The 72089-nt window shown below is 29.1% G+C and overlaps 6 protein-coding genes and 1 long non-coding RNA gene across 12 annotated transcripts; 3 read left to right on the top strand and 4 right to left on the bottom strand.

The window, feature by feature from the left end:
• Positions 1-2537: 2537 nt before the first annotated feature.
• Positions 2538-8684, bottom strand: LOC140665457 (uncharacterized). Of its 3 annotated transcripts, none has more exons than XM_072891630.1 (8): positions 8169-8684; positions 6005-6274; positions 5906-5931; positions 5481-5755; positions 5209-5333; positions 4099-4207; positions 3750-3899; positions 2538-3134 (listed from the first exon to the last, which is right to left on the bottom strand). In XM_072891630.1, the coding sequence occupies exons 1-8, from the start codon at positions 8324-8326 to the stop codon at positions 3003-3005; spliced, it is 1245 nt and encodes a 414-aa protein (XP_072747731.1). In that variant the 5' UTR covers positions 8327-8684; the 3' UTR covers positions 2538-3002. The 3 variants fall into 3 exon arrangements, with proteins under 3 accessions (XP_072747731.1, XP_072747722.1, XP_072747714.1); XM_072891621.1 differs by having other exon boundaries at positions 5481-5931; positions 8169-8532; positions 8613-8673; XM_072891613.1 differs by having other exon boundaries at positions 5481-5931.
• Positions 8685-11513: 2829 nt separating this feature from the next.
• On the top strand, positions 11514-14548 carry LOC140663167 (uncharacterized). The gene is made up of 3 exons (XM_072887186.1): positions 11514-11659; positions 13353-13501; positions 13593-14548. Exons 1-3 carry the CDS (start codon positions 11514-11516, stop codon positions 14546-14548), a joined length of 1251 nt encoding a protein of 416 aa, XP_072743287.1.
• A 1837-nt stretch (positions 14549-16385) lies between these two features.
• LOC140668408 (F-box only protein 21-like) lies at positions 16386-21879 on the top strand. The gene is made up of 8 exons (XM_072897397.1): positions 16386-16704; positions 18257-18526; positions 18608-19076; positions 19229-19356; positions 19829-19943; positions 20145-20291; positions 21192-21528; positions 21621-21879. The coding sequence occupies exons 1-8, from the start codon at positions 16547-16549 to the stop codon at positions 21755-21757; spliced, it is 1761 nt and encodes a 586-aa protein (XP_072753498.1). The 5' UTR covers positions 16386-16546; the 3' UTR covers positions 21758-21879.
• A 14121-nt stretch (positions 21880-36000) lies between these two features.
• On the bottom strand, positions 36001-39688 carry LOC140666732 (uncharacterized). Of its 2 annotated transcripts, XR_012046828.1 has the most exons (4): positions 39511-39688; positions 37322-39306; positions 36307-36559; positions 36001-36118 (listed from the first exon to the last, which is right to left on the bottom strand). It is a non-coding gene; the product is annotated as an uncharacterized lncRNA (long non-coding RNA). The 2 variants fall into 2 exon arrangements; XR_012046827.1 differs by having other exon boundaries at positions 37322-39688.
• A 4853-nt stretch (positions 39689-44541) lies between these two features.
• LOC140662795 (polypeptide N-acetylgalactosaminyltransferase 1) lies at positions 44542-50045 on the bottom strand. Of its 2 annotated transcripts, XM_072886434.1 has the most exons (11): positions 49906-50045; positions 48773-49139; positions 48580-48689; positions 48316-48496; positions 48039-48208; positions 47711-47878; positions 47415-47514; positions 46931-47340; positions 45274-45416; positions 44923-45189; positions 44543-44838 (listed from the first exon to the last, which is right to left on the bottom strand). In XM_072886434.1, exons 2-11 carry the CDS (start codon positions 48910-48912, stop codon positions 44707-44709), a joined length of 1821 nt encoding a protein of 606 aa, XP_072742535.1. In that variant the 5' UTR covers positions 48913-49139; positions 49906-50045; the 3' UTR covers positions 44543-44706. The 2 variants fall into 2 exon arrangements, with proteins under 2 accessions (XP_072742545.1, XP_072742535.1); XM_072886444.1 differs by lacking the exon at positions 49906-50045 and having other exon boundaries at positions 44542-44838; positions 48773-48922.
• A 32-nt stretch (positions 50046-50077) lies between these two features.
• On the top strand, positions 50078-56606 carry Sec31 (COPII coat complex component secretory 31). Of its 2 annotated transcripts, none has more exons than XM_072886402.1 (14): positions 50078-50233; positions 50545-50747; positions 50884-51203; positions 51318-51421; positions 51499-51744; positions 51823-52098; positions 52209-52586; positions 52677-52800; positions 52871-53176; positions 53256-54469; positions 55199-55267; positions 55364-55615; positions 55755-55826; positions 55895-56606. In XM_072886402.1, exons 2-14 carry the CDS (start codon positions 50545-50547, stop codon positions 56081-56083), a joined length of 3753 nt encoding a protein of 1250 aa, XP_072742503.1. In that variant the 5' UTR covers positions 50078-50233; the 3' UTR covers positions 56084-56606. The 2 variants fall into 2 exon arrangements, with proteins under 2 accessions (XP_072742503.1, XP_072742512.1); XM_072886411.1 differs by lacking the exon at positions 50078-50233 and adding an exon at positions 50245-50365.
• A 12-nt stretch (positions 56607-56618) lies between these two features.
• Positions 56619-59969, bottom strand: Ints10 (integrator complex subunit 10). Its single transcript, XM_072886423.1, has 8 exons — positions 59221-59969; positions 58882-58949; positions 58564-58807; positions 57964-58471; positions 57574-57890; positions 57324-57488; positions 56996-57254; positions 56619-56921 (listed from the first exon to the last, which is right to left on the bottom strand). The coding sequence occupies exons 1-8, from the start codon at positions 59371-59373 to the stop codon at positions 56758-56760; spliced, it is 1878 nt and encodes a 625-aa protein (XP_072742524.1). The 5' UTR covers positions 59374-59969; the 3' UTR covers positions 56619-56757.
• Positions 59970-72089: the final 12120 nt, after the last annotated feature.

Consider the following 72089-nt stretch of genomic DNA (forward strand, 5'->3'; position numbering starts at 1 on the left):
ATATTTATATTATAAGTCCATCCCGGAACGCATGAAATTTCATGAAATTTGATGTTTGTCTGTTAATTTTATTTAATTGTTACATGTACAGGGTGTCTCTGCAACATACAGATCAGTAAGTTGGGTTGCCTATCTGACGATCAGCAGGGGCATGCTTTACCAACCTCGCATAATCGAAAAATAATGTACATAGGATTTTTATTCTACAGAATGTCTGATAAAGATTGAATCAACGTTCGTGAACAGGTAGAGCGTATTAAACTGAACAGAAAAGTTCTTTACCATTGTGCAATTTTCACAATAATTATTGAGAAATTAATATTAAATAATAATTAAAATTATTTATTTATCTTAACTATTTTCTCTGAATTTATTGTTTTAATTTTTCTTTATGTAAAAAACTACTTATACTTCATTTGTATAAAAAACTACTTATACAGATTGATATCTATTTGAAATGTTTTAAAATTTTCTTAAAAGATTGCTTTTTAATTTTAATCTTATTAAATACGTACATTATATATTTTTATGAATATTTTAACTGTCTACTAATTAGTTTTATAATGCTAAATGTCAAAATATTTTGAATTTTAATCTGAATGTACAATTACGTATTATTTCCTTCTCTTTACTATAGTAATCCTCATTTCTAAAAAATTTTTTCTGAATTTTATATTTCTCAAACATCAAAATCTTTTATTTTACAGAAACTGAATTACTCGGACGAAAATTTACGAGATAAAATATAGAATAAACGTACACATAAGTTACATACAGTATGAAATTTATGGAATATATATGATATATGTACATACATATATGTATGAATATATTAATATTGTGCATATGGGATTTAAATTGCAAATAACGGTGTAATAAAAAGTATTGTGAAAAGTCAATTTATCCGTATCAAAGTTTGCGATATAATTATTAATAATTATTAATAAAATAAATATCTATTAAGATGTTATAAATAAATATTAAGAAAATACCTTTAAATTGTAGTATCGTCCGGATAAATTTTGCTAATCTTTTATTTGGTAAATAGTAAGTATCCTGAAATTTAGAAAAATATCGTCCTATTTCTATATTTTCTATCCATTTTGGTGAACATGTCGATAAAACCTCTAAAATAAAAAAAGATATATTTTACAATTCAGTACAAATTATATATAAATATATAAAAAAATAAGAATATGCATATGTATGTATGTGTAAATAAAAGATTAGCAAAACTTTATCCGGACGATACTACAATTTGAAGGTATTTTCATAATATTTATTTATAACATCTTAATAGATATTTACTTTATTAATAACTAATTACAAACTCTGATACGGATAAATTGACTTTACACAATACTTTTTATTACACTGTTATTCGCAATTTAAATCCCATATGCACAATATTAATATATGCATACATATATATACATATATCATATATATTCCATAAATTTCATACTGTATGTACCCTTATGTGTACGTTTATTCTATATTTTATCTCGTAAATTTGATAATAATGTTAAATTAATATTTACCTTCTTTTACTTAGTTTAACATACGTATTGTTGGTGCTGTGAGACTATCCATTATTTTTCGTATTACCTAAAAAACCAGATACATAATATAATTAGATAAATAATAAATATAATTTCGATTGTATATAAGAAAATGAAGAAAAATTTTATTATTTCTACTAATTGCTATTAAAATATATTCATATATTGATTTAACATATTATTAATAAAATTTAATAATGAATTGTTATCTTTTGTTATTCTTGTACCGCTAAAATTAATAAAAACTACCTATAAAAAGTTACTAACCTCTATATTGGAAAGTTCTTTATAATGATAATTTTGTCCAGCATATGTTAGATATATATTAAATTTCTGTGCAGCAGATCATACATTTATTTCTTATATGTACAAAGTGTCGAAAAACTATAGTCTTTTGAAACAAAACTTTTTACATTAAAAATGTTATAATAGAAAATATACAAGACTAGAAAATATATTGTAAAAAAAATGGCTATTATTAAAATGTAATTTATTATTACGAGAAAACATGAAAGGCATAAAGAGCCAAGCGCCAGATGAAGGAGCGCAAATAAAAACAACGTTTTGTAGTAAAACAATCAAATTTTATTTTTAAACGTTTTAATCCATTTTTGGATCATCTTCAGTAATAAAAAACTATTTTAAAATATAACAAAGGTGCCCATAATTTCGCAGTTACAACTATTATAACGCTGAGTCCCCCAATAGTTCACACTATTTAATTAAAAGTAATTAAAAGTAATAGCCTGCTCAAATATCTTTTGACTAAGGGAAAGAATGTCTCATAACTTTTATACAATATTTTAATACTTCTATAAAGAAATAAGCTAAATTAAAAAAACAATTTAAATAAGTTAACTTACATATATTTCTCAAAAATTTAAAATTACTATGAATAATAAATTATATTATAAATTAGAAAACCTATTGATAGTATAATTAATAAAAAAAACTATTGATTAAAAAGTATCTTGCAAATTGTAGCAGTATTGCTCGGATAAAGTTTTGCTAATCTTTTATTTGGTAAATAACAATTACACTGGAATTTAGAAAAGTATCGTCCTATTTCTACATTTTCTATCCATTTTAGTGGACATAACAAAAGCCGTTAAAATAAAAAAAGATATATTTTACAATACAGTACAGATTATATAAAAATGATAGATAATGCATTAGAATACATATGTGTGTGTAAAAATGATAATAAAATGTAAACATTAATATTTACCTTCTTCCACATAACATATTTCATTATTCTCGAGGAGAATTGTGTAATGCGGTTGTTTTTTATAAAGACCTTTCCTAATACGATGAGTTGATGAAGGGCGATAATAACGATCATATCATAGATATATCCGTAGCATCGACTCAGATATGGAAATTCCGACGACATACGAAATTTTTTTAAGAAACTGTCTACGTCTCTATAGTCATAGCCAATTATGACCCTAACACGATCTGCTTTATGTTAAAAATATACACGATAATCATACAGAGACCTAGAATTATTCCAATTATAATAAGTTTTCCTGCTATCTCCAATTTTTCTGCTTCTGATTGTTTTATTTTGACCTATGTGAAAAAATAAATGACAAAATTCAACCAATATCTTGGCAAGTAAATTCTAACTACATACATATATTGTAATAACTTTAATTATAAATAATTGTAATTAATACAATATCTTTATATACAGGGTATCTCATTTAAATTAGAACAGTCAAATATTTGGAAACTTTAGGATTTAAAAAAAATATATTTTAGGCACAAATTGTTTAATTCGAAGATAGATATAAATTTTGATCTTCAACAATTGTTTAAAGATCACGTAAAGGTTACCTTTAATTTTTTTAACAAAAATACTATTTTTTATCGCATATTCTTATGATTTGTCTCAAGATTTTTTAAAACGTTATAACGAAATATTTTTTTATTAAATACTTTTCGAGTAAAGCTTTTGATAGTGACAGCTATTATTAGCATTAGTTTTGACCTTATCTTGGGAACTTTATCTATGGTCAATCATATACTGTTGCTGAATGCATTTACTTAAGCCTTATTATGTTTTGTCTAAAACGTTTTTTTTCTAACATTTATTGTTTATGCGATATTTGATCATTTCTGGACTTTTAATATACATATATGTATTAAATATATATATTATATGAGGTGTGTGTAATAAATTACCTGTACTGTATTTGTAATTCTACTATATTGAGCATGAATATTTCTTCTTCTATATAACATGATTTCATGCAGATTAACTAAATTCATCTCCCAAAGTTTGTTAAAATTTCTTGACGCCATGAGGGGATGGTTGACCATTATTTGTATTACCTAAAATACCAGATATAAATATAATTTCGATTGTATATAAGAAAATGAAGAAAAATTTTATTATTTCTACTAATTGCTATTAAAATATATTCATATATTGACTTAACATATTATTAATAAAACTTAATAATGAATTGTAATTTTTTGTTATTCTTGTACCGCTAAAATTAATAAAAACTACTTAAAAAAAGTTACTAACCTCTATATTAGAAAGTTCTTTATAATGATAATTTTGTCCAGCATATGGATAAAGTTGATAGGAATCGTCACGTACATGAAACAACTCTGTCATATTTTTTTCTGCACGACTGAAAATAAGAAAAAAATATATTTAGTAAAACTTCTGTTTAGGGGAAAATGCTTCAATGACCTTGACCTTGACATATATTGTCATCAACCTGAATAACCTTCAAAAGGGCTTAGCCGTCGCTCGTTATTTGTTAAAAAGTTATAAACAAAAAAAGTTTCCTATATAGAACATAATTTTTTCACATCTATGGCACACTGACTCTTCGATTCATATCATATTTGACCGCAAAAATCAAAACAAAATAGCGAACTTTATCTAATATATGTTAGATATATATTAAATTTCTGTGCAGCAGATCATACATTTATTTCTTATATGTACAAAGTGTCGAAAAACTATAGTCTTTTGAAATAAAACTTTTTTCATTTTATATATATATATGTATATACACAGAGTGTCCGGTAAAGATTGAATCAACATTCGTCAGCATGTAGAGCGCAAAAATGGTGAATTCAAAATGGTGAAGGACTTCTCTGTTCAGTTTAGTGCCCCTCTATCTGCTCACGCGTTGATTCAATCTTTACCGGACACTCTGTATATGTAATTACACAAATGTAATTTTTTTATATAAATCAATACATTTAATTTCTTGTATATAAAATCTATTAAAATGAATTCTTCAAGAAGTATATAATTTACTTAATGTTATAAATTAAAAATTCTATATGTTATAATATATACAAAATAATACACCTAATACAAATTAAATTAAAAAATGTATTAACTAATGTATTATTAATCTTTTTTAAATTTGCTTAAATATATAAAATGCTTGGGTGTAAAGTAAATAAACAAGTAATTTATAAATTAATTACAAACAAGTATTCGAAAAACCGTAACTTTACAATGAACAATATACACGTATATACATACATACATGTATTTGTGTATATGTATATACATATATACAAATATGTATAATATGTGTATAAAAGTGTATATATAAAAATAGAAACAAAAAAGATTGAAGACACTCAAAAAGTAAAATTATTTACTTACTATTTTAGTTTCCATACGATTGCAATAGGCTCGAAACGACTTTTATATGGCACCAAAGCACACCGTACACCGAGTCTTCTGGCTATGCAGTGACACATAGACAGTACAGATATATGTTTTATATCCTGTGTTATAAATTAAATTAGAAAAATTGTATATTGAACATTTATAAGATATGAATAACATGTTATTGTTATAATAAATAGAATAAAAAAATAAAATTTCTTTAACATAATTTTAAATTAATAATTTTATAATCTGAAATAACTTACATAATGTGCATTTTTAAGTACTTCTCTGAATTTTAAATTTGTATCTAATCGTTCTAATAGATCATAGAAATTTTCTCGCAAATAATATATAAAAGCACGTAATTCATCCATAATTTGCTTCGTTTCTACTGTATTCCAAAAATGGTCATAAATATTGTTGTCTTTCCAAAAAGAAAGTTGTTCAAAAGATGTCAAGAATATTGAATGTGCAGGATATTTTTGTTTAAGGCGAGATAAAAATTCTTGCGTAATATCATTTAACCATGTTTTTATAACTGAGTAAGAAATATGTGGTTTAAAATATTGTGCCAAAATAGTAAATAATATTTCTAAAATTTGCTTTTCTCTTGGGATATCCATAAATTTGTTTATCTTATATACAAATCGATATTGTTTCAGGCAATTTAAAATTAAGTTATATTTACTGTTAGTTGTCAAAGTAGGACGTGACCTGAAAAAATTTTACATACAATACTTATATTATTTTATTTAAAATAGAAGCTGTTAAGTTTACTAAATTTTACCATGGTAATTTTGCCGAAATAATTCTATTTAACTCATCATAAACAAAATAATAAATCATAGAATTTTCAGCTATAAAATGTAAAAGACATTCTAATTTTTTTTTGGTAATATCACATAACTTGTTCTCCGACATCAAATGTAGATAATACTGTAATTTTCTAATACTTTTTATTCCTTTTGTTATTTGTTTTTCAAAATTTAATTTAGCAAACTTTTCTTTTTGTTTTTCTGTCTCCTTTCCCATATATTTTATTCTTGCAGTATAACATCTGAAATTAAAATAAAAGTTCTCAAAAATTATATTGAACATCATAACAACAGTATCAGCAATAAATAGTGGGCAATATATTTTTTAAGGTATATACAGAGTGCACCATCTGTAGGTACCATATGTTAAACGTTTATAATATAGTGAAAACACAATTAAATCGAGTTCGGTTTGCGATATTTATTTAATTTGATTTATACCATTACAAAAAATTCATTTCTTGAATACAACGTCGGACAAATGGTCGCCTTTATGAACGACGCAAGGAAATGCTCGTTTTTGGGCATTTTCCATAACTTTTTGCAACGTTTCGGGCATTATTTCCATTAATTCATGAGGAGCCTCTCCACGACCAGTCACTACTGTTTGGTGTGGCGTCAGTGCCACAAAAGTCTACGGGCCGTTTTTCTTCGAGAACGACGAAGGAGTCCCAGTAACCGTCAATGGAAACCGTTATCGAATCATGAGATTGGTTTTGGCCGCAAATCGCTGAAAATGATTCAGAGAGGATGTGGTTTCAACAAGACGGCGCGTCATGTCACACTGTGCTCAAAACAATGACTCTCCTCAGAAGATTGTTCCCGAATCGCTTAATCTCGAAAAATGGATACGATTGACCTCCACATTCGCCCGAATTTGACGCCTCCAGACTTTTATATCCAGACACTATTTTATAAGCTTTTAACATATGGTACCTACAGATGGCGCACCCTGTATACATTTTTTAATTACGTACATACTAATGTTTAAAATACATAAGTTTAAAAAATTTTAATTGATAGTATAAATTTCTATGTTATAAAAAAATATATATTAACTACTGTAATATATATTAACTACTTAAATTGTAAATATCATGATAGTACGGATAGCAATTGTGTACGTAAACAAATGTTATCAAGATGTATCTACTGCGATATACATGTCAATAAGATAAAAATTAAAACTAAGGGAAATACAATCTTCAAATAAAAATAAAATTGATTGTATATAATGTTTTATATAATTTAAATAAGAACTATAAAGTTTACACAGAAAGTTAAATAATAGATGTTGTATTATAAGATCCAAAAGATATTATTTATGAAAAGTAAAAAAGAGTAACTCTTGAAACAAATAAATATAAGAAAAGTGTCTTATATAAATATTATATAAATAAATATAATTATGTAAATACATAAATATATAAAAAACATAATTGTATAAATTAGTATACAGAACTATGTAAATTTTGAAATGGATATATGAAAAATTGTAGCACTATAATTTAATGTTTTAATTATGTTTTACACTATAAAATAAAATTTTTAGTCGCAAAATCAAAATAATTGAAAAATAAAAAAAAGATTAATAATTTATAAAAATATATAAACTACTAATACAACAGTAAAAAAATCTTTTTGGAGAAAAATCTATATATTTTTAATAATTTATAAAATAATTCTAAAAAAACATATTTACTAAACATACAACATCTAAAGACAATAATAAAGACGGAATAACTTTTATGCTCATAGCTGAACAATAAATCCTAGAAAAAAAAGATAAAGTTATACGTTAAGTCATGAGCCGCAAGTAACAGCAATCAAATGGCATATAATTTATAATTAATGAATGAACATTTATTGTTATTATTTGATGAACTTATTGACTCATCTAGCCGTTAGACACATTAAAATTCCAGCTTTACTAGATTTTGTTTTTTTATTTCAATTGACTGAATTGTAACATTAGAAACGAGCTCATATACAGTGAAACAACAACAGGTACAAATTAAATTAATGGTATAACAATGTAATAACTTTACTATTTTCGTAAAGATACTTTGTTGATTGATTGAGTATATATTAAATTGTAAAAAGATTAATATCAAGAACTTATAAATAAGAAAGTACCTCTGATAAAATTTCTCTTGCCAAATTTGATTGCGCGGATTTATATGCCGTAATATTTCACACGTAGATTTAAAATTTTTGATATCTTCCAAATCGATGTTCTCACATGAAAGAATCTTCTCACGCACTTCGGTGGATACGTCTGTTATCGTAGCCATTACAAAAAATTTAATGATTCACAAAACAACTTGAAACGTTATTTATTGATAATAAGTTCCGTATCACTTGATTTAATTTTGTTAATATATTTATGTGATAACAAATCACGTATGTAAGCATACAAAATTTATTGTAGCTTGTAATATTGTCGCGATGCGTCTACAACGTGCACTTCGTTCGAGCTGTTCGTCCAAACTAAAGATAACTTTACTAAAGCCTTGTGACCACAATACTAGAACTTGGTCCTAGTTCTCGATCCGAGAAACGAGTAGTCAATAAGATTACCGCTTTTCTATAAAAACTGCAAGTTGATTGGCTAAATATTTCTCGGGTCGAGAACTCGAACCGAGTTCTAGTATCGTGGCTACAAGGCTTTAGAAATGTGTCAAAGAATTTGAGGGTGCCGTCCCATGACACGGAAAACGGAATCGGAAAGATGGAATGGTGAGGGTAAACCAATCAGAATCATGGAAGTTTATTCCGTTCCGATTTTCAGTAGTCGGGTTCCCCATGGAGTGATTTTTCTGGAAACGGGACGGAAGCTTAAAAATCGGAATGTGCTGAAAGTTGTGTTCACATATTCATGCATCTTTGTAACGAATATCTGCGATTGTTATATTGTTTATATATAATTAATTTTAATTTAAAAAAGCGGAATAATGTCATCTGTAAGTATTATAATTACATAATACATTTATTAAATTATATTATATATATTATACTGCTTGATTTGCTTAAAATTACAATTAAAACCAAAAAGCCAAATTAATTTATATAGTATATAATGAAAATCGGAACGGAATAAACTTCCATGATTCTGATTGATTTACCCCCACCATTCCGCCTTTCCGATTCCGTTTTCCGATTCTGTTTTCCGTGTCATGGGACCGGCACCCCGAGTTATTAAGCAGAAAAGAGAACACTGAAGCTTCTTGGTTTTGATTGGTTAAATGAAATTGACGAATAAAGGCACATATTTCTCAACATTCTCTCTTCTCTATTCTTGAGATTTATGGTTTTGTCCTTTTTCTTAATGGAATTTCTCATTTGATTTTTTGTTGTCTGTTACTTATGATAGACTCTACCTGAGGTAGAGGTTCTTTCTTTAAGTCGATAGGTTAAATTTTGGATATTCAGTAATATATCTTGTATATGCGATTCTTTTCTTTCTTTTAAATATGCATATATATACATATTTTCATCAGAAAAATTATAAAATATAAGAATTAAGTCATGCAAAAATCTCTTGCAGGTGAGTTAGTTACAAATATAATATTAATTTTAAGAGATAAAGTTTCGAAAATCTTAATAGAGTCAGAGGGTTTTCGTTTTTCTTTTTTCTTTAAGCAAAATGATTGTGTAATGTTTTAAGAAATAAAATGTTAAGCGTATTTTAAATTGCAATCAATATGTATAAAACTATTATTATTCAATCAATGCTTAATTCTTTATTTTATAGACAACTAATTGACAAGTGGAGAGCAAGTATTCCGCTAATTATAAGAAGTAATAAAATTAAAATAATTACACATAAAAGTACGCAGGCTCGAAAACACTAGCATTATATACTTGCCCAACAAATCACGCTTATGCACGCTTATTCTTTGCAACAATCTCAAGAGAATAGTAATGGATTAACTCTATACTATTAGCATCGAGTTTATCGAGCTCTCCATGAATCATAAAGTCCTCCAATATAAAAAATATAAACAATTTTTATTATCGTCTAAACTGGCGACTTCCGGATGAATGCCGATTATAATGGCCGCGAAATCGAGCTCAAGACTAGAATTTTTATTATCACTTTTAAAAAACATTCTCTGATTTATACATCAAGGAAATCTGCAATAAACTTTCGATTCGTAATAATGATGTAAATTTTTTGTTTTTGCGCGTACAGTTCAACAAAAGAAAAAATCTGTCTGATCTACAATGTCAAATCTGAAGTCTCAAGCAGAGCCAAAGGGCATATATATATATATATATATATATATATCTAATCTATTGAATCTAAAAGTTCAAGATATTGAACTTAAAATAGTAATATTAAAAATATATATGTAATATATATTTCTTAACGGAATCCTAATAACAGTAAAAGCATGATTAATACTGGATAAACAAACACTCTGAAATGGAAAATCACAGGTTGCACTTGCACATCTGAAAATGCATTAAATTAAAAAAGACATTATAAAAAAAGCATTAAAATCAAATACTTGAAACACTTTCACGATTGTGTAATACAGTGCTTTTTTATTTAATCTAAAATAATAATGATAAATAAATTTAAAGATAATTATATGTCCCCAAAGCACACTCTATGCAGTGTCAGATTGTAATAATCCAATGTTATTTCTAGATGTCCTTCTCTGCAAGTATCCTCAACAAATGCATAAAAAAGCAGTTTGATAAGACGAAAATTAAAAGCTAAAAGAAGGATTATATATATTATGTGCTTAACACAAAATATGATTTACATTAATAATACACTATAGTCTAAGAGTATTAAGAAAACAATGCTAGATATCTATATAAAATATACTTTACTTCAAAAATAAATGATTATTGCAAATTGCTTCCAAATTACATCTATATGAGCACATCATGAGCACATATGTACATGATAAAAAATATCATTACCAACAACAAAGTTGTATTCAAGAAGAAATCCGGAATATGATTCAGACGGTTAAGACTTGAATATTCCTCAAGAATACAACCTTCCTGCTGGTTTAAATATTTTTTTTATTAATATATAAATTTATTTTATATATTGCATTTTGCATGATTTTCAAAAGATATCCAGCATTTCTTCAAGCTAAATACTCTTAGTTACAGACCTGGATGTGGCATTAACATCTTGTTTCGATCTCCATGTGGCAGAACCGCAAGAATGGATGATGGACCAGTAAGACTTGCTGTTGTCGATCACCTTCTCTGCTTAAACAATGCAAGTGCGAATTATTATTTTCCAAATTAACAATTACACTCTCTTTCTCTCTCTCTCTCTCTCTCTCTCTCTCTCTCTCTCTCTCTCTCTCTCTCTCTCTTTCTGTATTAATAAGAATAATTATATATATTCTCTGTGCGGTTCTGGAGCAGTGAGTTGAGCGTCTGCTCGCTATGCCTAACTAAGATCTCGGGTTCAAATCCGAGCAAAACCATCGAATTCCTGTAACATATATGTCGGAGGCTGATATGCTGAGAGAGATTGGCATGATATGTCGGAGAGAGAAGGCCATCCGGGGCAGACTGATGGTTCTCGTTTCCTCGGAATCGTCGTGGGTCTACCCCAAGGATCTCTCACATGAGATGATCTTGCCGCCATGGCAAGATCTCCTCCCGTACCGCTTGTAGAAATAAAATGAGGGAAATGAGTAGAATCTATTGACGGAATCTGAGAATATTCTTGTCGGAAACAATTCTTGTTTTCCGACAAGAATATTCCCAGATTCCGGCAATAGATTCTGCTCATTTCCCTCATTTTATTTTTACAAGCGGTACGGGAGGAGACTGTTGCAAATTGACAGTAACAGTTTCTATAATTTTATTGTGTAGTTTTTAGAGTAAATAAGTTTCAATGATATTTTTTTGGATTTATTCGTAAACTTTTTACTTTATTAGCAATTATTTTTTTTCACATCTTATAAGTTAATCGGTAGACAAATATATGTTGCCATTTCATTGTATTTTAAATGTTTTTAATATAAATACTTTAGTTTAAAATGCATCATATTTTGGGGTTAAAAGTAACATGCCGTTGGGGTAAATTGTAACATGTTACAACTTATCCCAACACGAAATATTGTACCTAACTAATTATGTCTTTTTAACTTTTTTAGAATCATAATGAGAAATTATCAAAGAAAAACATCTCGCGGGACAGCCTCATTAGATTTATACAAAATAGCCGCCAAAATACTTAAATTGTCTATGTTTGGTTTGTTGTGAAGCGTTTGCTGCAAGCAAGCCAGGTGAAAAATGAATCCAATGTCTAATGTGCATGAACTGAGCACATAAGCATTGTATTAAAAAATCTGATAAGGATAATTTTGTGTATTCCAACTGCTACTCAGATGAGTCTTCGAGTGAGAACTAAAACAATTTATTTTAATTAATTATTTGCATTTAGTTGATCTCATTAAGACGCTAATGTTATGTTGTTCTAAGTAAAAAGAAAACAATTTATGTTATATTGATTACTGATTAAGAAATAATATTTATGTTGTGTCAATTAAAGAAAAGACAATTTATATTATGTTGATTATTTTTAATATGTTGAGTATTATTAATTAAAGTTATTTTTAATTATTTGTTAGTTCTCATTTTATAATTCAGCTTGTATCTATTTGTGTTACAACTTATCCCAACCCTTATTTCAACCTCAAAGTCGGGGTAGAAAGTAACAACCCTCCTCTAATATTGCTTGTAAATATATAATAATTGCTCGTTCTTTGCTTACATTAATCATAGATTTAATCATAGAACTGTAAAATTACTTAAGTCATGGATCTGTCTTCGACGACTCATTATATTACACAAAATCAGGATAAAATTCTTTAAGAATTGTATAACTCACAATGTATCCCCACCACACATCGAACGGTTATTATCGAAATTTAAATGGAATTTGGACAACAGTAGATCATTACATAATTTTAATAGAGCGAGAAACTCATTTTTTAAAAGACTATTAAGCATCGAACTCAGAGATTCGTACTCATTCCTAAGAAGATCCTTTGATAGAATTTTCCTTATTTCAATGGAAATATATGAATCCTTATCAATGGTTATTTGTAATAATTTCTTTAATAAGCAGAGTCGACCATTATTTTCATACTTAAAAAAAGAAACAAAGAGATTTGATGATAAGCTTAATTTCATGTTGACAAAACAACGGATAAATGACAATATTAAACCTATTCATTATTATTGTTTTTACAATCACAATGTCACCAATGTTTACCAAAGAACTCGAACTGATTATAGCCTTTCTTCGCATAACAATCTCCATAACAATAGGCAGACAAACAAGACCACAATAGTTCACATTGAATCCGGAAATTATGAAAACATACAACCTAGCTTAAATAAGATCAAAGATAAGTGGTTTATCAATCTCTCAGGAACACCTATACCCCACGATATTCAATGTTTTTTACAGCTAGGAGGTAATTTCAGTCTTCCTTTCACCAATCAAAACGGCATTAACGATCGAATTTATAAAAAATGTTGAGAATAGCATAAATAAACTTCCTGTAGAGGAGACAATACACATGAGAGGTTTTTCCAGAGATATCATAAAAACTATTCCTTCTCACACTTATCCAAAAAATGATTCGGATGATTGGTTGATTAGTTCATATTCCTCCACAATACAATTCCTAAATAACAATAAAAATGTAATTCTTACTAAAGCTGATAAGGGAAATGTGACAGTAGCCCTCGATAAAAACGAGTATGTTACAAAAGTAGAAAATTTACTTGCAGATGAATCGACATATATAATTGTCAAGAAAGATCCGATAAAGAAATTAATTTCAGATCTTAGGGACCTATTAGTCAGATGGAAAAACCGCGGACACATCTCCACTGTCACATATAAATCGTTATTATTCACAGATGGCACATTGCCACGTGCTTATGGTTTGCCAAAAATCCATAAACCGAACACACCTTACAGATTAATAGTATCTTCCATAAATAGCCCACTACACTCTTTAGCCATTTTTTTACACAAGCTCATGGTCAATAATTTTCCGACGCCTCCTAGTTATGTGAAGAATAGTTTTGATATTGTCAATAAGTTGAACAACACCCACTTAGATGAGGATTTGAAGTTTATTTCGTTAGACGTGATCTCGCTTTTCACAAACATTCCTACGAATTTAGCGCTTGATTGCATTTCAAATAAATGGGAATATTTAAGCAATAACTGTGATTTGTCTGAAGCAGAGTTTTTAAACGGTATCAAGTTGATTTTAAACTGTACGTATTTCATATTTAATAACGTTATATATAGACAAACATTTGAGACTCCCATGGGCCCACCATTATCTCCTATCATAGCGGACATAGTTTTGCAAGACTTAGAGAAGAAAGCTTTGAACACATTACATTTTAATCCTCCGTTTTACTTTAGATTCGTGGATGACATAATTATGGCTGTACCCTCTGACTCTATTGATTACACGCCTAATACTTTCAATTCAACATGATAGGATATAGTTCACTATTGAAGTAGAGAAGGATCATAAAATCAATTTCCTTGACATAACATTCAAGACTGTAAATAATATTTTAATATTTGACTGGTATCATAAACCCACCTTTTCAGGGAGATACCTAAACTACTTCTCACACCACCCACTCCACCAGAAACGGGGCACAATTATCGGATTAGTGGACAGAGCAATTTTCCTCTCAAATCCCAGATATCACAGTAAAAATTTAGACATGATCATTAGAATCCTTTTAGATAATAATTACCCATTAAAACTGATTTTTAATGTTATCCGGCTACGTATAAAATCTATCATTAACAATAAAATCCTCACAAGTGACTCACCAAGTTGACTACCAATTCTTTATATGAAAAGAATTCAAACAACCTTGTCGGCGCATATAAACGTAACAAGTATAAAATAAAACAATTAGAAATTGATACTAATTAGTGTTCGAGAGCAATTACTGTGTACATATATGACATTAAATCTTATAGCACACATATAATAAGCGCATATATTCTACTCATCGTCAACGAAGAGTAAAAGGAAGATATAGTTATTCGTATAATTTTTTTATCTTTCTTTTTTTATATCACTGATATGAAGAGTTCTAGACTTGATCTGAAGGCGCGTTAGAAGATAAACCCTCCTTATCCTCATCCTCCTCATCACGTCATCATCATTATCTCCTCGTCCTTAGAATCTTCGACTTCATCCTTTAAACCTTCGCCTGTGTAGTACAGTACACAGGCTCTAGAAACTATGTATTCTCTAATGTAATGGCTTAATTCAAAATCACTGGTCAATAAAGCTTAGGTTTCATCGTCTATGTCAGCTTTTGAGTTTTCTAGCATAATTGATGGACTAAAGAAATTAAAGAAGAAATGGTTTTGAACTGTTTTGGTCACGGTGTGCATAGATCCTCGAGATTTATGTTTCTGTTTTTTTCTTAATGGTTTTTGTTGTTACATTCTTATATTTTTTTAGCTAACATTATGTTCAGATATTTGGAGCACAATAGACAACAAGATATAATATATTAAATATTAAGAAAGAGAGAAGATTCTTTCTCTCTCTCTCTCTCTCTCTCTCTCTTACCCTATCTCTCTCTTCTTTCTTCCTTCTTAATATTTAATATTCAATATCTTGTATATTTTGTTCAGATCTTTAGTATTATTAGTTATGTACTGCGCATGCATGCATTAATAAAAAATTAAGCATTAATTGAATAATAATAGTTTCATACATATTGTATTTTAAAACAACACGCTCTACATTTTAGTTTTTAAAAAATTACACAATCATTTTGAAGAAAAAAGAATACGAAAACATTCTCTGATTCGATTAAGATTTTTAAAGCTTTATCTCTTAAAACTGATACTATATTTGTAATTAAAACTCACCTTCAAAATATTTTGCATAACTTAATTCTGACAATTTATAATTTTTCTATTGAAAATATGTATTTATGCATATTTAAGAGAAAGAAAAGGATCGCATATACAGAATAAATTGCTGAAAGTAACAAAAGTCAAGCTGTCGACTGACTTAAAGAGACTCGAAGCAGAGTCTATTGTTAACAATAATAAGCAACAATGAACAGAATAATCAAAAGAGAAAATCCACTAAAAAAGGGACAAAGTCAAATGAATCTCAAGAATAGTAAAGAAAAATTGCTGAAAAATATCTTTTGTCAGAAAATTTGTGCCCTTATTCGTCAATTTCATTCGACCAATCAGGAGCTTTAGTGTCCTTTTTTCTGTATAGTAACTCAAATTGTGTGAAACATTTCTAAATAAATAAAGTTTAGTCTGGACGAACAGCTTGAACAAAGTGCACGTTATAGACGCATCGCGACAGTGTTACAAGCTACATAAACTTTCTATGCTCATATTCCTTATCACTTAAATATATTAACGAAATTAAGTGAACTCGTTATCAGTAAATAACGTTTCGGGTTTTTCTGTGAATATAGTTAAATTTTTAGTGATGGCTACAATAAAAGACTTACCCAGCGAAGTGCTTGAGATGATTTTTTCATATAAAGACATTAACTTGGAAGATATCATAAATTTGAAATCCACGTGTAAAAGATTATGGCAGATTGAACTGCGCAACCAAGTTTGGAAAGAGAAGTTTTATCAGAGGTACCTTTCCATTTATAAGTTTTGATATTAATTTTTTTAAATTTAATATACACTCAATCAACAAAGTCTCTTTACAAAAACAGTAAAGTTACTACATTGTTATACCATTTATTTAAGTTTCACCTGTCATTTCACTATATTGAGCTCGTTTTTAATCTTAGAGTTTAGTGGGATTGTAATAAAAAAGCAAAATCTAGTAGAATCAGAATTTAAAGTGTCTAAAGGTTCGACGAGTCATAAAAAGTTCATCAAATAATCATAATAAATCTTTATTTATTAATTATAAACTTTACATCATTTGATTACTTATTACTTGCGGCTCATGACTCATTGTTATCGTATAATTTCATCCGTTTTTTCTCTAAGGTTTATTGTTAAATTATGAGCATAAAAGTTATATCCTGTTTTTATTATAGTCTTTAGTGTTGTATATTTAATAAATACATCTTTTTAGGTAAATTATTTTAAAAATATACAGATTTTACTTCAAAAAGATTTTCTACTGTTGTATTAGTAGTTTTTATTTTTATTTTAAATTATTAAACTCTCTTTTCTTTTTCAATTATTTTGATTTTCTGAATAGAAATATTTATATTATAGTGTAAAACATCATAAAACATAAAATTAGAGTAATATTAAAATTTTTTATATTTTAATTTTAAAATTTACATAGTTATGTATAATAATTTACATAATTAAATAATTATAAAGGGCAATCAAGAGCAAACGCAGGTTAACGGCGTGTGAGAAAATTCTTGTTCTTCACATATATTCAAAAATCGTATTTTTATTATACGTTTCGTGCTTAATTCGAGCCTTCTTTAGTAGTAAATGTCGCAAATTATCAGTTATATTATTAAAAAACCATCTTAGTCAATCTCGCTAAAACCTATGTGAGGAGCCTCCTAAACGGTTCCGGTCGTAAAGGCGTGGTAAACACTATCGATCAGACCGCGAGACGAACGACGGCCGCACCGCATGTTAAGAACGACACATACACGACTCAACATAATTATGTAACATAATTATGAATCTTTATCTATATAATAATAATATAAGAACACTTTTCTTAAATTGATTTGTTTCAAGAGTTACTTCTTTTAGATTTAAAAAATAATATCTTTTGGATCTTATAATGCAACATCTTTAATCTAACTTTCTGTGAAACTTTATAGTTTCTATTTAAATTATGTAAAGCATTATATGCAATCAACTTTATTTTTATTTGAAGATTGTATTTAATTTTAGTTTTTATTTTTATCTTACTGACATGTGTATCCTAGCAGATACATTTTGATAATATATTGTGTTTATGTACACAAGTTGCTATCCATTATACTGTTATGATATTTACAATTTAAGTAAAGTAGTTAATATATATTTTATATAACATACAAATTCATGCTATTATCTATAACTTTTTAAATTTATGTCTTTCAAACATTAATAGGTACCTAATTAAAAATGTATATATATCTTAGAAAATATATTGATCAAAATTTATTGCTGATATTGTGATGTGGTTCATTATAATTTTTTATTTTCATTTTAGATGTTATACTGCGAGAATGAAATACATGAAAAGGAAGACAAAAGAACAAAAAAAAAAGTTTGCTAAATTAAATTTTGAAAAACAAATAACAAAAGGAATAAAAAGTATTAGAAAATTACAGGATTATGTACATTTAATGTCGGAGGACAAGTTATGTGATATTACTAAAAAAGAATTAGAATGTCTTTTACATTTTATAGCTGAAAATTCTATGATTTATTATTTTGTTTATGATGAGTTAAATAGAATTATTTCTGCAGAATTACCATGGTAAAATTTAATAAATTTAACTGCTTTTATTTTAAATAAAATAATGTAAGTATTGTATAGTTAATATATAAATTTTTTCAGGTTACTCCATTCTGCTTTAACAACTCAATATAACTTTCATTTAATTCTTAATTGTCTGAAACAAAATCGATTTATATATAATATAAATAAATTTATGAAAATGCCAAGAGAAAAGCAAATTTTAGAAAAACTATTCACTATTTTGGCACAATATTTTAAACCACATATTTCTTGCTCAGTTATAAAAACATGGTTAGATGATATTACGCAAGAATTTTTATCCTGCTTTAAAGAAATATATCCTGCACATTTAATATTCAAAACGTCTTCCGAACAATTTTCTTTTTGGAAAGACAACAATATTGATGACCATTTTTGGAATATAGAAGAAACAAGGCAAATTGTGAATAAATTATATTATTTTATATATCATTTGCGAAGAAATTACTATGATCTATTAAAACTACTAGATACAAATAATTTAAAAATCAGAGAACTACTTAGAGATTTCAGAGCAAATCAGGCAGATGTAAGTTATTTTAGATTTTAAAATTATTAATTTAAAATTTTGTTAAAAAAATTTTATTTTGTTTTGTCCTGCGCTATCATGACAACCTAACATGTCTTCCATATTGTATAAATGTGTTTAATATTATTTTCATAATATAATTTATAACACAGATAAGTATAGAACAAAATGTTACACTGTCTATGTGTCACTGCATCGGCAGAAGACTAGGTGTACGCTGTGCTGTGGTCCCATATGTATCTGATCTCAATCGTATTGCAATCATATGGAAACCAAAATAGTAAGTATATAATTTTACTTTATAAGTGCTTTTAATCTTTTTGGTTTCTACTTTCATATATACACTTTTATACACATATTATACATACATGTATGTATGTATATGTATATTGTTCATTGCAAAGTTACGGTTTCTCGAATACTTATTTGCAATAAATTTATAAAATAAAATTGTATATAAATATACATTTGTATCAAACATTTAAAAAAATTTTAGCAAGCGTTACACACATACCCACATATAAATATATGTACAAAAAAATATCAGTTGTTTGTTTAGTTTACCAGCAAACATTTTATATAATCAAGCAAATTTTAAAAAAATTATAGCATATTTATATATAAAATTTTATTCGCACATTTTAATATAAGTATTTGAGATGTCGTGGATATCGATTACGCTAAACATATTTTATATATGTATCTACATGTACGTATGTACATATAAATATATATTTTTTTATTATTTTTAGTTATGCAGAAAGGAATAGGAGAGAGTTGTTTCATATAAATAAAGATTCCTATCAAATTTATCCGTATACTCGAGAAAATTATATCTATGAACACGTTCCTGATAATGATATAGAGGTTAATAATTTTATATAAGTAGTTTTTATTAGTTTTAGCAGTATAAAGATAACCAAAGATATCAAATCATTATTAGATTTTATTAATAATATGTTAAGCTAATAAATTAATATATATTAATATAGTAATTAGTAGAAATAATAAAATTTTTCTTCATTTTGTTGTATACAATCGAAATTGTATTTATATCTGGTTTCTTAGGTAATACGAAAAACAATCATAAATTTCTTAAGCTCAAATCTTGGAAGTAGTACTTATCTACTTTACAATTGGAATGTACTTATTCTGGATCAAATCCTATCTGATATAACAAATATTGAATATAGTACAATTACAAATACAATACAGGTAATTTATTACAACACATATACACACCTCATATAATACATATATATTTTTTAATACATATATGTGTATTAAAAGTCCGGAAACGATCAAATATCTCATAAACAATGAATTTTAGAAAAAACTGTTTTAGATAAAAGTTAATAAGGCTTAAAAAAAAGTTGCATTCAGCAACAATATGAGATTGATAAATGGCGTGCCAAAGATAAGGTCAAGATAACTTTAATTTTTTTAAATGAAAATCCCTATTTTTTATTACATAGTTTTATATTAGCGTTACAACGTTTTTAAAATGGTACAATAAAACTCAATTCCGTTAAGTACTTTGAAAGTGTATACTGACAAATTTAAAAAATCGTCAGTTTTAATATTATCCGAGATGTGGAGTTACACAGACGAATTTACACTTCTGTATTGTGCACATATACATATACACACAAACATAATAGAAATGTAAATTCGACAGTATAACTTCCACGTAGTACACCTTGAATAATGCTAATGGCAGATATAACAATCAAAAGCCTTACTCGAAAAGTAGTTGATAAAAAAATACTTTATTATAGCGTTTTAAAAAGTATTGAGACAAATCACAAGAATATGCAAAGAAAAATATTTCCATTCAAAAAATTAAGAGCGATTTTTACGTGATCTTTAAACAATCGTTTAAGATCAAAACTTATCTCCCTCTTCAAGTTAAACAATTTTCGCCTGAAATATATTTTTTTTTAATCATGAAATTTTCAAATATTTAACAGTACTAAATCAAATGAGACACCCCGTATATAAAAATATTATATTAATTACAATTATCTATAATTAAAGTTATTACAATATATGTATGTAGTTAGGATTTACTTGTCGAGATATTGGTTGAATTTTATCATTTAATTTTTCGCATAGGTTGAAGTAAAACAATTAGCAAAGGTAGAGAAGAAAGAAGCCAAATTTACAGTTGGAATGATCGTAAGACATTTATGTAAAAAGCATCGTTTTTGTTACGAAGGAGAACATGTTGGCGTCATAATAGGCTATGACTATACATGTGACAAAGAAAGTTTCTCCGAAAAATTACGTATGTCGTCAGAATATCCATATCTGCATCGATACGACAAACATTCCTTTAGTATGTTCTGTTGTCAACCTGATTTAGTTTCTTATATTGAGAAAGTTGTTAATAAAAACCAACCGCATTACACAATTCTTGTCGACAATAATAAAATATGTTATATAGAAGAAGGTAAATATTATTGTAGCATTTTTATATACATATATGTATTCTTATGCATTTATATAAAACGAATTGTAAAACATATTTTTTTTTTATTTTAGAAGCTTTATCGACATCTTCACCAAAATGGATAAAAAATGTAGAAATAGGACGATACTTTTCTGAATTTTTGGGTACTTATTATTTACCAAATAGAAGATTAGCAAAATTTTATCCGGACGATACTGTTACAATTTAAAAGATATTTTCTAAATATTTATAACATCTTAATAAATATTCTTTTTATTAATAACTAATCGCACTACTTATTTTATTAATAATTAGTCGCAAACATTGATTGTGAGATGGATGAATTGACTTTGGACAATACTTTTTATTATTCGCAATTTAAATCCCATATGCACAATATTAATATATGCATATACCTATATATATTCCATAAATTTCGTTCTGTATGTAAACTTATGTGTACGTATATTCTATATTTTATCAAGTAAATTTACGTCTGAGAAATTAAATTTCTGTCAAACAAAAGATTTTGATGTTTTCACAAATATAATATACATAAAATTAAGAAAAAAATTTTTACAAATTAGAATTATTATATATTGTAGTAAAGATAATCTTAAAGAGAAGAATCGAAATGTCTGATAATATAAGATATTTTGTATTTATACATTTTTGTAATATATTTTATATTTTGTAATATGTTAAATTAATTTGTTTTTAGATAAATAAACATTTGTGGTAAGATGTTGTAAAAAGGATTGTCGATATATACTACAATTTTCGTATTATACATATGTCATCTTACTTTAAAAAATAAAATTTTTTTATTGGGTATTTTATCGGTTTGAAAATAATTTTAATGAGATTTTTATGATTAAAATGATACCAAACACAAATCAGATATTTATAATTAAATCTAATTATATTTAATTAGAAAGATTTAATTAGAAATTAAAACTTTTATTTCGCATTTTATCGATTTGAAAATAATTTTAATGGATTAATGAGATTGTTTCGATTAAAATGACACGAAACACGACATACATCGGATAATTTTTAATTAATCAATAATCGTAATTACGAATATCTTTCTAAATAAATATCCGATTTATGTTGTGTTTGGTATCATTTTAATCACAAAAATCTCATAAAAATTATTTTCAAACCGACGTTTGAATTCAATATATAAGGTTTCTAATGGTCCACAGTTACTATATATTATAGTAATTTTTAATATATAATTTCCTTTATGTACATTCACACTTTACTTACACATTGTCACTACAGAAGATCTACATCGAGTGCGGGCGAACGGTCGCGCGAAAAAGATTTTATAGTTTACAAATTTTAGAAGCCTCTCGATTCTTCAGATGTGTTATATTATTATTTTTGTTACCATTATTTTTTGTTACGCAATTACTGGCTGTTATTGTTTGTTTTTTTCGCGCGGCCGTTTCTCGATGAGCGACGTTTGAATTCAATATATATATATATATATATTATATTATATATATATATATATATATATATATATATATATATATATTGAAGCAATCAACGATGCGTATATATGTAACTCGAATTATGCACATAATAACTTCTCTGTCAAATGAGAATATTTAATTAATTATTATTCAAATAATGTCATAATTTTTTCGTCTTTAAGGACACCAAATCTTAAGATGTTAATTAAAATGCAAATAATTGAAACATTTATAATTAACCCTCAAGCTGAACATGTTTTTTTGGCATCATAATCCTGAACACGTGAATAACTGGAGTCCGAGAATAAAATATTCCCAGATTCCGTCAATAGATTCTGCTCATTTCCTGTTTGTATATTATATGATATATATAAATAGAATATGTCACATATCGTATGTGCAAGAATGGATTATTGTCAAATTTTCGATATAGAGGGAAAATTGATAAAGTGTAGCAAAAATAACTTAAAATTTTAAAAAATTATATGCAAGTAATTACAAAACTTTTACTGTTATTAGGATTCTGTTAAGAAATATATATTACATATATATTTTTAATATTACTATTTTAAGTTTAATATCTTGAACTTTTAGATTCCTTATCCAGCTTTTTTTCAAACTAAATACTCTATTGTTAGTTACAGACCTGGATGTGGAGGTAGCATTAGCATCTCGTTTCGATCTCCATGTGGCAAGAACCGCAAGAATGGATGATGGACCATGTAAGAGTTGCTGTCAATCACCTTCTCTGCTTAAATAATGCAGGTGCGAATTATTAATTCCAAATTAACGATTACTCTCTCTCTCTCTCTCTCTCTCTCTCTCTCTCTCTCTCTCTCTCTCTCTCTCTCTCTCTCTTTCTCTCTCTCTCTCTCTCTCTCTCTCTCTCTCTCTCTCTCTCTCTCTCTCTCTCTCTCTCTCTCTCTCTCTCTCTCTCTCTCTCTCTCTCTCTCTCTCTCTCTCTCTCTCTCTCTCTGTTTTTCTCTTTCTGTATTAATAAGAATAATTATATATGACTTACCCTGTGCCATGGTGTTGCACATGTAACGGTGCACTTTGGTCTTCTGTATGTCTGTTGTGTTTACTATTTTTATGTTATTTTAGATGTGCCGTTTGCGCAAATCTACGATTGCAAGTTGTGCACTCGAAAGGCCTTTCCCCTGTGTGTGTGCGTATATGCACTTTTAAGTTTTGTTTGCGATGGAATCTGTAAACAATTTAATAATTAATTATATTTAAAAAAAGAATTAAATAAAAAATTTTTTTATTATTAATAAAAGCGATTAACTTATCTTTTGGGGCACATTGGACACTGATGCGTGCGCTCTCTTGCCATTATCCGCAACTATTGCACTGTCACTATACACGGAGAAAATTTTATATTAAAAATTACTATGGTATGTAGTAGCTGTGGACCATTAAGAACATTCCAAGTTAAAATGCTATGTAAAACTGTAAAAACTGACGTAATTGACGTAATTTTTACGTAAATTATGTCAATTTTTACAATTTTACATAGCATTTTAACTTGGCACTTGGTTTCTAATGGTCCACTACATATTATAGTAATTTTTAATATATAATTTCCTTTATGTACACTCACACTTTATTTACACACTGTCACTACAGAAGCTCTACATCGAGTGCGGGCGAACGGTTGCGCGAAGGAGATTTTATAGTTTACAAATTTTAGAAGGTTCTCGATTCTTCGCTGTTACGCAATTACTGTTATTGTTTGTTTTTTTTGCGCGGACGTTTCTCGATGAGCGACGTTTGAATTCAATATATAAATATATATATATATATATATTTATTGAATTTAAACGTTGGTTTGAAAATAATTTTTATGAGATTTTTGTAATTAAAATGATACCAAACACAACATAAATCGGACATTTATTTAGAAAGATATTCGTAATTACGATTATTGATTAATTAAAAATTATCCGATGTATGTCGTGTTTCGTGTCATTTTAATCGAAAAAATCTCATTAATCCATTAAAATTATTTTCAAATCAATAAAATGCGAAATAAAAGTTTTAATTTCTAATTAAATCTTTCTAATTAAATATGATTAGATTTAATTATAAATATTCGATTTGTGTTTGGTATCATTTTAATCACAAAAATCTCATTAAAATTATTTTCAAACCGATAAAATACCCAATAAAAAAATTTTATTTTTTAAAGTAAGATAACATATGTATAATATGAAAATTGTAGTATATATCGACAATCCTTTTTACAACATCTTACCACAAATGTTTATTTATCTAAAAATAAATTAATTTATTTTTAGATAAATAAACATTTGTGGTAGATAAAACGGTAAAATTATACATTAAAAAAAAATAATTTAAAAAACGAGAAAAAAAATTGGAGAGACGGGAATGGAACCCTAGTTTGCAGCGTGATAAGTATGGACCCCCTTTTTTTTTTTTTTTTTTTAGAAAAATAATTTATTATCACAGTATATTTTTACAATTACACATATAGACTAATCTACAGATATAAAAGTAATTACCAAATATAAATCTTATGACTTAGTACCTACTTACTTAAAAGCTTAACTTAATATTAGCACTTATTTTCTCTTGCTAAGAGCTATGATAATTCTATATGTGTTAGTTAACAATAGTATTTGTGCTCTATTTATTATTGTGTGTCAGGTACAAGAAAACTTTTTGCTAGAAGCAATGTTAAGTAAAAAACCTGCAATTAATACATAACATAAGTATGGACCGAACTACCCGAGCTACGCCGCCTTCACGTTTAGTAGTGTAAAGTCACGGGTAGACAAGGAATATTCAACATTCTGTATATATAAACTTTTATTTTTTAAATAATATACATTGTATTATCGTTCATTTAGTATATATTATTATATAGTATATATTATTAAGTCCTGTAAGTCCTACTATCATTCTCACATATAAATATATTTGAAATTATATATAAAATTTTTCTTTGTTTTTTTTTGGTCATGCTTTTAACACAGTTTCTTGTGTTATCACTTGGAAAATATAATAGTAAAATTTAATTAATATTTGACAAAAGTAGTTTCTAAATTCCTATTGTAATAACTTAAGTTAAAAATAATTATAATTAATATAAACTCTTTACATATTATACTTAATAAGTATATTAATATAATAAGTATAATAATAAGTATATATAGTATACAGTGTGATAACCTTTTTACCTTTATTTCTTTTGTAATTGTTACATCTTCACCTGTTACTATTCCTTTTAAGCTATCATTTCCATTAAAAACATTAGTTCTTGTTTGTTGTAATCTATATGATGATCTTCCATACAATTCATATGATATTCAATTAACGTTGCTGCCATCTAAACAAATAGATATAAAAATATCGATTACAAATAAAAATATAAGAAACATAATTTACTTTTATTTATTATTTATAAAGTGTATTGACTCATTGACTTAACGTATTTCTACAAGGTTTAATAACGTATTGTTTTTTTATTAAATATTTACTAAAATTAATAAAACTTATAAATAAAAATTACCAGTCTAAAATCTATTTTGCCTACTTCAGACTCAATAAACTCAACAATACTCGACCAATGTACATCTTGTATCCATTCCTTAATGTACGACGGATGATATGGCATAAAGAATTGTCTTACTTCAAGACACTTTTCTTTTAAATTTTGTGATTCAGTGGAAATACATAAATAAATAAATAAATAAAAATAATATATATATATATATATATATATATATATATATATATATATATATATATTGTTACGTCCGCGGATCGATTATTAAATATCGCGCGACGCAATCAACATTTGCGAAATAAATAACACGATTTTATAAACAAAACACAAAAATATTTTAATGGAACAAAAAATACAAAGCGTAATGATTTCAAATAATACGCAGCTGAGCAAGAAACGACCGCACAGCTTGACAGCTATTTTCAATCAAATCTGTCACTGTTTTTCAAACGTTCTCTTAACGACGAAACTCTTGACAACGAAATATCGAGACATTTCAAACGTACGGTTTTATAGCCTGACTTCACAAATCGCAGGGATGTAACAATATATATATATGCAATGTAAATGCTTATAAAAAGGAAGACAAAGAAATAACTTTATAATACAATTAATAAATCACAATTATATATAAATATTAAAAAAACATTATTTATAAAAAATACTTTATATTATATTATTTACTAAAAGTTCGCAACTTTTGGCCACGTACTCTGCTTCACCGATTTTTATGTACATTTTTTTATGAGTAGTTCTCGTCCAATGAAATTTCCTTGCAAAATTTGCGGAGGAAAAATTTAAAATAAAATTATTTTTTTTAAATATATGCTGAAATATGAAATATATTTTTAAATATGACTGTGTAATTAATCGAAGATTCATAACTTATATCCATGTCAGGCGGATATAGTGAATAGCCGTGGAAGAATCAAACATAACGGATCGCCGTCCTTTCCTCGCTTTCGCACAGAAATTATTCAGCGATAGGACTTACTTTTATTTAATTCCCTTTAATATCTCCAAAAAAATCCTGAAATGTAGTCACATAAAGAGAAAGACAATGTTTTATAATTGTAAGAATATTAAAGATATCGGAAATTAATTGTATTTATAACGAAATTTAAATATTTTATTTATTTAACGTAAACTTTTTATAGATAGGTAGTTGCACAAATAAGTTAAAATGAAGTTTTTTTAATTATTATTTTCATTATTAAGCAAAAATAATGTGGAAAGTAAAACTAAAAGTAGAATTTTGTTTATAATTTTATATGTTGGAAATATTAATGCATATGTATAATCTGATATACATTTTGTATATGTAGTACATTTTATAGCTTCAAAATTTTTCTCTAATACATAACACAAAATTATACATGAAATTTTATTCCGAATATTACGAATAATAAAGCGTCTAGAAGAAAAATAGCATTCAAAATGAAACTTTTAAATAATAAATAAAGCGTTATATTATAATATTGTAATATAATTTGCCGAGCGTATGAAATAAAATAAAATAAAATCAAGTATCAAAGTTTTTTTACAACTAATATATCCAAACGAAAAATTTCTTTCACCAGATAAATTGAGAAAATCGGTTCGACTGCTGTCACAACGCATTAGAAGGTAATTTGCACGCAATACCATTTTCTCGGATTGTCAATGCAGCGTTAAAAAAGGATTCAGCAGCGTATAAAAGATGGCAGGCGTCTCTAGACGGTCGGCGTCCGTGGAACCTCGTTGATGTTGATCTGAAGAAAAGGTTATTATCGATGAATTTTCGAAGACTTCTAAGCTAGACGACACCATTATCGCACAGCGGAGAATCGCGACATGGACACGCGCACAGACGAAAAAGAAGGAAGATGGTGGAAAGATGAGAAGCGGAGGGAGGCAGAGTCATCCGCTGAGCAGCGAGTCATTCGCTGCAAGCAGCGAGTGTCCCCCGTAGCGTCTCGGTCTCTTCTCCACCTCGGTAGATAGTTTCCTTCTTCAGCTTCTCGTTTCGTGTGCAAAAAAGATGCGTAGAGACCGAAGTGATACGGTGCGTTAACAAACAATCGACTAGGTGTTTATTGATGGCTTTATTTGACGACCGATTTTCTTTTTTACGAAACACGCGAAACGTGTAAGTCTTTCGCTTTTGTATCGCGTATTTAACACGCCATATCTCTGGCACCAATTGTGAATAAAAAATATGTAATACAAAATTGAAATAATTAAAGTACGTGACTTCGGAAAATATTTGTTATAGCATTGCATTGACTTATCTTTCTGCAGGTCTGGACGTAAGATCAGTACAACTTTTTTATCGAAGACCAAAAAGATGTGATAACATTTTACATTTATAAGATTTTTTAAAGTAGTATCATATAGTCTTTACAGTTACAACGCAATCTCCACTTGCAAATAAATTTTATTTGAAATTTTTACGGTTTAGGAATATTAAAAATTTTCTTTATAAAACATACTTCAGCATTCTGTATATATAAATTTTTATTTTTTAAATAATATACATTATATTATCACTTAGTATATATTATTATATAGTACATATTATATACTATAAGTCTTGTAAGTTCTACTATCATTTTCACATATAAATATATATGAAATTATATATAAAATTTTTCTTTGTTTTTTTTGGTCATGCTTTTAATACAGTTTCATGTGTCATCACCTGGAAAATATAATAGTAAAATTTAATTAATATTCGACAAAAGTAGTTTTTAAATTGTATAGCTATTGTAATAACTTCAGTTAAAAATAATTATAATATAAACTCTTTGCATATTATACATAATAAGTATATTAGTATATAGTATACAGTGTGATAAGTTACCTTTATTCCTTCTGTAATTGCTGCATCTTCACCTGTTATTATTTTTATTAAAGTGCATAATTCTTGTTCGTTGTAATCTATATGATTAATTATCATACTATCCATATGATTTTCAATTAACGTTACTACCATCTAAACAAATAGATATAAAAATGTCGATTACGAATAAAAATATAAAAAACATAATTTACTTTTATTTATTATTTATAAAGTGTATTGATTCAGTGACTTAACGTATTTTTATACGGTTTAATAACGTATTGTTTTCTTTATTAACTATTTACTAAAATTAATAAAACCTATAAATAAAAATTACCTCTATAAAATTCATTTCTCCTTCTTCAGACTCAATAATATTCCAATGTATATCTCGTATCCCTTCAACAATGTTTGACGGATATGACGATATAACATCAATGTTATTCATACAAAGCCACTCTTCTTTTAAATTTTCTGGCTTACTGGAAATACATAAATAAATAAATAAATAAAAATAATATATATACATACATATATATATATAAAAGAGTCAGAAACATTGGAAGAGATATAAGAGAATTATATTTAGAGAGTGATTCTGAAACTAAAATTATATAATTACCAATCTAATTTCCAAGAAATTATAATATTTGAATATTCTACTAAAGGTATTAGTCTGCTGGCTATGCCAAACTTTCTCATTACAGCGTAATATGTAAAAATCAATAAATATTTCCGTAAATGTTGAAATAAAATCTGTAACATATAAATTACATTAGAAAAAATAATATTAAACATTTTCATAACATAAAAAGATATATTCGGGTAGTGTTTTAACAAAATATAAATATATATAATATAATTAACATAATTTAACATAATCTGCAATAACTTACAGATGTTGGTATATATGGGATACGCAATTCTTCCAACAGTTGAAAAAATAGATAATCGATGGATTTAGAAAATATACATTCTTTTAATATGTCCATAATTTGTCTTGCTTCGATTTCATCCCAAAAATTCTTTTTGGTCCAGAATTTTCCTGTATTTATATCATCTCTCCAATGAGAAAAATCATTGTCAGAAGAATTTAAACAATTCTTTGAAAATATTGCATGCCTAGGATATACTTCTAATAGAAAAGATTGCACTTTTTCCACAACATTATTTAACCATGTATTTACAAAATAGTAAGATACATGTGGTCGAAAATATTGGAGCACCAGAGTAAGGAGTTGTTCCAAAGATTGTTTTTTTTCTGACAGATTATTAAATTTTTTGAGCTTATATATTAATCGATATTGTCTCAAATATCGCGAAATTTCTTCAAAATAATGTATATTAGTTAAATTATGGAATTTCCTAAAAAAAAAAATTACGTAATAATTATACAATAACAACTGTAAAATAATTAATTTGTGATGTTAATATTAATTTTTTAAATTTTACCTTGATGATTCCACAAAAACGTTTCTATGTAGATAAAACGTAATAAAATAATAAAACATGGAATTGTTGGCTATAAAACGGAGAAATGAATCTAATTTGTCTTTATTAGAATCCGTTAAGGCGTTGTAGGACATGAGGAACACAAAATACTTTAATGTTCTAACACTTTCTATACTTTTCTCCACTTGTTCTTTAAAATTTAAATTCTGAGACAATTTCTTCCGTTTCTCTTCATTATCTTTGTTCAAGATAGAACAGCTAAAATTAATACATATAAAATATTTCAAAAGTCTTCCATCGTACGAAAATTTACTAATTTTAAGTAAAATTAATATGAAAAGATTTGTAAATAAAAACTTACCTATGGTAAAATTTCCTCTCCCAAAATCGGTTATACAGTTCAATCTCTTGAAATCTTTTGCACGTAGATTTAAATTTCACCACATCCTCGATGCTAATGCTCTCACATTCCAAAATAGTAGTAATTATTTCGTCAGGCAAACACATTATCGTAGCCATCGTAGCAGAAAAAATTCAGTAAAGCACCAAAAAAATTCGCAATTCAAAATCTCAACGAACGTATTAGTTTTGTATCACTAATTAAAACTAAACATTTAAAATGTGTATATATAACATATATATACACACACATATATATATACGCAAACGTAATCTTGACCTTTCTATTGCAACGCGTCTATTTGCAATGATCTCAAAAAGAATAAGGACTAAGCAAGAGAACCTCTACAGCCCCCTCTCCGTTTGTTTAAACCATAACTAAAAAATTTGGCAGTTTCCTATTGGTCTGAGGTAGTACCGCCTCTCGACTAAACTAGAACTTTAGATTTCATCCCTCCAGTCGGTCACGGACGGAGGGGGAGCGACAAGTAAACCAGAAGGCGAGGGTGTCTTGATTCCCCGCCGAGCGCTGATGGAGTCCTGGGCCCTGGAACCCTCAAATGCACGATTGCTGGTAATTAGCTTTATCACCTAGTACCAATTGTACGCAGCAACTTACATAACCCTGCCGACTGCGTTCACTCACATGTGGAATGGGTTAATGAGAACACGGCATCGTCGTGTCTCGAAGAAAAACGCCATCATCGCTTTGCGCAAAGTACCATCGCGCAAAGATTTTTGCTCAAGACTACTGTGGTTCAAGTCTTTTTTGTATCTAAGCAATTTTATGTACCTTATGAAACAATACTGAATATTTTTCGCGTTGCCATTCGATATATTCTATTCAACTGTATATATTCCATCTTCTAGGAACACACTACTGTATCTTTTATTTTCTATAAATATTATAATTGCGAAAATTTAGACCACGTGCAAAAAGATTCTTTAATATGATTTAATAAATTAATATGACGCTTCAAAGCACATAATCGATTTAAAACAAAATTAAGAAAAGATTATTCGAAACGAAGCATGCGCTTTTTAGAAACAACATACGTGGATCTGTAAAGCAGACTAATGAATTGAGTTTGATCTTTGATGGATATTATCCTGCGTCCAAGGTGACCAATCAGGCTCGCAGTTGTCGATTTCGTGAAGCAAATATCATAAAATGAGGACTACTACCGGACTCCCTCACCAGGGAGCTGCCCCTGAGTAAAATTTCTTTTGTCTTTCGCTGATCGCGAGTTTCTCGCGGGTCTCGAGACTGAACCGTGTAATTAATCAAAAATTCATAACTTATATCCATGTAAGGCGGATATAGTGAATAGCCGTGGAAGAATCGAACATAACAGATCGCCGTCCTTTCCTCGCTTTCGCACAGAAATTATTCAGCGATAGGACTTACTTTTATTTAATTCCCTTTGATACCTCCAAAAAAATGCTGAAATGTAGTATCACATAAAGAGAAAGATATTGTTTTATAATTGTAAGAATATTAAAGATATCGGAGATTGATTGTATTTATAACGAAATTTAAATATTTTATTTATTTAGCGTAAACTTTTTACAGATATGTAGATAGGTAGTTGCACAAACAAGTTAAAATGAAGTTTTTTAATTATTATTATCATTATTAAACAAAAATAATGTGGAAAATAAAACTAAAAGTAGAATTTTGTTTACAATTTTATATGTTGTAAATATTAATGCATATGTATAATCTGATATACATTTTATATATCATGTAGTACATTTTATAGCTTCAAAAGTTTTCTCTAATATATAACACAAAATTATACATGAAATTTTATTCCGAATATTATAACGAATAATAAAGCGTCTAGAAGAAAAATAGCATTCAAAATGAAACTTTTAAATAATAAATAAAGCGTTATATTATAATATTGTAATATAATTTGCTGAGCGCATGAAAAAAAAAAAAAAAAAATAAAATCAAGTATTAAAGTTTTTTTACAACTAATATATCCAAACGAAAAATTTCTTGATAAATTGAGAAAATCGGTTCGACCGCTGTCACAACGCATTAGAAGGTGATTTGCACGCAATACCATTTTCTCGGATTGTCAATGCAGCGTCAAAAAAGCATTCAGCAGCGTATAAAAGATGGCAGACGGGCGTCTCTGGACGGTCGGCGTCCGTGAAACCTCGTTGATGTTGATCTGAAGAAAAGGTTATTATCGATGAATTCTCGAAGACCTCTAAGTTAGACGAGACCATTAACGCATAGTGGAGAATCGCGACATGGGCACGCGCACGGACGAAAAAGAAGGAAGATGGTGGAAAGATGAGAAGCGGAGGGAGGCAGAGTCATCAGCTGAGGTCATTGGGCCTCAAAGAGACAATTAATGTACCGCAGACACAATGGCGGAAAATAATCCATTGGCAGGGCCGTGCAAGCAGCGAGTATCCCCCGCAGCGTCTCGGTCTCTTCTCCACCTCGGTAGATAGTCTCTTTCTTCAGCTTCTCATTTCGCGTGCACAAAAGATGCGTAGAGACCGAAGTGATACGGTTAATCTTTTAGTTTTATAATTTTGGCACAACATGATGGGTTTTTAGCCCATTGTAATGTGTTCTAAACTGGCTGTTGAAGATATGCTGCCTGTAGAACATAATGGTGTGATGATGGATCGACGCTTTAGTTATACATACGTATGTCAGTAGCACGAAAAGAAAAATGTTCTACCTGATGAGGTAATTTCACAAATAGCAACAACAATACACGACGATACATCGAGCACAATTAAAACTCTCTAGTATTAATTTTACTATAGTGTTATTTTTATAAAACACATTGTTTTAGACCAGAAATTTTTCTTTCTAATAAAAGAATTTAGATAAAGTATAAGTTGACAGTGATATTAATGCGAAATCTTTTTCAAGCTTTTTTGATTTAATTATCGCTTTCATTAATAGTTTACATTTTATTTTATTTATAGTTTGTCAATATATGTCGCAAGTATGATATAATCTATTTTTTAATTTTATTTACTCACGAAATTTTGAAAATGGTAATAAAACAGGTTCCACTCGTAAAAGCGAGAAGAAATTATAAAAGAAAATGCAACTTATTGACAATGGATTAAGATGGCGAGAAAATTAGTAAAGAAAAGAATCGATGATGTCGAATGTCGAATATAACATTAGAGAAAGCGAGGAGCAAAAGACAGATTGAGAAAAAGGAACCAAACAGGAAGCGAAAAGAATTCGTGGAAAATGCTAAACATATAATTTTTTTTTAAATAGACATTTTTGGCGTATAAAGTCGGAAAAATTCAATACTGAAATGCTAACAATAAATCAATATTTCTTTGTCTCTACTACGACGGACAAGGTGAACCTTTCTACATCAATAACAATAGATACTAAGAAAATTCACTTATAGTTATCGTTTTATGTATTCTGATTAACAACCCTTAGAAAAGTAATTCTTTAAAAATCCAAATTCTATTATGTTTTGAAAAGTACAATGGACTTTGTATACTCATTTATTTTAAAAACCTGGAATGCATTCTTTAACTCGAAATAATAGCTTCTTTAAAGAAGCTCGAGAACTTTCTAGCTATTATTTCGAGTTTCTTTAAAGAAGCTCGAGAACTTTCTAGCTATTATTTCGAGTTAAAGAATACATTCCAGGTTTTTAAAATAAATGAGTATACAAAGCCTTTTCGGCAACGAGTACGCTACGACATACAGGTATTATCTTCTTAAATGGCATTGAAAAAAAGGGATTTGCAATACAAGCAAAAAATCTAGCACTAAAGCACTGAGTTTTCAGTTTGAATATGTGTAATATTTCAAAATGACAGATCTACAGATATTTTCTCTCTTTCCGCTTTCCGTCTTTATCAGATAATTTAATATACTCACGAAATTACCTTGATGCTCGTTCATTCGATAAATAATTTTTGTGTTAATATATGTATACAGCGTGTTTATTTGAAAAGTTTCCTGTTTATTTTGTGACCGATTAATTTTTGTGAAAAATATCGAAAGACATCAATTTTGTTTTCGGGAACGTATAAATACGATAAATGCAACGGTATTACTGCATCACCTTCGCAGGAGTAGCTACTCCTTCAAAAATCTTAAATGGCAATAGGGGTCAAGTGGTATATCATTTTAAAGGTCTTTTAATTTTCTTTACAACCGCGTTTGTTTTTTTTTTAATTTGAATAAATATTTTTTGAAAAATTGTACTAAAAAGTTTCAGGTATAAAAAAGAAATTTTAGATGCAAAGATACAGTTTAGAGTAAATTAATTTATTTACATGTTATTTTAAATGTTCAAAATGTTAAGGCGTAATTGTGAGTTTTAATAATATTATACATGATTTTAAATGTAGTAATAAAAATATGTTATAATTTTGTATGGCGATTGTATAATCATAAATTGTTGTACAAATGAATTTTTTATTTTTAACACTTAATACATTGAATTGTTTTTAACATGAGCAATTAATAGATCTAATTTCTTCTCCCACTTACTGCACTTATTCAGTTCTAACTTGGGTTAAAAATAAAAATATTATAATTTATGTAAATAATAATAAAATATTAATCTACATTTACATTAAAATTGAGACAGTAATATGAAAATTTGTAACTGTATTTTCACGTTTTCTGAAGACACTACATATCTTATTAAGTATTCTTATTAAATTACTTTGTCTGTTTTCTTTTGAATTATATAAATTAGATTATTTTCTTCTAATTATTAGCAATAATTTTTAAATAAAAAATACAATTTTATAATTTAATACCCGTTTGACATATACACTTAAATAACACGTTGTAAATGTATAATCTTATACTATTAGTATTGTAATTTTTTTACTTACTCAATGAAACGTTAAAGAAGTATTTTCAAAACTTCTGCTCTAGATTATATATAAAATAAAATGATAAATAAATAACATTTTATTAGTTGAATAGTGGAAATAGACAAAATTTAGAAAAATGTTTAAATATTTTAATAAATGATTTTATATACTCTTTTATATTAAAACTCTATACATAAACGTAAATCGTAGTAAAAAATCATAATAAGTTTTAATAATTGACTTACCATTTTCTTATCTAATTCGAGATACAGTTGCACTAAGCGTAGTAAAATGTCATTTTGTAATTCTTGTTCTTGAGAAGGAAGCAATTTCTCAATCAAAAATTTCACGAAATCAGGAGTTCCATCTATATAAGTATTAATCGTGTCCAAAGAAGTTTTTAGCTTCTAATCTTGCTAATTCGATGACAATTAAGGATTCAAATAAATAACCTACTATTAAAAATTCTTTCTGATCTTTTATTTTCTCCATTGTATACTAAAAAAATAAATATATATGGCATAATGATATACATATTTGAGATAGTACGTAAAAAAGGCGCGAGCGTGTATATAATCAAATATTATTGTTTAAATACACAGCAATTTCAAAGATTCTGAAATATAAATTATTTTAATATAATTGTGTAGATAGAAGATTTTTTGCTGATTTCGTTATTGAACGAGTAACAGCTGGCATATTAAGTATTAAAAACACATTGCAAAAGATTTAATTTTTGTTTCTATCAGTTTATATACTCTTGCACAGCCGTCGATAATGTGCAGCCCGGATAATACAAGGAATATTTCCTTTTCAGCAGTTTCTTTTCTTGTTTGGCTACATTTATATATGTTCCAAAAGTTTTGCAAAAGCGAGATTTCGAATATCTTGTGCTATCAATATAAAATCAAATTCTCCATGTTTGTTTAATTTCTACTGTCATCATTGAATCCATGCCTAGTTCAGCTAGTGATGTATTTGGCTATGTTTAGATTTTTCAATCTTATTTTGAAAATTTAAAAAGGAAATTAAATATCTATGTTATTTTAACCAGACCTTACGTAATTTTGAAAACCTTAATAAATAACAATAATTAAAGTTTACATTTTTTTGCAATATCTTCCATACATTCGCGCTTGATTATTTTAATATAATGTTATTTCAATATAATTTAATAACATCATCAAATAAAAATTTATTTTATATAAATGTTTTGATAGTTATTTGAATTTTTTACATAATAATTGCTTATGAACTCACCCATAATGTTTGCAACCGCTTCAAATAGATTTATTGCTTGGCCTTTTTCTTTCTTAGCAGTAATCATACTGCTTACTGTACTGATTGATCGATCTTGTAGCAAAAATACTTCTAATGTGTCCAAGCAAGAAAATATTTTTTGTTGAAATGCAACCTTTAATAACAAATTCTTTGTCGTCTTCTTGAATATCTGCAACAAACCCAACGTCTATAGTTCTCACTATAGTTTACCTATAGTTCTCCAAATTGTATCTCCAAACCATGTAGCTTCTTTTATTCTTTTTTTACAAATTCTTTCCATTACAGAATCTGTCATTCCGTAATTTGTTTGCTTATCTCTTCCACATGAAACGGAAGGAAAAAACGGCAAAATATTGAATTTGAAAGCAAATTGTATTCGATAATTCGTCCATATTTGTCGTCGTCCATGCCTTTAACACGAATCCTTGAATGTTTATGTAGATTGGTTTTAAAATATTCCATCTTTTAATAAAGCAACAAAATTGAATATAGCATCCACAGGACCTTGTTCTTCGGCAAATTTTAATATATATTCACAGTCTTTGTATTTTGAAGTAGTAGTAGCTGTAACGATTTGTACATTTACACCGTAAGATTGTTATAATACGTTACTCTTGATCATTGATAACCGTTCTTTACTCCAATTTGTAAAGACAGAACTAGATTTTTTGCACCACGTAAAATCAATGAATTCTGGACCAAAACCACTTAAAACAATGTAGCATTTGTATTTCAGGTAGTAGGGTAAACTAGGGTAAGATGACCATAGTTTTTTAAAATGCAAAAAACATACTTTTATTTTTGTTATTTTTTAATAGTATTTGGCATATTATCTTCACTCAAGCTTAAATTACATAATATTATCGAAATTAAAAGGAAAATATTTAATAGAAATTTTATATTATCAAAATAGTACGACGTAAGCATTGGCCATCTTATCCAACTTTTAAGGAAAAGATGACCATAGTGACAGAAAGATGACCATAATATTTATAAAAAAAATAGTAAAAACAAAAATAAAAATTATAGGTCATATAACAATTTACATATCTTTATAATATGTCTAACGTCGATTACGATAGCTTAACTGTAATTTATTCGACGTTATAACAGTTTTTAGTGGACAAATGAAAGGGTAGTCAAAAAATATCATATAAGATTCAATACAATATCGTTATTTCGAATAACATATGCACATAAACTACTGTAAATATTGATTATCTTTGATAATGACTAAAAAAGCGCACTATGTAGCGATTATTGATAAAATTACAGCCTATGGCCATCTTTTCCGTATGGCCATCATATCCTAGTTTATCCTAATACCGAGGTTGTACAAGTATAGGCGCATCCAAGAATTCATCTTCTTTATAAATTTTTATTATTATCTACAAATAACATTACATTAAAATATTATATAATTTGAAATATTAGGAGAAAAGGAGAAAGATAGAAAAAAAATTAAAGACGAAAAACTGTTAAAAAAATGAAGATTGTAGATAAGATACAGAAATTCTGTAACGACCATCAATGAATATAGATGCTTGCAATTTTTCTTCAGCTAAAGAATTCAATAAAGATAACCACTCCGCGATCTTTCGTCACCTGCTTAATTATATATTTAAAACTCGTGTCTCGAGAGTTGATCCTTGGGAATAGAGGGAACCGTTTTCCTTATAAAGTGAAACGACACTTTACAAGGAAAGCATTTCCCTCTATTTCTTCTATAACTGTTGTAAACACTTCGCAACCTTTGTGAAGCGCAAAAAGAATCGCAATACCTTCCGTATCAGAATAAATCAACATTTTGTCGCCTTTCTTTATTTTACCTTTCAAATACAAAGAGTAATAACACGTGCTATATACGCAAGGAACTGTTGTGGTGTCTTCCATCGTCCACTTGTCAGGTATAATCCAACTGATCGTGAAATATTTTGTCAGCTCGGTGCATATTTGTCATTCCGCTAAAAATAGTGATTTAGAAAATCATTTGAAAATGTATTATTTATTATATTAAAATTATATTTTATAATATTTTTAATATATTAAAATTTATTATATGAAAAAGTTACAACAATATCCATAAACCATAAATATTAATTTATAAATAAAAAGTATCACAAGTATTATTTGAATTTTCCTTAAATATACCAAGTACCTTAACTTACCATCTGAGTAACATATGCATTCTCGTTTTGTGATGATTCTGGTAATGGTAACAAAAACTGTCTAACAAACGTTACTACACATTTTTTATTATCATTATTAAAATCAAATCATTATTAGAATCAAAATTCTTTTTCTTCGCTTGATCACTATTTTTGATAAATTCAATAATTTTTACATTTATCATATTGTAGACATTGTCATTTAAAAGGACGCAATAAAAATGTCAGTACACATTTAAATGCAATATGCATTGATATTCTTATAGCATCTTTCAAAGACATTAAATTTAAATCTTGATGAATAACAAACTTGCATTCTTCAAGAACGAGGTTGATTACATTTTGTCGGTCAAGATATAGCTGTAGCTATAACGTCGTATAGTTTTACTCCTCCAGATATCAAAACATTTAAATAATTATAATTTTGTACAAGAATTTCTGGAATATAATGCAATAGCATATTAAATATATATTTGTCTCAAAAAATAATATTTAAATATTGTGTCCATTTATATAAATTTACGGTTTCCTCCATTTTGAATTTCAATTTATTCTACAGGGTTCTTGGTGAAAAACCTGTTAATGGCAGATTTTTGAGATCATTTGGACTCGATTTTTCCTTAGCGAAATTATCGAGGGATGTCATTATTTTTTACAAGTTTCTAATTTTTGTCATTATATAGTTTTGTAATTAAGCCTTAAATTAAAATTCTATTAAACTTTATCTGAAATTATTTAAAGAATGTAGTTTTGGTAATTTTAACTTCAAGAAGTTTTTAATTCTTCAATTGCTTATAATAACTCGGAAATTATTGATGCCTCAACATTTTCGCTGAGGAAAAATTGTCTCCAAATGATCTCATAATTCAGGAATTCATCGTAATTCAGGAATAAAATATTACATCTATATTCGTATAACATTTTTCCATTATTATAATGCATACAAATTTACTAATCTTGAAAATTTGGTCTCCTTTTTAGAAATAGTCTGTAAGTACTTTCACTCTTAATTTTTCATAATAGAATATTCAGTAATAATTATTCATTCAATTCAAATTAGCATATTACACATGACTAAAGTTTATCGGATACATGTACATATAATATAAATTTTGAATATTTAAGAAGATAAAAATTGCCGATGACACGTAATAATGTTGCAATGCGTATCTATTATGTTTCGAGAAAATATATTTAAATCGTACTAATTAAATTATGATATGTAAGTCGACTATAAAACTGTAAAACATCAAGAAAATACATAGCTATAAAATATATAGACCAAATTTTTAAAGAAATATATCATCTTCTTGAAATTTAATGGCTAAAATTTTCTTAAACTCTCTTGTAATAATGTTCATTGAATCAAATAACAACTTAAATAAAAATTTTTTTATGTTTAATACTTCTCAAAATTGACTTCAAATTTTTGAAATATGTAATATGTTTTAAAAATATTTTAATTTTTCTATTATTTAAAAATTATAACTATTATAATAATAACTCTCTTACAAATTATTACACTCAATATTGGAGGCGATCACTAATTTTAATAATCTTCTCAGTAGGTAAAAAACGTAAACTGAATATTTTGAAATATTAATTATTGTACATTTTATAAATATTCTTTATAATATTTTATGAATGTTTTCAAAATGTTTCCTAATAATATAAAACTATCTATTATTTATAAAATGTTTAAGAAATATTATTTTAAATGTTTTTTACATGTTACTTTTAATGTTTATGCAATATAATTATTTTTAATTGGATATTAATTACTTCAATTATTACATATTATCTCTTACAATCAAAAGTTTAACAATTGTTCTTCTTAATTTAATTTTTAATACAAACTCAAAAAGTCTGAATATTAAACTGATTGTTTGAAACTAACAATAAGTAAATAAGAAATTATTCGTTTCTTATCTATTTAAAACAAAAGATCGATTTTCATATAAACTTAATTTAATTTAAAAACAAAAAATCAGCCAGAATTGCTGCTAGTTAAATTTAATTATTTAAATGGAATTATTTTTTTATTTAGTCACACATTGGATCATTTATTCTATATTTAGAGAAAAATACCTTGAGAAAGATTACATTAAACTTACATCGTTGTAATAGCGTTATATTAATGTTTTTTTCTTGTTAAGTTATTAGTGTTTTAATTTTATAAAAAACCATTATTACAATGTTTAAAAAACGTAAATGTGCAATATTAACTTACAACGAGATAGCATTTGTTATTTCAACATTATCGAAATCTCTGAATCTATGTCAAAATATATATGTTTATAATAATATTGCATACAATATTAAAAACTACATACAACGTTATTATCTTAGTAAATATTGTTATAATAACATTATAACAGTGATTTTTTTGCTTACTGGATTGAATATTTGCTTACTGACTATGTGATTAAAATTATTAATTAATTTAGTTAATTTGGTATTTCCAGGGATACGATTTAAAAACATATAATTTTGCATTAGTTTTCGATTTTTCATTCAAAGCAAGGCTTATCTTATATACTGGTCCGGTGCTTCAGATATGAGATATAAAAAAATATATAGTTTTATTAATATTTTATATATTAATAATTAATAGACTTTTGTCTTTCGATACAAAGCTCGTTGCTATAAGCATTAAATTTTTTTTTTTTTAAATGAAAGTGATGATTATATAGTTTTTGCTTTATTCATATATTTTTTTAAATTTTTAAGTAAATTATCTCAAGCTTTGGGCGCATAATTACAATATCTGTTAATTTTTTTATTAAATCTGCTTTTCTATCTTAAAACTCAAAATACGGAAATAACCGTATTAGATAATATAAATTACTTTACTTTACTTTTAAATCAAAAATAGAATAATAAAAAAGAGATATCTTACAAGCACTAGATGCTGAAAGAACCTTATTTTGCACGAAAAATTACAGAAAATAAAAGTTTTATATGAAATCATATGATTATAGATCTCGTTTCTACTAAATGCATTGAACAATATAAAATAGACCAACTTTGAAATAAAATATACACAGTAATTTCCGCATTTCGAGTTTCATGATAGAAAAACAGTTTTAACAAAAAAGTTAGTAGAATGAAAAAGTAGCACAGATATTTAAAAATATTTACGTTAGACCAAAGGAGATAAAAATATAAACTTAATTTTGCATATACTCTAACTATGCACGCAAAGTTGGAGATAACTTATTTAAAAATTTTTTAAATGTATAAAAAAAAGGAAAATGTACAACCATGTTAATTTAAAAAAAATTTTATAGTTACTTTTTTTTACAGCAGCGACTCTATTAAAAACAGAACTTCATAAAACTGACTAATACGCGATGACACTCTCTATCATAGAGCAAAGTACTGTCTCAAGTCAGATATAAACTGTGTGACCATTATTTCTAATAGTTTTACTTCCGGGAAAAAAAAAGTTGTACGTAAACGGTATAATTAATATACACAATTAGAATTCACTTATTAATATGCATTGCATGAAAGCTTGTATCACAAGCTACAATCACAAAGAAGGAATATGTAAATTAGAATATATGATAACGCAATTTTGTAATATTTTTGCGGAAGCTAGCTAGACACATTTTTTATTCAAATTTATATGTACAGTTGCATACTCATATCAGCAGCAAAAAATACAAAATATTTTTTTATAAATAACGATAAAAGTGTGAAAGGAAGAAAATACCATTTTTTAGATTTCTCAAAGCAGCGAAAATTATTTTTCTGCATTGACTATTAAATTATTACTTAAATAATATTTTTGATAAAATATCTATTTGTAAAATAAATATTTTGATAAAAATCTTTATTCCACATTTAATATGCCTCTATTAGCTGTATATTTTTTTATTATTTTTTAAATATTTTATTTTTTAATTATTTTTAAGGAAAATATTTGAACAATATTTAAACTTACCTTTAAACTTAAAAGTATTTAACAGATATTTAAAGGTATTTAAAGATAGATCTATTTGTATATATAAGGTGTATAATAAATAATAACCGTATCATCGTGCAAAGATAGAGCGAGTTAGACTGATTGTGAGTATATAGTATTATGCTTTTACGCATTGATATATGATTATGCTTTTATCATCAGCAAAAGTAATTCTTTTTAATTTTAGGGATTACTATATTATATATACATATAATAAATTATATATATAATTTAATAAACTCTATAAAAGAGTTTGTATAAACAAGTTCCCCTAATGTTCGAAAATGACAAAACAACGTTAAATTGAACTCAATATTTAACAATAATAATTCAGCCTTGACAATGAAATGACAATGATAATAAACAACGTTTGCATGGCCTTAATTATTAACCTGTAATCTGTAACTTATATCAACAATAAAAAGCTTCTTCAATAGAAAATTATGTACTTATTTAATGGAATCCAAAATTAGTCATGATACGTCATGATACGTAGAGAAAGATGTACACAATTCAAATTTATATATTTAAGACATTTTCAACTAATCGTCTCTGAAATATTTATGATAATATTACTCGAAGAATTAAATTAACATGAAACCATATGGCAAAATGATATTCAAATATGCACGATAATTATGGCATTCTTATTCTCGAAATGGTGATTCATGTTCCAATTATTAACTGTAATCAACCACAGCAACCATCTCATCCATTAGTTGGCAAAGCAAGACCAATTTAAAAGACAAGAGACACAAAACGCAAAACTATCATGCTTTTGTATGTTTATATATTTGTTAAATATATCAAAAACTCTTAATACATACGCGCTCATGCATATATCTGTAAATATTGAATTTGATGGAAACAATATTGAATGGAGTGAGATAGAATAACAAGCAAAATATTAAAAAATATAAATGTAATGATATAATGATATAACGATTCAAACACTTGAAGAAAGAAAAATATATACAAGTGATAAATAGTATTTTATTTTTAGTTTTATTGCACAATTTGTTATCATGGAAAGATATCCATCTGTAAATTTATCAAAAAGTATAAATGTAAAAAAATACTATTTTTTTATCAAAACGACACTTATATATAAACTGTTGTGTAGAATGCAAATCTGAATGTAACCAGAAAAGTGTACATTAATTGTTGATAGACTCATAGCTTATTAATGCATTTATCTTCTCCGGTATATAACATAGTGACACTTATTATTTCCAAAGAACTGGTTCTAAAATCCATTGTTGATCAAGGTTGTTAGTGCAAGCCGCTATCGCAAGCGTATCGTCGTCCGTGGTTGCTTGAAGACACATCTCGGAAGGTACATGCAAAAATACTTTCGTCTAAAAGTAATCATCACATTGGGAATGTAAAATGTAATTTTAAAAAAATATTATAATTAGTATATTTCACTGGAAATATCCTACTTGTTCATTATATTGCCATTTTTGTCTTTCACGACCGCTGCACGCCATTATTTTCACCTTCGGCGTCTTCTGCTGTGTATCTCGTTCCGGTGCGTCCAAACATACGCTCTCATCCGTCATTATCACTCCGTTTTTAGTCATCACGAACATCTGGCTGAGCATCGGTCGTGGTATACACGAGTGTAGAATCGCGTTCCCCGAAGGCTGCGCGTACGAACCTTTCGCGGTCGGTCGCATGATGCATCTCTTTGTCGCAGCGTGCATTATCTGACATAAATAGAATTATAATGACTGACTAATCACACTTTCGATGAAAAGAGAGAATATGCTAGATTTAAAAATGAGCATTACCCTGCCGAAGAATCGATCATCCGTAGGAAAGAAGTGTTCGGGCCACACATTCTCCAAGTACCATTCGAAACTTTTACATTGCAATTTCTCGCGTAAGGCTAATCTCGAACGAATCTGCTGCTTGTATCTCAATCTAGCTGCCTCTATAATAAAATGTGAGATATAAAGACCCAAAAAATAAAATAAGAGAAGATTCTTACAAGGGTTTTTACCTCGAATAATACACTATTATCTCGCTTATTAGAAAAATTTGTTTAAAATTTAAAAATTTTTTATTGTTATATTTTTTCAAAAATTTATTTTTTGCGTCTATTATGCAAAAAAGAATATCTGTTGTATCATAATATTAAAAATAAAAATACTTTTACTCTGTAATAATTCTTTAAATAATATTGTAATAATTTTAGCGACAACTAAAAGTTTCCAAATTTTTTTAGTTATATACATGTATTATATGTATGTTATATATTTATTATAATTTCATCAAAATTTTGATTTTGACAAAAAGTTTTCTCATCAATTTAATTTACACAATTAAATATTAATTTTATGTAAATATTACATAATTATGCAAATATTACGTAAAAGGTAAAATAAATATGTAATAAGAGAGGTCAATATAGTCAATGATCTTTCAGATCACATTGTATTGCGTAATGTAAAAAATATTTCAATGTAGTTTTTCATATTTAAAAAACTCGATAATGCAACGATGCGACTTTTCATAAGTTAAGGAATGAAAAAACACGTTCGATCAAGTAAAATATCAGTATCATGAGTTGTTTTATAAGAATATAAAAACATAAATAAATGATAAAATTATTTCATATAAATAAAATTATTAACTAATTAAATTGAAATGAAAGAACTTTAATCATTTTAATTGCATAAATCAAATTGACGAAAAAAAACCTTCTCAAATTGACTTTGATGAAATTATAACATATAATATATAATATACACATACATAGTTAAACTTAGAAATTTTTAGTTGCCACTAAAATTTTTACAATATTGTTTAAAGAATTATGACATTCAGAGTAAAAGTATATCTTTATTTTATAATATTATAACGCGACAGATATTCTTTTATATAATAGATGCAAAAAATAAATTAATTAAAAAAAAATACAATAAAAAATTCAAATTTTTAAATTTTTAAAAATTTTTTATAAGCGAATTAGTAGCGTATAGATGATTATAAAAATTGTAAGATTAAAATTATATATAAAAATTATAAGATGTGGTTATAAAAATTGTAAGATTTTTTGAAAAGTAAATAAAAGTGTCGTTCAGACAAGTATCTTCTTTAACTAGATATCATTTTAAGAAAATCTCACGAATCCACAAATTCTAATTTTGATAAAACTACACACATGTAAAGGGATGAATTAGCATAAAGGTTGACAGGAGGCATTGTGGAGACTCTTGTCGACCGACTACAAACTACGGTTTCGCAAAAACTCTATTTAATCACATTAATAAAATTTTTTTAAAATAATTTTTTTAAAGATTTTTGAAAATTTTTTCTTCTATTTACCCTCCTCCTCTACATGTATGCAAAGTTTCATCAAAATTAAAATTTTCGGATTCGTAAGGTTCCCATATCAGTAGATACAATAAATATCGGTATTATAAAAATATCAATTTCATTTACCAGGATTGAACTTGAAATAAAACTCTGCCCATTGATCCATCCATACTAAAGCGACTCTGGCAAGATTGCCGTATAAGATCTCACCAACGCCACCCGGGAAAGTGTAAGGGGAAGACTTTCGAAAGAGATGCCCGACGTGGGAGCAAGGGGCGATTTCGATACTGCCTCCACATTGCCAAGTACGAAATGACAGTTCTAAATTCTCGCCACCCCAGATTCGCATCTGATCGTCGTAACTGCCCAATTTAAAGAAATAATCCCTGTTCATGGAAAATAACCCGCCTGCCATGGCGGGCGTTCGAAACGGTTCGACTATATTATCACGCCTTTCCTTCAATAGACGGCCGTTTAACGTTAGCCAACGAAAGTGTAAATCCCAATTGAATGCACCCCAATGGAGTTCAAATGATCTACAAAATTATTAAAACAATGATTATATTAACTAAAATAAATAAAGTCTTAATCTTAAAACAAATAATTTTACCTTGTATAACTAAATGTATCATCGTTTATTATATCAATTACTGGAGAGATGACTCTTGTTGCGTTTTTGCCGACTGCTTCAAGTAATGGTTCCAACCATCCTGCAATATTAACACTGTATGTAATATCATAAGTTTTGTTTTCGATATTAGTATAATATTAATAAAATGTTAATTAATATAATATTAATATTGATATGATATTAATATAATATATATAAATCTAACATTAATATAATATTAATATAATATATATTAATATAATATTAATTAATATAATATAATGAAGCTTACCTACCAACCGTACATTCACAGTGAGCGTCTAGAAAAGTGAGTACTTCGCCTTTAGCATCATTTGCTCCCAAAAGTCTCGCTTTTATTAACCCTATCCGTTCATTAGATCGCAAAACTCTTGTAGGAACACTTAGAATTTTTGTGTAATCATCCAAGGGACTTTTCAAAAATTCTAACAATATAGATACAAAAATCAAATAATATGAAAATAAATAAAATATAAAATAACATATAAATAATATCAAAATATTTATAAAATATAATTTTATAACATTTTATAGTAAATAATAATATAGCATAATAATTTTATAGTAAATTTAATGTTTGCTTACCTCTTTCGCTATTATCATCAACGAGAATAATTTCTTCTAACAATTCTCTTGGTGATCTATCAATGACGCTATGTACTGTCCGTAATAGGGTACTCCAAGCTTCATTATGAAATACTATAATAATTGACGTTTTCGGCAGACTGCCTAGATTTGCGTATCTTAAAAGGCATCTGCAAAATTTTTTAAAGTGGAACACTACTTGAAATTTCACGAATAAATAATATCGAAAATGGATATAACAAAAAAAGTTTTTTTATAAGCAAAATAGAATTCTTACTTCTTTTTTCTAACATCGGGTAGAGATCGATTTAGTGGTATTCTATCACTAACCATTAAATTAAATCGATTAATCTGATATAATTGCTGCATCTTATAAAAATCCTTTGGATGTATTATTACAGGTTCTCCATTTTTACCTTCAAATGGCCGTGGGTCAAACAAATTTTTATTTATAACATCTATAAAAACAAGAAAGAATAATATATGATATTTCTCTATCCCTCTAATTGTACAATATTTCTAACATAATTGCATCTATTACCTTTCGTGATGTTTGGAGCTTTCAAGGAATCTACAGAGTCTCCTATGTAATGACCAACTACAACATGAATTCCTCGACGATCGATGTAATCTTTTTGATTTCCATGTGACCTATAATAATTCGAATCATTCCAAATTAAAAACCAGCATCATTAAATCGGTTTTAATAATATAATCAAAATAAAAATTTATACCTTAATGAGATGAAGTCATCTTGTTGATTGGCGCTTTTATCTTGGCTTCTGGACCAAATCAGAAATACACCTACGAGTATGGCAATCGAGAAAATGATCGTCGACAGACGACGAGGTCGTCTCAATCTGAACCACATCATGTTACTCGTTAATCCATATCAATTGTGTTCATTTCCTCGACGCGTGCCGGCAGAAAGTCCATTCATGTACTGATCAGTTTCGGGAAGTCTCACTTCATTTTACTTCATTTAATCTGCCCCAAATTATCAGACAAATCCGGCTTCTGTTATCTCAAATTTCTGGTGATCAGCAGGTCGGGTCATTGCAACAAAAAAGAAGGAAGAGTCCAAGAAATTCTCATACAAGTCTGGAAGAAAGATTGATTGTTATTACTTTGTTTCTAATATTTAATAATTTTCAAAATTTCTCTTGTCTATTATATTTTAGTATATTTTTTATTAAAGGTTTTGTATATTACATATTACAATATATCTTATAATACAAAATACAAATAATAAAAGTTTCTTAATTCAATATAACTATTTAAAAAAATATAAAATAATTAAATTGCAATATACTTTTACCACAAAGAACATAAATTGAAAATTTGAAAATATAATTACTTTCTTGAGTCATAAAAAAAGCAATATATATTAATTTTAAAATGTAATAATAACATAATTATACATAAAAATTAAAAGTTACAAAATATATACTATACATACAACATATACATATACAAGCATAAATATTTAAAAAATTAGAAAATATATTACAATATAAATGTAATATTGCAAAATTACATATTTTTTTATATATTATTAATATGATCTATCATCTTGTATCTTTTGAATATCCAACTATGTCTAAAATATTTTTAAATAAAAGCATATGTTATAAATATATTTATAGTAAAATAATAAGCAAATTTATTACTTAAGGATGCAAAAACTACTCAGATTTTATGTAATATACACGTGTAATAATATATGTAATTGTTTCATATAAAGAGTGTTGGAGACAAAGTATAAATATCAATACAAGGCAAAAGTTGCATAAAGTAGACAAAAAAAGTTTAAAAATAAACACTACCAGTTGTAAAGATATGTACGTACGCAAATAATATTAATTACCTCGCAAGTTTTGGAAACAATTTTCTGTCAGATCAGGATAAGACAAAAACGTAAGACCTCTGACTGCTCCTGACGCCATTCACGGTGACTGACAGCTGACGCAAGAAAACGACAGAGCGTGGATGGTGGACGTGACGTGATATGTCAATGAAGCTTCACGAGAGGGCGACAGCGTCGCTAATTCGCTTCGCGTACGAGCTGAGCTGCTGAGCTCGCCACGTTGGAAGACTCGACTTGACACGGGATACGAGTTGTCGTAGATAATTTCCCGAGAGTGTTTTATATAATATAAAATCTTTGTTTACAGCCGACCGAAAATATCGTCAAGGTGAGACACCGACTTTCATGACGTACAGAATGATTCGAGAAAGCGGGATAAATTTCATCCTGATTTGTTTAATGACAGTTAACATTTTTTGACAATCACAGAATTTATGCGATTAACTTCTACTACTTAAGCGTCTGTACATTCTTAAGTATATCAGTATCTATTAAAGAACATTTTCTTCTAATACCTAATCTTTTTACAAGACTAATAAGATAATATAACATAAGATACTAATAATAACATAAAACATAATACTATAAAACATTATTTTACGAGACTAAGAGTAGATTTTTCTCCTATGTTACATATAGATGAAAGTCAAGGAATTGCTGAAGACTGTGAATGTAGCATGGTCTCCACCAGCTCAACATCCAATTATGCTGGCTGCTGGGACAGCAGCACAACAACTGGATGCGAGTTTCAGTACATCCGCTAGTTTAGATTTATACTCACTGAATTTACAACAACCGGGATATGAAATGGAACTTCGAGCCAGTGTCCCTAGTGATCACAGGTTAGTACAGTTTATAAAAAATTAAATTTGCTTAATTTTTTACTTTGTAAATTATTGTATATATTTATGTATATATTTTTGTTTATATATATATATTTTTTTTTTTACATTGTATATATTTATTATCAATCTGTAGGTTTCACAAAATTATTTGGGGATCTTACGGTAATAACCCAGCAGGCATAATTGTCGGAGGTTGCGAAGATGGCACTATAAAAATCTATTCTGCTGCTAAGTTATTAGCCAGAGAAAGTAATTGTTTGATAAATAGTCCTCATCGACATGCTGGTCCCGTTAGGGCAATGGATTTTAATCCTTTTCGAGAAGAAAACCAATTGGCTACAGGTGCGACGGAGAGTGAGATCTATATTTGGGATATTAATACAAACACACCGACAACTCTCTCCAGAAGTCAGCAATCAGAGGATGTTCAACACATTGCTTGGAACAAACAAGGTTCTTCTATTAGATCGTAATAAAAAAATGCATACAGATATTAAAAATAAGTTTATTTCTATACAAATCTGATCTTGAAAATTAATATTATTTTATTCTTATTTTATTTTACAGTACATTTAAAGGACATTCTTGCTTCCACATTTTCACAATGTTGCGTTATATGGAATGTGAAAGAAAAAAAACCAATATTCAAACTGACAGATGCAAACTCTAGGGTAATTTTTTTCATCATATGATATGCGTGTGAAAATATGTTTAAAAAAATTTTCAAATAACTATTGTATTTTGACAGGTACGCTGGAAAGTTGCCCAGTGGCATCCGGACGTTGGAACACAATTGTGTTTAGCATCTGAGGATGACCAAACACCTGTTATTGAATTATGGGATGTGAGAGTGCCAACGTCACCTTTAAAAACGCTGCAAGGTCATCAGCGTGGTGTTCTTTCAATTGCATGGAATCCACATGATTCGGACCTACTTTTAAGCTGTGCCAAGGATAATAGAATTCTATGTTGGAATCCTAACTCAAATGCACCGGTATTGTACAATACATTTTTTTTATGTTTAAAGAAAAACTTAATCAAACTTAAGTATTAATATATTTTTTAATCATAGAATGGTGAGGTGATATGTGAGTTAGCCCAAACAGCCCAATGGAACTTTGATGTGTCTTGGTGTCCAAGATATCCAGGCTTAATTGTTGGTAGCAGTTTTGATGGTCATGCTGCTGTTTATTCTTTACTGGGTGGACAACAACAAGAAACATCAAATAAGATAATGGATTCATTCCCAGGAATGGATCCCTTTGCCCAATCAGTACAAACAGGAACAACTGCAGTATTAACAAAAGCTCCTAAATGGTTAAAGAGACCGTTTGGAGCATCATTTGGTGTGAGTTTTTAATTTTGCTTCACATCCTGTTACATTAAACATAGAAACAACATTTATTTATAAAAAAATAAGAATTATAGCTATAATAAAAATTAATGATTTTTTTTTAGTTTGGTGGTAAATTGGTAATTTTTGAAAATCAATCTGCTGATCCAAATTTAGCAAACAGAAAGGGAGATTTAAACAGGAAAGTTATTATATCACAAGTAATTACCCAGCCAAGCCTTATTCAACGTTCCAACAAATTAAAAGTAACACTGGAGACTGAACAATATAGCGATTTCTGCAAGGAAAAGATGGAAAAGTCTCCAGATGAGCACACCAAAAAAATCTGGTGTTGCGTGCGTGCTTACTTTGATGCCAATGTAACAAAGAGTATATTGGATTTATTGGGCTACAATATCGATACAATGAATAATAAACTGAATCAATTTGTACCTCAGGACGATATGAGCAATATTATAGAAGGTGTCTCTAATCTTAACAATGTAAGATCTACTGATATTTATATTATATTTTATATATGCTTTCATTATTTTAATATCAAGTTTTATCTCTCTCTTTCTCATTTGACTTAGGTACTGAATGGAAATGTTATGGTCGGTAGTAGTGCATTTGATACCATTGGACAAGAACAAGGCAAGAAATTAGTATCATCAAACAAATCTGCAGATAGTACTTACACTATAAATACTTCTGAAGGTAATACTCTGTTACTATAGCCTAAAAAAAAAGTAAAAAGGATTTTTAAATGATTGGCATTGTTTTTTAGATGAGGATGGTCTTATCACTCAAGCTATCCTCTTAGGAAATATTGAAGCCGCGGTATCTTTATGCTTTACTAGCAAAAGGTACGCCGATGCCATAATTCTGTCGATGGCTGCTGGTCCGGAATTGCTAGCGCGTACCCAGTATAGATACTTTTCAGAGCATTCCAGTGCATTAAATTCTCTCATCAATTCATTAGTTAGCGAGAATTGGGCAGAAGTTGTCAAGAATAGTGATATAAAATGCTGGAAGGAAGCATTAGTTGGTATATTTACAAATTCCAGTACGCAGGAACGATCTGCTCTGTGTGGTAAGCATACAAAGTAAAGTGTCATAGAAATAATTTTATCACAATTTATCATTTACAACATAAACTGTATATGATATAGATATGCTTGGCGATCGTTTGGCGACTTGTGAAAACCCTGTTCTTAAAAAACAAGCGCAAATCTGTTACATCTGCTCTGGTAACTTAAATAAGCTGGTAGAAGTGTCCAACGCTGACATCCAAGAAGTGGTAGAACTAGTCGTAATAATGCAGAAAGCTTTGGAGCTTCAAGGTATCAGGGAGATTCATATACAAGATAGAATTGCTTCTGTACTGTCCCAGTATGCCGAAATGCTAGCAGCAGAGGGGGATTTAGAAGCTGCTCTGAATTATCTCGGAAACAGTCAGGAACAGAGAATTTCAATGTTGAGGGATCGTTTGTGTAAAGCTCTGAGTTACGTACAGGAACAAAGAAACATTGCAAGACCAGTGGGTCAACAAAACTATCATCACTATGAACAGACTGTACCGGGAAGATCGTCGCAGAACTTGCAAAATACGTATAATCCGTTGCAACAGCCGTTACAGCAGCTGTTACAACAGGCAACACCTGTACAAAACTTGCAAAACGCTTACAACAATCCACTGCAACAGCCATTGCAACAAACAACACCTGTTGTTCAGCAGAACTGGAACGTGACTCCGCTGAAACAGGCTTATGGAGCTCCTACAAATCAGACAGTTAATCCTCAGTTGTATGGAATGCCACCACCACCTCAACCTCAAACGCAGTCTACGATCTACGATCAATATTCTGCATCGCATTCGTACAATCAAATTCCAGCAGCCCAGCCTCCTCCTCCCCCACCTCCGTCGGGTTCCAGTTTAAGTAGTGGTTCAAGACCATCCAGTGTTGGACCACAATCGAGATCAAAGTATCTAATTGATCCATCTGTGAAATCCGCACCTACGTATGGTCAAAGCAGTTTCCCATCGAATCAGTTGTACAATTCTCAACAAATCGCTCCTGTTCCTGGCTACCCTTTACAAAACACGTATCAACCTCAAGTTTCTATGTCGAGTAACACCTATGGCAGTCAACCGCCAAGTTTTGTGAATAATCCTAAAGAACCTGAACCATATAAACCGTTTCAGCCAAATGTGATTCAGCCTCCATTACAGCAAAACGCGCCTCAAACTCAAATATATGACCCTATCAGAGCTCAGCCTCCTGGACAAATGATGCAGACGCATGGAAATGGAAATGTGTATCAGTTCCCGTCACAACCATCTGGCTGGAATGACCCACCGATCGCAAAAAGTTCCAAACCGCAGGTAAATCCAATTTCCAAGAGTCTATCCAATTGCAATCAGTTTAGTCTCAATTGATAACTCCCGCACGCTATTCTCCTATCGTTCGGCTAAGTTACTTACATTACTGATATAAGTATATATGTATTAAAATTATGTAGCCAGTACTAGCATTATACAACGCAAACGAAATGTCCGCGGAACATGCGGGTACCAGAAAGTGGAGGGCAAAGCATTCGAAGGGTGTAAATGTTAAGGTAGCCGGATTCACACTTTGAGAATGTTACATCCTACAATGTCTGATTGTAAAAGACAAATCGTTACTGTTATTGTGATTGTTATCCATGTGTTCCTATAGTTCATTAATAGAAATAATCTAACCGAATTATAATGTGACATTTTTATATATGTGTGATATAAAACTAATAAGTATGTGTTGTGCGAAGAGTTCAAACTGCTTTGCAAATTTTGAAACTGATGTCATGCAGATTCTCTTATCATTTAGTCATTTTATCTCAATTTTATCATAAATTATACAAGAGTCAATCATCTTTTTCGTACATTTTTTATTGACATTATCATCACTTCAAGTATCAAAGTGCAAGAATCTTGACGAGTCAAAAGCTTTCATTGATTTTTCACGATGCTGTAGACGTGTCATTAATCACCACTGCAAAGTGGTTGAAAGGTCTGAGAAAAGTTTAAGATGAAGATAAATGATTGGAAATGAATGATATTTATATTTTTTTTCAGCCAAAAGTCGAATATCAACAGCAAAATCCAATTTTGCATCCATTACGAAGCAGTCAACCAGAACCGAGTGTAAGTTTAATATTTTTGTGTATTTATATTTTTTAATATATTTTTATATTATATTTTGATTCATATTTTTTAAATGTATTTATATTTTTGCTTTAGCCATTACCACAGGATAATTTTTATCAAGAACAAGTACACTCACCTTATAATGTGCAATATGGTCAAGGCATGTCGAATACTGCACCAGTTAACAAACCAATTGAACCATTATTACAACCTGCAATGCCTGTTGCTCCAGCAAAAGAGGTCGAACCAGAAAAGCCTAAAGCACCTATTCCTGAGCAACATATACATCTGAAAACTATATTGGATGAATTAAAAAATCAGTGTTATGAAAATGCAAAGAATCCGGTAAGAGCAATTGAAACATTACATTATATATGCAAAAGATATTCATAATAATAAACTATATCATTTTACTTTTCTTTATATTGTTTTACATTTTTTTATCGTTTAATGTCAGATATTTGAATTTGTGTTACTCTTTTAGCAAATCAAAAGGAAGATAGAAGATGTATCAAGAAAACTAGAAGTGCTGTATGATTGTCTTAGAGAGAATAAGGTAACTGTATTGTACATTATTGTATATTATATGCATTATCAAAATTTATAATTATATCCTTTTTTCAGTTATCTCAGAATACTTTACAAGGGCTACATCAAATATCACAGATGATACAAAATGGCAATTATACAGGAGGATTAGATTTACATACGCAATTAGTATCAGGACCAGATTTTAGTCAAATAGCTTCTTTTATGCCTGGGATTAAAGTATTACTTCTAAGTGCCCTTCAACTAAGTGTTTACATTAGATAGAATCGTACGTTTAATTGCCTATATTACATATTGTATTCATGAATTTTTATAATTCTAAATATCCTTAACAACATTATTTGCATTAACTTTATATAATCAGTATACATCAATAATGTAGCATAATGATATTCAAACTTGAATTACGTATCATTTATTAATATTTTATATACTCTGCTTTAAAAATTGTATATTTTATTAGAGAGAGTTCAGAGTAGCTATATAATTTCTCTCGTCAGTTATCAATGATCTTTTTATTGTTATACATATACATATGTGCGTAAAGAAATAACGAAATATATTTACAAACGATATCTATATAAAAGATTTCAAGGCAAAGTAAAAAAAAAGCTTGTTTTAATAATGATATATGTATATAATTATAATTTGTTATGAGAAAAAAATAAAAATTAAAAATTTGTTTTTAAATCTCATAATTTTGATTTCTATTTTTTTATGCTCAAAATATACATTTAATGTGTAAATTGATTTTGTGCGATAAATAAAAACAATATGTTCTTTTTAATTGTATAAATCTCTGTATCATCATTCTATAAAATTATTTGTAAAATGTCATTTTATTACTAAATAAACATGACGTAATTGTTTTAAAATATTTCATATACAAATTTTTATTGCGCATCACAAGTTATGACAACAAATAGCAAAATCTAAAGTTAATTCATAAAAGCATGAAGAATGGCGGTTTTTTCGTTGACTATGAATTTCTGTAACAGTTCGTCTAAAGGATCAATGCCGTCCCGCGCGGCTTGTCGACGCATGGCTTGCTTCACCTCCTCGCGCACTCCTTTATCAGCACCACGAGTAGTGATACGGCGATCTAAAAATAATTTAGAATTATTATTATTAATTTACATCGTATGCGCGGTATGAACGTGTCCAAAAAAAACGTACTTTGTAAAACTCCCGCGCCTGTAGTTATGTCCAGTGATACTCCACCACCATGTTCAGTCCATAAATATGTCAATTCTTCTAAAATATCTACGCATATTATATACGTCTGAAATAATGGATAAGCAAAACTTCCACGATTAAGAATTCGTTCCGTTATCGCAGTCAAAGTACTGGCTTCTTGCGGCCAATCTATCTGTATTAGGACCAATGCATGTCCAATAGCCAAGTCTGCGCCATTTCCAAGTAAAGAAAAATTTTCCTACAATCGTAATCATAATCGTTATAGGAGCCCAATACTAATCATATATATATTACAAGAAGCTATTACCTTTATAGCTAAAAGAAGCAATTTGCAACAATATTGTAAAATAGGGAATCGGGCGAGAGTTAAATAATGTAAATGCCTTACACTTGGAACTGTCAAATTGTGAGATACTTTGCCTAATGCAGTGGGTAAGGAACTTGCTACCAGAACAATATGTTCCAACATTCCCTAAAAAAGAAATTATTTATAATAACTTCGAAAAGAAAGAGGAAATATATGGAATTAAAGATATAATCATGTGATTATAGCTTACCTTATAATCTCTCAAAAAGAAACATGTGCTGGCCAAACGAAGATTAACAGATAAATTACTGCTTTCTTGCGACAATCTGGCTAACACTTCATGATGTATGCCTTTGTACATCGCCAAATCCGTTAAAAATGGGTTCAACCAGGTATCTAGTCGTAACTGTTGACTCAGTTTACCGATTTCTCTTTGAAGATAGTCACTAGTATGTAATAAGTCCCATAATTTTACTGCCAATGCTAGACCATTGCCATTGTAATCACTATCACTGGTTACTATTATACTCGCATTATCTTCTCGTTTTCGTTTTTTCAATTTCGGCTCTGGTTTATAAAATTTAAAAGGTAAGTATAAAGCTTCCAATCATTCGAGAATATCGTGAATATAATATATCACCTGCAGAAGAATGTAATCCTTCTCCAAAAGCCTCCACTAGACAATACATTGTCTCGTCATTGTTAATAAGAGTGGCATGCTCGTTCAATATTCTCAACAATATCACAACTGTACACATCAATAATTGTCTGACTATAAGCTCGTCGCACAGACCTGTATTGTGCGCAATTGCGTACTGTTGCAATCTATCACTATACGCCTCGCGACTCCAAGGCGTAGCAAATAAATTGCTTAATTCCCATCCTAATTTCTTGCCTATTAATTCCACAATTTGAAAAAGTCTGTCCCATGGATTTTGAATTTGTGCATCCTGCGGCTGCTGTATATACGCTAAGTAAAATTCTGCAGCTTTACAGAGCAATCTTAAACTGAGACGAGGATTCAATTCTACTGAAGCAGCACCGAGCAATGGCAATGCGTCGCATGCCAACAATCGTCTGAAACCATTTACAGCTCGGCCTGGATGACTATGTTTCTCGGCAGTTAAGAGAGTCTCCACTAAACGTGGCTAAAATAATAAATAAATAAATAAATAAAATCTCTAAAAAAATAAACATATAATTTAATTAATTTAATAAAACAATTATATATTTTACATACTCCATGGGTTGCTATGGTTTGAGGAAATCTGCGTAGCAATAAGAGCAATAATTTGCAATGCTCCATCGTGTCTTCGCTATGATCAGCTGTCATAACGAGTAATCGGTGTTGCAAATCCTGTGGAATATGTTGAAACATTTGGCACAAAAATTCTGCCTCACTGTCACACTGTTCCAAGCGAAGACACGTCGTCACCATTTCGATCTCTTTCCATATATCACGATCATCCGGAAAATTTTGAAATCTATATTTATATATTAAAGATTATTAAAAAGAAAGTCATATATATATAAATTTTGCATAGTAATCGCTACTCACATTTCGCTGAAGCATTTTGCTGCTTCCTTTATGTTTTTTGACAGTTTCTCGATTCGATACGCCTCAAACTGAAACCAATATATAAAGAATTTAAGAATTTAGGTATCGCTGTATATCTATATATAATAATTATATAAATAGTAATATATAAATAGTATATTACAGTTTGTTAGTATATTATATAAATAATAATAAATAATATTATATATGTAATTATATAAATAGTCTAAATATCAACTTTAGTTGCTGCAAAATTATTAATTTTCAAAATATATTGTTGATTATTATTATTATCTTGTGTTAAAATAGAAAATTGATAAAATGATAAAATATTCTAACCTGGACTTTTGCACTATGCGGAAATAAAGATTTTGCAGTAATTAGCCATGATTTAGCGGCATAAATATCGATTGGTAACGCTTCTTTAGCTCTCATTATTAAATAATCTTCCTTGGATAATTGATTATCCGGACCAGATGGTTTTTCTAACATAATGTATATATCAGCTGATGTATTATATATAAGACGTAATCTCTCAACGTTACAAAATGCACCTGTCGTATAACTTATATGACACTTTTATATATACATATACACACAAAACTCGACACTCGCGCGTTCCCTTTTTATATTTATAAAAATGTAATATTAAACTATTTATTCTCTCACATAGACGCTATTCGTAAATGATATAAACGACATGTCTTAGTAAATGTTTAATTAATAATAAATATATTTATCGCTGTTAACTCTTAATTTATCAATTTCTAATTTTCTATTAATGTTTATAAAAATAATTCTTCATTAATATACTATTCAAGGAAGAAACCATGATTCCTCCGATTTATATAGGTTATGTATTTTGTGAAAAACTGTATATGTTCTACAAGTGTATATATATATATATCACCAAAAAATTCCCATAGTCGGACAAGTAGTATTTTAGATTATCACCATTCCATAATTAAGTTATCTCTATACGAAATATTTAAGTTTATTTCTATAAAAAGATACTTAGAGAGAAGAAACGACATTAATTTTATGAATGATAAAGTACTAAGCCATGTGTCACTTTTTACGATTTGTCAAATGGACTCGGAGTCTGGGGATAATTGAAGACTAATGACATTATCGACTATCTGGTTGTTTGACCGAAGGTAACCACATGGCTGGTTAACTGTTTCTTCATCTCCTCCTTTCCAATTCTAAACCAACACAGCACAGAAAGCCCAAAAGCCCATCTTAAAGATATTTAAAAGACAATCAGACGTCTTTAAGTCAACTTTAAGTAATCTTTTAGAGACATGTGGTGTCTGGGAAGATTCCCACACACACGCGAACGCGTTTTATTTTATTATTCACTTTATTATTATCGATTTAAAGATCTATATGCTTATCAGTTTTCAGTCATGCTAATTCCCATTAAAAAACCGTCAACTTTTATATTATACTTATTGTTAATTAATAAAATACATATTTATAAATGTTTTATATGTAAAATATATTGAACATATAAAAATATATGTATATATGTACAGTATATGTATATATAAAAATGTTTAAAAACCTCGCGATCTTTTTCTTCAAATTGATAAACACATAAGATAATTTCATATATGTATAATAGAAAAGTAATTTTTCGAGTAAATTATTTGCCTTTACTTTCAATTATATTTAAGTAATATGGATATGTGTATGTTTTCATATCTTTATACATATTTAAACATATCAATTAAAAACTTCAAGTATACTTTTAAAAGATAAAAAAAATCGATTTTTTTAAATATTTTTTGAAAGTATATAATGTCTAAAAAATTTTTCAAATTTTATTGAAAAATCCACAAAATTGACGAAATTATAAAATTGAATAAAATAGCGCGCAGACCTTGAAATAGGCTTGCAAACTTTAAACGCGTTTTTTTCAAAACACTCAAAACTGTTTTCGCAGTTAGTGTGACAGATCTCTTGAAAACTGAACCAAAATAAAATTTTAAAAAATTAACATTTTTTTGACTATAAAGAAATGAATTATTTAAATTTTAGCAAAATTGAAATATCTCATTTTAAATCATACTGTTTTATTATTTTTCAATTTTCTCTAATAAAATTAGATTCAGTATCTCCTTTAATATCTTAAAGAATAAAACTAGGCCAAGTTTATTCATTTACAGACAATTACACGAGGAGCAACATGCATATGTTACACCATCAAACACGCTACGTGCAAATTGAACACGAAAAAGATAAAAATCTAAGATTTAAAAATAACTGTTAAAACACCAATAAAAACATATGTAAAACCGAAAAGTCAATATTTCATGTCAAATATTCGTAAAAATATTCCTAAAAGTTATTAACCTTTTATTAAAAATTGTTAATCTTTTTATTTATATATTTGTACCGTTAGAATAGGACTGGGCTTTTAATTTTAATCATCGCACGCGATGAAACATCCCAATGGCCATTATCGTTGCAATTACCGGCATCATCAATCGCCAAGCAATCCTAGCTACGCGTCGATCTGGTGGCTCAAAGGCCAACGATTTTTCTCGAGATTTTTCCCGGGACAGGCGACGCGGGCAACAAAGACGTAATTTTGCAAATCCTCTGAGCGATATGGAGGCGTTTCCACGCGCGGAGCCGAGTAGTTCCATTTATAAAGATATAACAGAGCGTCTTAAATCCGCTTATGCTATACTATATACTCTACGAGACGCAGATTCTATCCCATGAGCCTCCCACGAAAGCTCTCTTAAGTGGTTATGGCGCTTTGGCTTTGTATCCGACGGCTTTTCGCAGGCTCGACTTAAGTATCGGAAATAAAGTTCCATCGACCCCTTCTCGATTTATGCGCAAAAATGGAGTGTCGTCATTAAACTCCCCTTCCCTTGTAACTTGCTAAAATTTCGATGATCTATCGATTGTCTATCTGGCACTTGATATAATCTCGAGATGAGACAGAACAACTCTTTAAATACAAAGTGAATCTCTGAGGATATTTTTTGTCTTAACATTATTGAAGATATTAATAATTAAATTAGCTAAGAAATATATTATTGTTATTTTTGCGATCCAAAAAACAATGTTACATATAGTGGTCGTTATACAAATATTCCTTTAAAGAATATCAGCTTTTTAGTTAATTATATTAGATAATACTCCATATGTAATTAGAGAATTTGTATGCATTTTAAATCGAAGAAAAAAAAGTAATAAAAAATTATAATTCTTAAGATTTTTTTTTCTATAATACGCTGTCGCATCTTCCGAGAGAAGATTGTCGAATGGAACCACGTACAATTACTTCAAGCCAAGAACTATGTACATACGCAGGGGTGGCAATGGTGTCGAGTTTCATCTGCAACTAAATTTCGCATCTACTAGGCGGTTAGGAATGCACAGCCGGTGGCTGTATTAGTTTCTCTCCTCTGTCTCGGAGCCTCCCCTCCATGGTGGTTCCATCACAATGGCATTAAAATTACCGAGGAAATTCAATTCCCAGTTGGATATATGTACCGCGCTCGCGTAGTTCATACTCGTGTTCCGTCGTATTATGTATGAAAAAAAATCGTGACAAATAGATGACGTTTAATATTTGATCCGAATCAAAACATTTTCGCTTGTCAACTAAAATAAGAGAGAAAGACATAAAAATTGCAAATTTTTCGATAATATTGTAGTACAGAACTGATAAATAAACACTATAGTTACACATTTTTTTCAGTAATGGAAGTTACATAATTTAAATAAAATAAAAATTTCTAAATTAAGAATCAGAATTTGCAGAAAGTTTTTTTTAGTTAACTTTGATAGTAAATGTGAACATGAGTTTCACAAAACTTTACTAACTTACACTCATCTGTACTGTAACTTTACTAAAACACACTGCTTCAATAACAATTGTCTATCTCATATTAAATAACAATCATATTTTTGATAATTTTCATAGAAAATTATTTAAAAGTCTAATTAATATAAAAAATGTGAAATTAATTAACGGTACATTTACCAAAATAAAAAAGATTATTCCTAGATATAATTGGACGTTTATTCATATTGATTAATATACTTGAAATATTTGCGCAAGTAATTTATAGCTGTGTGGAAATCTTTACTGAGACGCTATCGAAACATTGTCGAAAATGAAGCAGCAGAGTTTAAATGTGTGTATACTAGTGTGTACATATACAGAGCGTAAGATTTAAACCGAAGCCATATTCCTGAAAATGTTTTGACACATATATATGATATATTTTTTCTTAACAAATTGAGTTAAATTTTCAGAGGAATTTAAGAAAAGTTTCATTCAAGATATGTAATTGTCAAGATATATAAAAAAATTTTCAGGTATAATAATTTTTTTCAGATTTTCAAGATAATTAATATATTAAAATTTTTTAATTGTGATAAACAAAGCTAATACCCATCTCGTCAGATTTGTTTGAAAGAAAAATCCAAACAATGTAAAGCAAGATGTCTCTTTTTTTTTTTTTTTCTTTTAACTTCTATTTTTTTATCTATCCAGAAACAAACTCTAAACCCCTCGTTGAAGAGTCTCTTTTGGTCGAACGAGAAATTGATTCGCATTTGATGAAAAACACCCTGTATATGTAGCGTACAGCCACCAGCCACGTACCAGCAACCACTATAGATAGCTTAGGTTGGTTAGTTAGCGTGCAAGTACACGTATCAAAGGCACTCAGAATCCGAGCTTAACAAAGGCAGCTTCGGGTTTACCAACCGTGTCACGTAGTACGTGTATACCTTACCTGCCTGCCTGCCCGCGCGCTTCGCAAAACCTAAATCTCCTGGCGGGCCGTATAACTTTGGCCTTAATGCGTCAACGGGGAACGGGATAAGTTTCGGGGGCGGGTCAATTAAAACTAATTATTCCCGTCGGCGTAATCGGAGCTCCCGCGGGCGATCGCGACTAATTGTATACGCAAGGGCTGTGTTTAAAGGAGGGATTCTCGCACTGATAGAAAACAATATTGAGAGTTTCTGGGATAACTCGTGAAATGCTATATCCCGTGATTAACTTTATAAAGAATCGTGAACTCGATATTGTTTGAAAATTTGATATTAAGTTTTAATACTATTAATGACATCGGAAAAATAAGATTTGTATATTATATATATATATATCTTTCTCTAAAATAAATTTTAAATTTATTAAAATACATTAAACAAATACTCTAAAGGAAAGGAAGGTTATAAAAAATATAAGATATAATTAAGAGAAATGTAGAAATAATTAAAGATAATAATAATTAATAATTGTAAATGATTCTCCAATTTCTTTCTTTTTTCTTTGTTTATTTTTATCGCGATTTTCTCATTATATATGTACATTACTAATATTTTTTCTAATTACTTTTATAATCGTTGATTACTGTCTGTATTGCATTAAAACTTTAATTATAATTTACGGCATTATTTATTTATTTATTTAGATATGTTATATATTTATTTTTAAATAAGACTGTACAAATGAGATTAATATTAAAGATAAAACAATGCGACCTATTTTATTAAAAAAAACAAAAAGTTCAAAGTAATATACATATATATTAATTACAATTTGAAAATATAATTTTTTTTATAGATATTAAATTCTCTTTCTTTGGGTGATTGACATATATTTGAGCAGCTTACATTTACTAATAATATAAATTATGTTTCGGCCTAAATATACTTTTGTCATACAGTCTATATTATAAATTCTGTACTATCTTTCTAGCATCGATCTCTATCGATAGTGCGTCGCCTATAGCTCGATATTTTATTAAAATGTTTTATTTTTCATTCTCAATTTGCTTGCACCAAGACATGCTTCGTAAAACGGGAATGACATGTAACGTTATAGTAACCATGAGGATGACCCAAAGAAGTGTGTTAGTGTGATGGCGGTCAGGCACTCGCTCGGATCACAGAAAAGTGATCCGATAAGCATCGCAAATTCGGTCTCGTACGCGTGTGCACGATGCTCCTCCGCGATAGGGGCTATCACAAATTTCAAGCCAAATGTGCAACTAAGTACCTACTTAGCGGCACCCCGTTTGACGCATGGGATTGAGCTCGTCTATTTGAATGGGAGATTTAGCAGGCGGATTTTCCCGTCCCGAATTGAGCCATTGTGTCCTTTTAAAACGACCACCTGACAGCCCTTGACACGTTACCGTTTGCCTTTCTGCATTTTAAACGCAGCTCGCTCGTCGTCTGTCAGTCGAATCTCGACTGACAAAAGCGGTTTGCGTAATCTCAGTTTTTTACAATTGCATTAGAAAAAGTTAATATAAAGAAATAATTGTCGCTGATTGAATCAAATACACGATGTGCATTGAAATACAAAGATACGATATATTGTTAAAAAAATAGATGTTAATTTAATTGTAACATATTTGAGCCGCATTTTTATATCGAAAAGGGATTTAGCTATTTATTGCGTTGCGAGTATTTTAGAAATAATCAGACAGTATAAATTGTTGCGCGAACATTATCGCTCCAATTTTGGCAGCTGCATTATTAACACCGCTTTTTCCAAGCCACGGCGCCAATCTGCCCTAGAGCATAACACGAAAATCTAATAGACGCGTCCACGCCCAAAAAATTAGCCCAAATGAATAAATACGAACGCGCTCCATGTGAAAAGAATTGACCCTGGTGACCACGTGCGACCTACTCTAATTATATAAACAGTATTTCATCAATTTCGTTAAAATTCAGATTGTGTTCCCATCAAAATCGTGACATTAGTACGATAAAGTACGAACCAAACTATCAAACTCCAATGAGATGGATTTTTGACGAACGATAATGTAAAGATACGGCGATACTCTTTTGTGACAATACTTTTTCCAATACCACGAGATGTTTTGGCACCCCCCAACGCGCAGAAATGGTTCGGCCCTCTTGTAATACGCACGTCACCCCATCTATCGAATTATTTTGATTCTGCGATAATTCACCCTTAATACGCCGTTCCCTCGTTGTGTAAAGCGAGAGGAAGAGAAAAATGGTGATTTGATCTTTTTGATGGAAATTTCGAAAATATCACGCGGTAGCGCGCGAAAGCGCTCTGAAAAAAATTCGATACGAGAGAAAGATTATTGGTATTTATCGGAAATGGATGATGATATACGAGTGCCATTAAAATTCTAGGATATGTTTTAGAAAAGATGTATTTGTATTATTTATTATAAGCTGACAGATACACTGATTGACAAGATTACATCCCAAATAGAGAAACGGCGTATACGCAATCTATATATAATAGAATGTATATATAATATATATATAATATATTATTAGAATGTATATACTATATATCTTATGAGTTTATATTAAATATAAACTCATAAGAACAATAAATTACTTTAATAGTTTTATAAAATTGTACAAACTGGCACATGTTAATAAAGCTGTCTAATGTGACAGTAAAAAAAAGATATTCCGCTACAAACTCCAACAATTCAATAACGCGTTTGAATAACAGCTGAATTGGTATGTCTTTTATTATGGTTTTCAAGTAAAAATCATCTTTTATACAATATCATATTTGTTCTACACGATTATCACGGAAAAGGGAGAAGCTTTGTAAAGTTTGTCGAACAGCTTAATACGTCGCCACGTGTAGCCTCTCTGATGAAAGAATAATCATTAGCACGATTCGTCGAATCCTTTGGCCGTGCCGAATTGCGTCTTCAGGAGAGAGAGAGAGAGAGAGATATTTCATCGAAGCCGATTTCGGCTTCGTAATTTTTGGAAAAGTATAGACAGGCGGCGCGCGAGCGATAATCCGTCGCGGCGACCATTGTCGACGTGAAATTGAATTTCGTCAATTAGATTTTCGGCATTTACGGTTGGTTAATCCGAACGCACCGGGTCGACAATGGACACAGCTGTACATATACGTGTCGCGATACATACTCGCGCTCGTGCCGGATCACCACCCTCAGGAGGGGGGCTTCATCCTCGTTTCCTCGCATTATTATAATGTGGCCTCGGGCCACGAGTTTTACCAGATCACGAACCCGTGCCTAATTCATTGTTCGTATTCAGGGTCGCGACGAGTGCGAGATCTGGCCAATTGGATCTGGATAATTGGCAGAGATTCCACTTGGGCTCGAATTCGCGACGCTCGAAGCGTAGAATTGTTTAAATACTTGTCAAATACTGTTAGAAATTAAACGAGAATTTTAGCGTAATCTTTTTATTTTTTAATGATAAGAGCGTGATCTATTTGTGGCATTAAAGCGCTGTTAGATATATTTCTTCGCGAGCAATATCGTGACACTTTTATCGAATACAGAAGAAAAATAACACATTTTCTTATTTTTGCAGTCATGTCAAATGTCAAACTTTGCATCGATTTTTTATGTCAAATTTTTTAACACAAATACAGAAAGTAAACATAATCCTATGGATAAGAACTTTAATTTTTTTAAATCCACAGGCGGATAAGAGCTTTAATTTCTTGCTCTTCCCAAATATCTACATATAATTATCTTAATTAACTTCTTAATTTAATATATAACTTTTACTTAATTTCGGAAATGACATGACCATATTATTACTCGTTAAGGACTGAAATTTACGACTATTATAAAAAGCGAAATAAAATAAATTATATATGCATGTGTATGTATGTTTTATATAATATATATAATATTACCTATAATAAATATACAATATAATTATAATAATATTAATATTATTATTAATATTATATTATTACTACTATTGTTATACTATTACTATTATTATATTAAAAATCTAATTAAAAAATAATCTGTGTATTACGAGATAAAAAGATGTACAATTTTATTATTTACTCATCCGTTTTATTCGCAATTCGCTGTAAAAGTATTTAACGCATGGAGATATTAAATATCCGAGAGAGATCGGATAAATTTTCTTCGAGAGAGAATTCCTTCCTCTCATAGAAGTGCATCCGAACGATAAAAGAAAAGGGAGCGAGTCTTCGTTTCTCGCGATATTTCGTACTTAATTGAGATGCTTCGAAGATCGTCGCTCGAACGGACGTCGGATTTGAATATTCCCTTCAGCTAATTCCCGTCCGACAAAAGATGTTATTTTCTCTCTCTCTCTCTCTCTCTCTCTTTATCTCTCTATCTATCTCTTCTCTTCTCCCCTTCCTTCTGTTACCCTCATCTTAAACTCGCGAACCTCTTCCTCGCTCTTTCGTCCCGCCTCTCGCGTTTCCCCAAGAGAGTCCAAGTTTGCGTCGAGCGTCTTGGTTAATCACTATAATTGATATTCCGCTGATATCACCGCGTGGCGAGTAACGGAGTAACACGGTAACGAAGTAACCCGATTAAAGGGGGCCTCTTATTGGCTCGCTCGCTCATTCTCCCGGATTGAATTATATTATTACCGCCGGTGGTGGAAAGGAGCGGAAAGGAGAGGTGAGGACAGTTCCCTCTCGCAAACTAGACAACGATCTTCGAATCGAGGAACGCGACGAGCAAACACCGTCGGGGTCAATCTCGAATTTTCTTATCAATGCCTTCGTTGTCAATTAATGTGAGAAAAGTCGACTCGAAATTTTAATTAAATTTTAAAAAATATATCGCACATCTCTTTTTTACAAATAACATAATTATGTAGGAAATAATTTTACATGTGAGACAGAATAATATATATTTTTTTTTCTTTTTTCAACAAGATATATAAAATAATAGTAATAAATCGTATTATATACGTATTTGCGTTGTGTGTATTTGCAACGTTCAATTAACTGACGTCATGGTACGATAACTTGACCCGCTAATGCTAAACGATCGATAACATCGCGACACAATTTGTCGTAACGACGGTATCCTTGAAACGCGGACAATGCTATTATCCTCGAAGAAATATAGACCGATCGCATTTTATAAACCATGAAGATGATTATTATACAAGAGCCGTGACACCCCCTCGCTCTTCTCCCTCTGCCCCCGTTCCTTTCCGGCAGCAGCGATTCGTTTAGCGGAGGAACAATGACGTATCGGCGACTTCCGGCACGCGGGGCCGGGAATCCTCCGCGCGCGGGACTCAATCGCGGCGCGGATCCTGTAGAGAACCGCATCACGCAAGGGCGGTTACGGAGTACGGGCCGCTGATTTCCGACGTTAATGACATATTTGCGACAATAATGTTCTGTGTAAACGAGCATATTATATAATGGCGAAATGTGTGCGCCATCGCGGGAAACCGACAGATGTACTCAGGCTCGGGCATAGAAACGAAAAAAAAGAAGACAAGATTTTTTTTAAGATATAAAATTATATATATATATATATATATATATATATATAATTTTTATACATAATTTTTATATATAATTTTTTCCTCAATATTTTATCTTTATAAATATCAAAATATAGCAAAAGTTACAAAATCTATTATAATAACGCGTTTTCTTATTATTGGAATATCAAATCAAATGTTGAACTTTATTATATTAATTTCTGATGTCGAATTCTTTAATACTTTCTATATACAAGTACCAAAAACATCTAGCGGATAAGAATTATAATTCTCTCAAATCTACGTTTAGTTTTTAATTCTCAATTTTCCGAAATATATATCATTATCTTAATTCGATATTTTTTATTTAATTTCTGGAATTACATAACTAGCAAACATATTATGATTTGTGAAGAAATTATATGAAATCTGCGACTATTATAAAATATATAATAAAATTTAAAAATTCAAAACAAAATAAATAATATTATCTAATAAATATAATTCTAATAATATTAATATTATTATTAATTTACTATTATTATTATCACTCTATCTAATTAAAATTTAATTTATGTAATACGAAATGAAAGAAGTATACAAACGCGTATATAATATCGCGTTTTTTTCTGAGAAATCCATAGTCACTTAGTCCGTCCAGTCCGACCCTGAATGCGTTTATGAAATGTACGCGTGTGCAGGTCGTTACGTACCGGTCTCATATATACCGCGCGCACGATGTACGTACCACTCGTGCGTGTACCGCGTGTACACGCACGGGCCGGCGACACGCGTGCGTTTTCCTTGCCGCGCCGCAGTGTGGGTGGAAGGTACTCACGGCCGCAGGAAACAGCGCATCATGGTAATAACCGTCATCAAACGACAACCACTTAGAACCAGGCCGGGTTCCACGTGGAAAATTCGTTGTTTTACGTCGGATTTTGCGGAGACACGACATACCGCGAATCGCTGGTAACGACGACGAGCAACACGGGAAAGTATTCAGGTTTCTTATAAACCAGCATTTTAATCAAAAGACAAGAATCGATTTGTGATATATATATCTATGTATATAATATTAAAATGACCTTTATAGCAATTAAAATCTGAACCAACAGAAAATCTAAATGTCGTTGTTTTAAATAGATTTAAAATGTAGTTAAAATGCAATAGAGTTTGTTATATCACAATTAAAGTCAAATGTCAATTGCAATTTATTGCATCTATTTGTCTAAAAAAATTTTGCAGTTATCTTTTATTTAATAACTCATTTAGATAATCGAATTTGAAAATTGTTAGATCTACATTCTCACTATTTCTAAACTTTTTGGATGATTTAGAAAAAAAACTCGATAATCGCTGGATGTGATTAAAGGACATTTTTCTTTCAAGGATAAATGAGTAGACGGTAATAAGTTTCCAGTTACATGTTGGTTCGAGTATCAAAAATATTGAGGAAAAAGGTGGTAATTTAATGACACATTTTGATTTGACGTTTATTGCCTTTTTGCGAGAATATCTGTAATTCGAGGCACGGAATGCCGTGTTGATTTTGTGCCAGACATGCTTGTTCACGGACGCAGGAAACGGCGCATCATGGTAATAACCGTCATCACACGGCGACCAGTTAGAGCCGGGATGGAAGATTCGCGGAAAATTTACCACAGCTACGGTAAAATAATATTTCAGAATAAAAAATCCAATAGAGATATCTCTCTGATTGAAATAAGGCGGTTTAAAGCAGAAGTCAATAACTAACGGTTCTTACATAATTTTTTCTTTACTAGAAACATACTCTAATTGTATGCATGTCTCACAGTACACGTTAGCAATTTTATTGTTTTTTAATGCAGCGTTAAAAAAATTTTATTTTTTTAAATGAAGCATTTTTATTCTTTTTAATATAGTCTGGAAAAACCGTGCATATTAGGTACAAATGCATTTTATATACTTTATATAATTTTGTATAAAAATTGCAACTTTTTTGTGTCTGTCACAAAGTTTATAATAATTAATTAGATTTAATTTGTCTTGCATCCTGCAACAATTATGATTTAAACATATAATCAAAATGTGCAAAAATAATAAATTAGTAGTAGCAACTGAAGATAAAAATCTTCGAGGATAGTCGGAAAACTGATGTATCCTTCGCTGTTTAATGTCTCTAGCTGATTACATGAAATTCACGAACTGAAGCATCGCTCGCTAACGAGCGTCCATGATGCTGGCGCGGCATTAAACTGTCCGCGATATCCGCCATTTCAGCGAAATAGGGAAACGGGGGGAAAAAATGAGAGCTCGATAGAAACCCGAGGTGGAGAGAAAGAGAGAACCGGAGCCGCGGGACGGACAGACAGAGAAATTACAGCCGCATGCTGCATTCAGGAAACGGCGCATTCTATTGTGCTTTATTGTCATAGTTAAACTGTCAGGCCGATTCTGCGTCAAGCCAATTTATGCTCACGTGTCCCGATTCACCCGCGATCCCGCGAGTCCGTACTATACGTCTGTACCGACGTACGTTATGCTGCTCTGCATAATTCCACGGAATTTTCTCTGCGGTTGCATACGAGACGTAACGCGAAAAAAGGAATGACGAACAACGGTGCTTGACAATTTGCGCGGGTGCCAAATGCTCGTTCGCACCGATATTTTTACGGGATTGCATATACTCGCGTTTATTAATTCATTAAGTCTTATCAACTGAAATCAACAAAATATTATTTCCACCGATAAAAAATAATTATTTTAATTTTTATATGCAGATATATTTAAATCTAGGGTTCTTTCTAATAATTATTTACTATCTATATAATTATAAGAAGGTGCATTTATAGCTCTTCAATTATATACGTTCGATACATATATAAAAATGTAAAAAATATCCAACAAATCGTCCAAAATTTAGAAATCTCTTAAATAATTTTCATGAATCTATAAATCTGATGAAATCT

The sequence above is a fragment of the Anoplolepis gracilipes genome, chromosome 1 (assembly GCF_047496725.1).
Source record: "Anoplolepis gracilipes chromosome 1, ASM4749672v1, whole genome shotgun sequence".
NCBI classification, from domain to species: domain Eukaryota; kingdom Metazoa; phylum Arthropoda; class Insecta; order Hymenoptera; family Formicidae; genus Anoplolepis; species Anoplolepis gracilipes.

What these genes read in the sequence shown, in the direction of transcription:
- LOC140663167 (XM_072887186.1), top strand. Translation starts at nt 11,514, where the DNA reads ATGTCGGAGGCTGATATGCTGAGAGAGATTGGCATGATATGTCGGAGA. An exon ending in GAGATGATCTTGCCGCCATG is followed by an intron (nt 11,660 to 13,352) that starts GCAAGATCTCCT and finishes CCATAACAATAG; the next exon opens with GCAGACAAACAAGACCACAA. An exon ending in ATGTTTTTTACAGCTAGGAG is followed by an intron (nt 13,502 to 13,592) that starts GTAATTTCAGTC and finishes AACTTCCTGTAG; the next exon opens with AGGAGACAATACACATGAGA.
- LOC140668408 (XM_072897397.1), top strand. Translation starts at nt 16,547, where the DNA reads ATGGCTACAATAAAAGACTTACCCAGCGAAGTGCTTGAGATGATTTTT. An exon ending in CAATTACAAATACAATACAG is followed by an intron (nt 20,292 to 21,191) that starts GTAATTTATTAC and finishes TTTTTCGCATAG; the next exon opens with GTTGAAGTAAAACAATTAGC. An exon ending in AATATGTTATATAGAAGAAG is followed by an intron (nt 21,529 to 21,620) that starts GTAAATATTATT and finishes TTTTTATTTTAG; the next exon opens with AAGCTTTATCGACATCTTCA.
- LOC140662795 (XM_072886444.1), bottom strand. Translation starts at nt 48,912, where the DNA reads ATGATGTGGTTCAGATTGAGACGACCTCGTCGTCTGTCGACGATCATT. An exon ending in GATGACTTCATCTCATTAAG is followed by an intron (nt 48,690 to 48,772) that starts GTATAAATTTTT and finishes GAATTATTATAG; the next exon opens with GTCACATGGAAATCAAAAAG. An exon ending in AGCTCCAAACATCACGAAAG is followed by an intron (nt 48,497 to 48,579) that starts GTAATAGATGCA and finishes TTGTTTTTATAG; the next exon opens with ATGTTATAAATAAAAATTTG.
- Sec31 (XM_072886402.1), top strand. Translation starts at nt 50,545, where the DNA reads ATGAAAGTCAAGGAATTGCTGAAGACTGTGAATGTAGCATGGTCTCCA. An exon ending in CATTGCTTGGAACAAACAAG is followed by an intron (nt 51,204 to 51,317) that starts GTTCTTCTATTA and finishes TTTATTTTACAG; the next exon opens with TACATTTAAAGGACATTCTT. An exon ending in GTGTCTCTAATCTTAACAAT is followed by an intron (nt 52,587 to 52,676) that starts GTAAGATCTACT and finishes CATTTGACTTAG; the next exon opens with GTACTGAATGGAAATGTTAT.
- LOC140665457 (XM_072891613.1), bottom strand. Translation starts at nt 8,326, where the DNA reads ATGGCTACGATAACAGACGTATCCACCGAAGTGCGTGAGAAGATTCTT. An exon ending in TACTTAAAAATGCACATTAT is followed by an intron (nt 5,334 to 5,480) that starts GTAAGTTATTTC and finishes TTTATAACACAG; the next exon opens with GATATAAAACATATATCTGT. An exon ending in GAATTACAAATACAGTACAG is followed by an intron (nt 3,135 to 3,749) that starts GTAATTTATTAC and finishes TTTTTCACATAG; the next exon opens with GTCAAAATAAAACAATCAGA.
- Ints10 (XM_072886423.1), bottom strand. Translation starts at nt 59,373, where the DNA reads ATGTTAGAAAAACCATCTGGTCCGGATAATCAATTATCCAAGGAAGAT. An exon ending in CGCATAGTGCAAAAGTCCAG is followed by an intron (nt 58,950 to 59,220) that starts GTTAGAATATTT and finishes TATTGGTTTCAG; the next exon opens with TTTGAGGCGTATCGAATCGA. An exon ending in GCAAAATGCTTCAGCGAAAT is followed by an intron (nt 58,808 to 58,881) that starts GTGAGTAGCGAT and finishes ATATAAATATAG; the next exon opens with ATTTCAAAATTTTCCGGATG.